This window comes from Cupressus sempervirens, chromosome 1 (genome assembly GCF_028749045.1).
Source record: "Cupressus sempervirens isolate cs-2001-9-10 chromosome 1, ASM2874904v1, whole genome shotgun sequence".
Classification (NCBI taxonomy): Eukaryota; Viridiplantae; Streptophyta; class Pinopsida; order Cupressales; family Cupressaceae; genus Cupressus; species Cupressus sempervirens.
The window spans coordinates 22,283,187-22,355,275 of record NC_143118.1 but is presented as its reverse complement, the minus strand read 5'-3'; the positions used below and the strand labels follow the sequence as shown (position 1 = coordinate 22,355,275).

General features: G+C 34.9%; 1 pseudogene; it reads right to left on the bottom strand.

Annotated features, from left to right (window-relative positions):
* Positions 1-23,810: 23,810 nt before the first annotated feature.
* Positions 23,811-67,103, bottom strand: LOC149575969 (U3 snoRNP-associated protein-like EMB2271; annotated as a pseudogene).
* Positions 67,104-72,089: the final 4,986 nt, after the last annotated feature.

Below are 72,089 nucleotides of genomic sequence, written 5' to 3'. Positions count from 1 at the left end.
CCAACTGAATATCCTGCCACCAGATCTTTGCATGTCCCTTCAATTTCACCTTAAAAAACTTGACCCTATTAGGATCCTCAATATCTTAGTTGGAAAATCCATTTCCACAACTCAGTTCTTTCTATGTGGTCATTTTCTGCATATACATTATAGGTGCCAATCTTTTCATGACTATATGTAAAAATGATCCAAATTATTTAGATTAATCTATGACAAGGAGGACATTCCCAATTGGTAATATGTTTGCTCCACTTAGGGCCAACTAAAATGACAACCCCACTTTTCCTTTATGGCGAGATGTGGTGAAGTATTTGAGATCTTTTGAGATGCATTTTAGGGATACATCTTGATAAAAATAAACAACATGAATTTCTTGGAGAAGGATAACATCTTTTCCTCTATTCATCATAAGAAATCTTTTAATAATATATTTCCTATTAGGGGAATCAAGGCCGATGACATTCCATGAAGTACATTTCAAGTCCACAGGCAACCTTAAAAATCAATATCCATGAGTGTTATAAAAGCTCTTATAGAAGATTGGGAGTTGTTTCCTTGGTATTTATTCTCTTTATTGTTATTAAAGGAGTCCTTCAATCCCCCTCTATTCTTCTTAATCACAACCTCTTAGGGGTCCAAGTATTGAGTAGGGGTTTCCAAAGTGTTTCTTAACCTTTTGATCCTTTCCCTCCCCTCCTTTTTTAGAGCATTAAAAATAAAAATGCTAGGTTCATCTTGAGTGGCATTGACGAGAACAATAATGATCTCATTAATATCTTCTTTACCTAATTTTAGTGCATGAAACATCTCTTAAGGAGCATCACTTGGCTCTACCTCTTGAATCTTAATGGTACCAGGGTTGGAAGAGACATAACGGGGAAACGCAAAAATGAAATGCTTGCAAAGGGGAGGTGGGGGAGGAAGATTCAAGATGATCACAAGGGAGAAATTAGAGAGCTTCTTCTCTTTAGCATACATATTTTGAAGGGCTTCCAAGCCATCACAAGAAACGACAATATTAGTATCACTGTTTAAATTCTTAACCCTACCCAAATTCCTAGATTCGTTCTTAGTCACCTTGTGGACACTTCCAACCTTGATACCATTCTTATCTAGGACTAAGGGTGAAATGACATGTTTTTCCAAAGATGCCTAATCCACGGAGGTAGGATTGTGGGGTGAGGAACCTTCACCTTTGGAGGATCTGTTACTAATAAACATAGGATCAAAGACCCTTGTGATTTTTTCAATAGAAAGTTTTTGAGCATTCTTAGTCCCGTGTTTAGGATGAGGATCATAGGGCTTCAAACAAAATTTTCAAGAGTTGGCCTCAAGTAGGTTTTGACCCCTAGGGAGAGTCTAGCTGGTGTACAAAGCGACAGGTTCACCTTTTTTGAGAAAGCAACTTTGAGGTGGTCAAGTTTTTTAGAAATGACCATAAAGTTTGATGGAAGATGTCTTAGAGGGGGTATGAGAAGAAAATTTAAAGGGCTATGTTTTTGGAGTATTCTTGGCAAGATTATTAAGGTAAGAATTACCATTGCAAGTCTCTAATGATTTAGGGTTAGCAATAAGTTTCTTTTGATTAGTGGACAAGAGCTTCACATACATCTTGTCCTACACAAGAAGCACACATTGATTCCTCCAAGGAATGTAACAAAACAATAAACCAATTGATCATCCAAATCATTTCCCCCCCTTGGCGATGTCTAGACTAGGGTTGAGAGATATAAGGACCCTTGCATTAGTATGGAGGAGAAGATAATACTTTTTATCAACCCTTATAACATTTATAATGAGTTAAAGAGAACGAGGTACAATATTGAACAAAAATGGAGGAACGTTTTCATTAGAGAGCCACCAAGGGCAGGATAGAGCAAAAATCTCCTCTTGTATAGGTTATGGAGACCATGAGATGACCCAAAAGTTATAGGCACCTATCCTCCAAAACTGTCTTAATACTTTTCTTTTCGCTATTATTGTTTATTGAAAACCCCGAAACAATCCTTGCTGTAACATACGAAAGCATGAAAAGTGAAAAACTAATCTTTTTCCCCACACTTTATGAAGCCACTCATTTTAAAAAGTTTGAGAAGGCAGATTAGTTAGTTCCTGGGTTGCTAGAAATACAATAGAGCTCTTTAATTTAGATTTTTCTACATCAATAGCCATGACCATTTGTTGGTTAGGTTTAAGCATTGGTAGGTAGTTCCTTACCCCCATTGAAGTCCTTGGTAGAGGTGGATGTGGTTGATCACTACTTGTAGAAGCGTGCTCCATCTAGGATTGAGAGGGTTTCTTGTAATGCTTCCTTGAAAGACGCATGTTCGACCACCAACGATTTTTGGAGACATTGAACACTTTGATTATGGTTGGCCATTGGGAAATAAAGACCCTATAGAAAAAAAAGGTTGGATAAGGAAATAAATTCTATTAATAGAAAATGACCTTCTAAACACAAGGAAGGCCTACTTGAAGATCATACTCAACTTGTAGTACAATCAATAGATTTCTTATTTATATGTGAAACTATTTTTAAAACTAGTTATCAAATATTAAATGAAAACAACTTCAAATTAATATGAAAATTATTGTAATATGTCTACCAATATTTATATAGTTATGTAAATTTGTAAAATTTATATAGTTATGTAGATTTGTAAAAGTATATGTTAAATAATTTTTTTTAATAAAAAATTCCTTTCATCCAATTTAATTATTTTCGGTCGCATAGGCAAGATTCAGTCCCCCAAAACCTAAAATTTATTTTCAGAGGTTTAAGCCGATGAAAAAATGCAGTGGCAGCCAGAGAGTTTCTGAAGGAAGGCGTCGCCATTGTTAAAGCTGAAAGGATCAAGATTTCTGACAATGTTTAATATGAAGAAAAACCAACAGCGCCATAAGAGCAATGTATCCAGAGGAGGAGGAAGAGGAGGATGAGGAGGAGGAAGTAACAGAAAAAGAAAAACTCCTGCAATTGGCAATGACCCATTTTTCAACGATAAAACCTTTAAATGACAAAGAGGGAAGGGGGAGGAGATTCACAGCAGCGAAGAAGACGACGACGATTTTTTTGACAGAAATGGGGAGGAAGAAGATGAAGACGTCGCCTTGGAAGATACAGAGACTGCTGATGATAAGCGACTTAAGTTGGCCAAAGCTTATATGGACAAAATTAGGGAAATAAAAAAAGATCAGGATGAGGAAAATGAAGAAGATGAAGATGAAGAAGGGCGCAGGGGTAAACGGGATTCGCTTGTTGCCGAGATTCTTCAGCAGGAGCAGCTCAAAGAGAGCGGCCGTGTGCAGCGTCTTCTTGCTTCGAGGTATTTCCCTTCTTCATTTAAATTTATTTATCGGATTGATAAAATTCTCTTTTTGGCTAAAGTAATAATTGGGAGGATGATTTTGAAGGTATCACGTGCGAGAAAACTTTTTCTTGACAAGAACGTTGAGCAATGGAGTTCATGAAATCATTAAACTGGACATCTCGTCTGTTAGCATTAAACCATGAACATAAATAACAATTTCATGCAAATATAACTAATAACAGAAAAATAATAGATTAGACAGAAAAAAGAACACAAGACACCAAGATTTAATGTGGTTCACCCAATCCATGGGCTACGTCCACCAAACAACAAGTCTAATATTTTTATGATCCAGTGATTACTACCTGATTACAATCCGTAATCCCTTACAGCTCAATACCACTGCAAGAACCAATTTCACATCACAACTATAAAAAAACCATAACCCTAAGCCCTTTTATACAAGTATTAAACCGCTTTAGGGTTACTACATGTCAACCATAAATTGGAAACTATTAGCCATTACTTTAGTGGTGAATCTACGAATAGTACCAAATAATTTATGAAGTATGTACAATACTTTCTTGATTAGTCACCACAAACTAACACTATTGAAATAGGACCTCTCTAGAATCAGGATCAAACAACCTGTAGGCCTTAACATCCTCATAGTAGCCAACAAAAATGAGGTGTCAGCTCTTCTGCTCCATTGCTCTCCTCTGAGCATCTGGTATAAATGCCCATGCTTCACTACCAAAAACTCGAAATGAAGATACATCATTCTCGACATGAGACCAAGCCTCCTCAGGAGAGATTAGTTGAACTACCTTGTGAGGCATCCAATTCTGAATATAGTTGGCACAATTGACTGCCTCTACCTAAAAACATGAACCTATGGACCTAGACTGAATCATACAATTAGCCATCTCTCGTAGGGTTCTGTTCTTTCTCTCGGCCACAACATTCTGTTGAGGGGTGTAGGGCATTGAAAACTAATGTTGAAGACCATGTTCAGAGAAAACATCCTTGAAAGCTTGGTTCACATACTCCCCCCATTATTTGTGCATATCTGCAAAATAGAAAGACTAGACTACTTCTTAATAAATGTCTTAAATACTTGAAATGAATCAAAGACATCAGAGTTGTACTTCAAAAAGTACACCCATGTACATCTGGAGAAGTCATCAATGAAAATAAGCACATATCTAGCACCTGAAAAGGAGTGGGAAATGACATGAGGTCATTATAAATCAACTCCAATGGTGCCAAAGCATGAGTGGCTTGTCCATGAGGAAAAGGATCCCTATGTTGTTTTCCAAGAGCACAACCCTAACAAACACCATTTGTGTAGGAAATCTAGGGAAGCCCAAGAACAAGTGCCTGTGTGCTCATCTGCTGAAGATATCTGTAATTGACATGGCCAAAATGCTCATGCCAAAGTCTACTTACTAGATCTACATGTGCTATAATAAAAGAACTTGTGTCATGAGAAGACTCAAATCCATCAAATCTGTAGAGGTGAGATGCATAGTCAACACTCCCAGTGGCCACAATCAACTCAGAATTAAGTAAGTCCCGAATAACCACATCATGTGGTGAGAACTCAACTGTCTTACCAAAGCCAGAGTGGCAAATCTAATAAATAGACAATACGTTCGTCAATATGTCAAGGACAAAAAGAACATCCTAAAAAGAACCCCCAGCTAATGCAACATAACTAGAACCTACGACTGAAAGATGTGATGAGTTTCCAACAGCAATCTATGAAGTAGCACAAGGAGCACGTGAGGTAACCAACTGTTGAATGTTTGTAATATGGTGAGAGGCACCAGAATCAAGAATCCAAGTAGGCCTAGAAGTCATAGCTCGTGCAGTAAGAGCGTGACCTTTCCCTACAGGGGGGGAATGAAAACTTAGGAGCTGAAATGTGATGCTCCTGCATGGCTTCCTCTAAAGCCTCTAAACATTTCCAACACCTACAAATGAGATGTCCATCCTTTCCACAAAAACTGTAGGTCTTAGCTGATTTCTTCTTAGTCTTGGAGGTAGACTCAGTAGACTTCGAAAGAGATTTACCCTTGGAAGGGTTAGCTAGAGGTTTGGCATCAATTTTTGGTGTATCTTTCTTCGGTTTGGCTTTCTTTTTTGGTTTCCCCTAAGAAGTCTAAGCAACCAATGCTTGGATGGAAGAGCCAGAGGCATCCATCTATTGGATCTTTTCCTGTTCCCATGTCAATCGATGACAAAATGTCTCAAAAGAAGGCATCTGATGTCTGTTACCCAAGGCATCCATAGTGGAGTAGAAAGTGGAAGAAAAGAACTGACACTGTCCTCGCAACTTTGAGAGTATATAAAAAATACACTCATCATCTATTTTGTTTTTCCCACATCCCTGCAAAACTGTATGTAGAGTTTTAAACTTCATCAAGAAGTCCTCAATGGTGGGCAAGCTAGTAGTTGTCAAAGAAGTCAACTCTGCATCAAGTTGTAGTACCCGAAACTCATTCACTATGCCAAAAAAGTTGTGAAACTTGGTCTAAATAGCCTAAGGAGTGGTTAAACCATCCAGGTGAAACAATAGACTATCAGAGATGTTCACTGCAATCAATCCCATGGCCTCATCCATTTTGTTCCTATGCTGAAGAACCTCAAAAGGGTGCTACAAGATAGGTTCATTTTCATCCAGACATGACCATAAGCCACGTGACATAAGAAGTTGAGTCATGTGTGCTTTCCAATTGTGATAGTTGTGTGGCGTTAGCCAGGCCATAGAGGGGTTCGACATTGAGAGAAAAAGACAAAAGTAGAAGGGTTGATTTTGAAGTAAATTATAGAAAAGAAAATGGTTACCCCCACAATGGATAAATATATCCCTCAAAAACCAAAGCAACAACTATTGAAAGCACAAAAATTGAGAAAAGAACCTGGATTCCGGATGCAGAGTGAGAGGAAATTGAAGCCTCTTCTTCAACACAAAAAGTGGGAGCTCAAATAGACTCAAAATGGAATGAAACTAGCATCATTATCTTTGTCTTGGAACTAGCATTTTGATGCTTCTTTCGAATTGAAAAAAGACCTCCATTTTCTCAAATTATGGCCAAAAAAGCAACTATTGCTACAATAGACATGCTCATTGAAAAATTACAGACATGACCATCGTTGAAAAAAATTTCAGCCATTAGAATGATGACATCAACTGTCAGATTGATGATGTTAGCAAGGTAAAAAAGTCGGTGCCAGAAAATGATGTGGCTCATCGAAAAGATGACATAATCAGTCATGATGTTGATGTATTCTAGTCTGAAAATGATTTCATGCCTACATCATGCCTGCGCAGGGGTTATCAACGGTGTCACTGGTAGAGGTTGTAGTGGGGGTGGCGGATCTGGGTGGTGCCACTAGTGTTGATAGCGATGGGGTTGAGTGAATGTGGCTGGAGGGCGATCGTCGAAGGTGGCCTGGAGTGGCTAGCACTGCGGCTACGCATTCGGTGTCGGGTGAGCATGAGCTGAGCGCAGGCTGTGCTCCAATAGTGGCGGGGTGGCCAATGGGTGGAGTAGCCTGTACGACCATTTTTTAAACCATTTTTTTAATTTTTTGCAATAAATGCATTTGTACGACCTTCCAGGAGGCAAAAAAATTTTGCCTAACGCTATAGTAGTCGAAAAACAAAAATTTTATATGGATTCTGACTGTAATGGCAACATCTATTTGGGCCCAAAGTGAGCCAAAAAAATGTCCTCTTGATTGAAGGAAAAAACCTCGAAAAAGCTAGGATTTTTGACTCCTAATCATGGCTTCAAACTCTATAAACCAGGAAGCAATAAGGACGCTCTGATACCATGTAAAAGTTGTCAAAACCAACTTCATAAATCGCCAAGAACACATGCATGCAAATAACCTGTACTGAAGAGAAATCAAAAAAGGAAAAAGCAGAGCTTGGAAAATCTCAATGGTGTGAGAGAAAAATTGTATTCCATGTTATGAAAATAAAAGGTACAAAAGTTCAACCTTAAAGGTGAACAAAACCCTAAAGGCAAAGAAAATTAGGTTTGTGCATTATAATTAATATAAAATATTAATTATATGCATCTAAGAGAAAGCTTAAGTAACTAGAGTAATCAAGAACTTGATTAATTAAATCAATACAATCTAATTAATAAGCAAAATAAATAATTACTCTAACAACACATTCAAGTAATATGATAAAGAGTGTGAATGAAATTGTTGAATGGTGCAAAGATCATTTTGTTACTCGAGATATTGAACACAATAAAGTGAAAGGAAAATATTATATATACATTATTTATTTGATATAATATTTACATATGTATATTTTTATAATTCAAGTTTTAAATTAAATTATCTGTATTTGTATGTTTAGATATAGATCAATCTAATCATTACAATTGCCAAATGATTTCTAGTATTAGAAGTGTACATCAAGTGGTGACTATAGGACACCACAAGCCTCCAGTGATTAAAATATGAGAGAAATCATGTTTTTGTGATGACTACATGAAGGACAATCCAATGAGTTTATTTGAAAATATTACGAATGGATATGTTTCACATTGGGATTTGAAGCACATAGTCAGAAAGCCTCCTTTTGAAGATGCTGACATTGACATTGACATTCATGATCTTGTATATTTAGTTGATTATGAGTGTGTTTCTAATTCAGTTATGGCAAGTTTGTGGCATGTATTACACACACACACACACACATGTATGCTCATTAAAAAAAACTTTTATATATATATTAAAGTTTTCACTTTATAAACATGTCTATTTTTATGTAAATGTAGGAGATATTTTTGTTGTCCAAGCCTTAGCAGATAATGTAGAAAATGTAGACTATTATCTTCTAAGATGCACAAAAGCAAAACACAAGTTACTAGAAGGAACTATAGATGTTGATGGACAGTCATATCCAATTGGATCAATTGTTGTTGAAGGAACATATTATCAACAAAATAGGATAACCAATAATGGTATTGAATTTATTGAATACATCCTTGGACAATTTTTTTTACAATACAGTAACCAAGTTATAGCGACAAAGTTGCAATTTGACACAATACCAAGAAGAGGACGTCATGGAAATCAAAAGTGGAAACTGTCTATTGAAGAACATGATAATATTCTAGAGATAATTAAAAATAGAGAGGATCCTAACAATAAAATGTTTTTGGAGCTCTAGTTCAGCTATTTGTACTTATTTTCTATATACAACTCTCATACTTACATATTTACTACATACACATCATTTTGGATATATGTTTTATAAATTTATATACATTTGATCATGGATCTTGGATATATGGTACAAATTATAAGTTACATGTATTGTTATTTATATTTTGTGTATGGTTTGATGTATATATATGTATACATCCCATTAGGACTTCCTCTTTGGACCTCCCCTTAAGACTTCCCCTTAAGACAACCCCTTAAGACATCTCATTAGGACTTCCCCTTAGGACCTCCTCTTAAGACTTCCCCTTAAGACAACCCCTTAAGATATTCCATTAGGACTTCCCCTTAGGACCTCTCCTTAAGACATTCCATTACGACTTCCCCTTAGGATCTCCCCTTAAGACAACCCCTTAAGACATCCCATTAGGACTTCCCCTTATGACCTCCCCATAAGACTTCCCCTTAAGACAGCGACTTAAGACATCCCATTCTAAGAACTTTCCCCTTAGGACCTCCCCTTAAGACTTCCCCTTAAGACATCCAATTAGGAAAACCCCTTTACTAATTAAACACACTCTTATTAGATTCTATAGCTCATGTATTACATTCTTTATGTTTGTATGTATTATTTGTGTTCTTATATGTATACAATTTAGTGATTAAATGTTGTAACACATGTTTTCTTTACTAGTACTCTTTATGTTCTTAAATATATATTAAATTTATTGATTAAATGTTGTAACACACGTATTCTTTACTAGTGAGCTTTATGTTCTTAAATATGTATATAATTTATTGATTAAATGTTGTAACACATGTAATCTTTACTAGTACTCTTTATGTTCTTAAATATGTAATAAATTTATTGATTAAATGTTGTAATACATGTATTCTTTACTAGTGAGCTTTATGTTCTTAAATATGTGTACAATTTATTGATTAAATGTTGTAACACATGTATTCTTTACTAATACTCTTTATGTTCTTAAATATGTATTAAATTCATTGGTTAAATATTGTAACACATGTATTCTTTACTAGTGAGCTTTATGTTCTTAAATATGTATACAATTTATTGATTAAATGTTGTAACACATGTACAAAATAACACATGATCTATGAAATAAAAATATCAATATTGAAAACATAAATACATTCAACATGAACATAACATGTACATCTACAAAATAGCACATCTATGAAATAATGGACCCATGTAAAATGTATCCAAAATACCACATCAATTGTCTCTAAAATGGCACATCAAATGTATCCAAATAACATATAAACAACATCAAGGTCTCCAAATCAAAGTATCTGAAATAACATGTATATATATAATGTCCCAACAAATCAATGAAATAGACATCTAGAATGAGATTAACCACATTCCCCTCTGATCCATGATCCCAAGAGGCACTATGATTTGGGTCTGAACCCTGTGTCAAATGAACGAAATTTGTTATATTATATAAAATTATGTACGTGCATGTATTATATCATATATATATATATATATATATATATATATATATATATGAATCAAATATATATTAAAAAAATGCAACATACTTGTGACTCATGTTGTGCAGGATCTATTGGGGTCTGAAGATCTCAAAAATCCAACGCACTATCACTAAGACCCTATAGAACAAATGTATGTACACAAGTCAGATTTAATCACTTGAATATATGTATGTCTTTAAGTACATGCATAAAAGCTCAAGTACATGTTAAAGTTATAAGTGTAAATTATAGTAACAAGTAAATTTAAACATATATAAATTTATATTTACAATAGCATCATGTAATGCTTTGCCAATCTGATTGATATCTGAATCATAAAGTGATAAAGTAGCTTGGTCCAGGTTGACTACCTCATCTGAAAGCATAGTGGTAAATAGACTTCGCTGTACTGTGGGGGCTTGATTATGGGGGGGTGCTTTAGGAGGTGGTACAAGATCCTGAGCAGTAGGTGGGGGGTGGGTGCTGTAGGGCCCTGTATAGGAGCAGGTGTTGTAGAAGGTGCAAGGATATCCTCCTGTCTCTGTGAACCCAGTGATCTTGCTATGCGTGAGAGAATATGGCTGATGTGTCCACCAATGTCACTAAGAGTGATATAAACCAAGAAGATCAGATGTTAAATAGGATGCCATACAACACAATTCATCCACATCTAATATAGCAGAAACCTTCAGTGGAGATGTTATATCTGCTATCACATACACATCATCAACTCCTGTGCTAGAGGGTGTAGCTCTCAGAATGGTACCATGAGATCATAACATATATCTACCACATCGATCTGAAGACATCTCCTGTAACTGTGTAGTAACTGTGGCAATGCTAGAATAGATTTGAGTTGGATTGTATCATCTAGAATAGTCATACCTACAACAACCATCTGTGGAGCTCTTAGCATGACCAAAAGGTTTGGACCCATCATTGCTCGTTTACTAATGAGTGTAGGGGTGTTCGCAGGTCTAAATCTCTCTGATAATCTATCGAGGCCCTATCCAACATGACCTGAAAAATTTGTATAATCTACATCATGATGTAAATAAAATTTTGCAAACAATTGTTTGCATAAATAAAGAGGAAACTCATCCATCTATAGCCACCTGTGATGAGTAACTAACCAACGAGGATATATAAATGGTGCAACAAGCTAATCCATACACTTCAAAGCCAAATAACCTCCAAGCCTAGACCTATTTGTATAAAAGGTAAACATACTCTTCACCATAGCGATGGAGACCTCTCTAACAATCTGTGTATACTTCACAGTGCCAGTGACACTGTGAGAAAGAGAAGAGTAAAAAGTCTCAATACTAATTTCATCATATGGGTTGTATGCCTCTATCGTCTAAATCATATGGCATAACTCATCTCTCATAGAAACAATTTTCTCCCTATTAGGGAGAGTGGTAGAAGCCAAAAGTGTAGAATCAAGAAACTCTACAGCATGAGATAATCTAGCAACTGTATCTCTAAATAAATGTTGTCTCTCCTTAGAGGATGATGTAGGTCTACATGTTGTACCTCACTCAACACTATGACCCCCTCCCTGAACACTAGCCTCCTTTGAGGATGTAGGTGCACCACTAGTACCAGATGTCATAATGATATGCAAAGAAGATCTATGCCGATAAATGCAGAGTTAAGATATATGTAAGTACATATAAAATTGAAAATTTAATTTAATTTAAAAGGTGTATAAAGTTGAATGTAACTAAAAAATATAGATCATTGTTTTATTTAACACACTTGTTAAATATATATCAACTTGATGTGTCTAGCTCATATATGTGAACAAAAAATATGCACATGTGTATGTGTGATAAAAAACTAATTTGAAATTAAGTCAACTTTCTTCTACCTAATTTTTGACTACATGTTAAAGTACATAGGTTTACTATGTTAATGCTTTCTAAAATGTAACTAATTTTTAGCTATCTTGAGGTCTGAACAAGTTTTTTAAGTTTCATGTACATGTATGTTGAATTATAGTTTCCAAGTTTTCTAAATTTGAAATTGGTTAAATTTTAAGTTTTCAAGTTTGAACAACTATCTAAGTTATTATAGTTTAGTTCTACCTAATGTTTCACTGCATGTTAACTTTATCTATATAGGTTTCTACTATGTTAATTTTTTCTCAAATGTAATTAATTTAGTTATCTAGGTCTCAACTTGAGTTTTCTATGTTTGATGTAAAATCTACATTTATGAAATTAAGTAAATACTTAATTAAAAAATACTATATAGCTCTTTATCTAACATATGATCTAACTATATTAAAAAAATTAACTAATCTAAATAATCAACTACTAAAACACTTAAAATAATATTAATTTGATTACTAAAACACTTTAAAATAATTAATTTGATTACTAAAACACTTAAAAAACAATTAATTTAATCACTAAAATACTTAAAATACAATTAATTTAAGTAATACTCATGGTTGTGCAAAGATTTGGGATGGAAGATTGTCACAAAGTGTTAAGTGAATGCCGCCTTTGTCAAGGCTCTTTAAGCAATGATGTTGGGGTGATATTAGAGTGGATGCAAAACTCCATTAATGGGTCTTAAATATATCTTTATATATGTATTACTGATACTCTAAGATGTATGTGGGCATGTTTTGGAAGAGGGCAGCCAGCTCATCTCACATGTTAATTTTGTAGTAGAATTTATAGGTAGTCTAAGGCCATCACTCTATTATCAAATTTATATTATGTTCTCCTTTTTTTCTTAATGTTGGGTATATTTTGTTGTTACAATACTTGGAGGATTCCACTCCAGTATTGTGTTTGGTCTATCATTTTGTACATTTTTTAGATATATCATATCTGTTTATCATTGAATATTTTGCCTAAATATAAACTGTAAGATCGTAATTCCAATGCAGCATTCACCTGAGTTTTTGGTTCTGCAGCTTTTTGTCTCCATTCCTCTCAAATTGCCTGCACCAAACCCTGCATGGAATTATCCGAACTCTGTACAATTGAAGCTTTGGCATTATCGGTGGTCACAAGCATAACTATGACTGATTTTTATGATTTATCTATGCTCATCATACCTACTTAAATGCTTACCTTGTTATAAAAGACAGCATGCTAGGTTAGCTTCCTCCTGAGCTTTACTTAAGGTAGGGTGTTAGAGTAATTATTTGTTTCTCTTATTAATTTATAGATCATGTTGATTTAATTAATCAAGTTCTTTATTACTCTAGTTACTTAAGCTTTCTCTTAGGTGCATATAATTAATATTTTATATTAATTATAATGTGCAAACCTAGTTTTCTTTCCCTTTAGGGTTTCGTTCACCATTAAGGTTGAACTTTTGTACTTTTTGTTTTCATAACTTGGAATACAATTTTGCTCTCACACCATTGAGATTTTCCAAACTCTATTTTTTTTCCTTTTCTGGCTTCTCTTCAGTACAGGTTATTTGCATGGAGGTGTTTTTTGTGATCTATGAAGTTGGTTTTCATAACTTCTACATGTGTAACATGCATGTATATATAATTTAAAAAAAATTAAATCTGTGTGTGTGGGTGTGTGTGTGTGTGCACGCGCACATGTGTCTCTCTAGACATAATCTATACATGTATATATTCTATAAGTAGATCAAGAACACACTAAATGTATGTACATATGTACCTACAAATTCATGTTGTTTAAGTGCGCACTTTATACATGCTCTTGCTCCATCGTGCTCCCCTTTTCCATGTCCACTTTCAAAGCAGTTCCACAAAAAACTAACATTGCTTCTAGCAAGTTGCATGGCTAACCAATTAAATCCTTTTGCAGATTTAAGTTGTCTTGTGAGTTCATGAAATGAGATTATTAAAAATAAAAATATATAGAAATCAAATTGAAATATGTGTAAAAATCAATATAAGTTTTGAATTTAAAGTTAAATAAAAATGTACACATACATACACTAACCTACACAACCACCAGACCAGATCCATTGCTCTGAAACATTTATTCGACAATTTCTAAGATCTTGAGAGATCATTGCAAAAAATGAGCAACATAGCTCCTATCATGAACTCTATCATCACTAATATAGAAATGAACCTCCTTGATGATAATGTGTTCATTTTTCTCTGAACTTTCTATCTCATCCACCTCAAATTTTGCATGTCTATAAACCACTTGCACAAATATTGCAACCTGTTCAAAATGAAAATATTTTCCTTGAAGCTCTGTTTGAGGTGAAAATGTATAGTTCTCAGAGAAATCTACAACTAGAATACAACCAAGTGGAAAATAATTTTTTGAATCACAAAATTGTCTAGCTTGCCATCGTGCACCGTGACAATGTTGGATATGTAGATATATCAATGGACGAAACTTGTTCGCAAACTCATCATACCGCATTTCACTCTCCTTCAATACATTTTTTTTGGATTCAACTCCTGTCTTATTTTGGTATGTCTCATATTCATATCTCATGCATGAAACTGTTGTTGATTCATCAATATTCTCAATTTGCGATGGAAATTTAGATAAATCTCCATAATCTGGACATTGATTTATGATGCACTGTACTTTGAACTCATCTAAATCTTCTAGTATATCACACAACATAGACTTCACAAATTGTGACGTACTGCTAAGGATGACCAAATTTGGATCAAGTACTGCCATAACTTTTTTTTATGATTACAAGTGTAGACCAAATTCAATATGGTTTTGACAACACCAAGTTTACGTTTCTTATTTATGCATACAAAGGAAGGATGTAGGCTCTCAAACATTCTCTAACATATTTTCACATTTGAAATTTTTTGCTTGAATATTTGAAATAATTCACTTTGTGTTATATCTATAAAATGTTTTGGATGTTCAATTTTTACCCCTGTCTCTTGATCTTTAATTTGTAGAGTATCATGTCTATTGGAAGAAACACGAGACAATGTGGTCCCAAATTCAATAATCTATATTTTTTTATATCTTCAAAAATTCTGTCTTTTCGAGGAGCTCTGCAAATATTCACCCAAATATTCTCAATGTTTTCATCTAACATATTTCTCCTCCTAATGTATCTTTGAATAGTTCTAGATATATGTAGTAAATCAGAAATTGCACGTACTTGTTTTCTATGTGTTAACTTTCTACTAGATATAATAGTCATCAACGCTCTATTTGTAGCACTCAAATCACCTCCTCGAGTTGTGTTGTCAATTTTGTTATAAGCAGTTTGCAAATTTTTAACTATTGTTTTATTAACATTATGTGCATGGTTTTTCCTGTTATCAACACCCAACAACTCCAAAACAGGCCTCATATATTTTCTCCTAAATAACTTGACAAATAATTGTGTCTTTCCAAATATACTTTTGTTTTTGAAATATTCATCCCACATGTTTTGACAATGCTTTTTAATAGTGTTCTCTTTTGCCATTTTTGTAGATGGAATTCGACTATAAAATAGGTCCTCATCCATATCCATCAAATTTCCTACACCTAATAATATGTTTCTATCATTAAAACTATCAATTTGTTCATCTTCATGAATCTCGTCCTCTTCATGAATCTCATCTTCTTCATTAACTTCGATAGGTTGGTTTTGATTACGTTTTGTATGACCCTTCATTTTGTCATCTCTTATTCTGTCGTATTTCCTTGATCTAGCCTTTTTATTACCTATTCAATACTTTGACGATCCTTTAATTTAGATTCCACTAGAAATATATTTCAATACTTCAATATAGAGTACATAAAAATAACTAGGTGAAAAAAAATACCTTATTGACGATCCTTTGTAATTGTCATTAAACTCCACGAAACAATTGATAAACACGGCTTCAAAAAAATATTTATTTTTGAAAATGCTCCTTTAAATTTTGCAATTTATTGTGCAGTTATTATAAATTTAAATTAAAAGAAAATTATTTTATATGAAACCACCAATGTAACCAGTAGCAATTTTTTGGGGCCGATAAGGGTTACGGCCGAAACCGTTACAGCCAAAAGAGTTGCGGTCGAAAGGGGTTTGGTCATAACTGTCTATGTGTCATCCTAAGTGGCAGCCACACAAACAAAAGATGTAATTTCTCTAAACTTTTCACTTTCAATACTAATTTCTCCATACAAAATGAAGTTTTTCTAAAAACTAAAAATACCCTTTTGAAGAGCTTGGAGTCAAGATAATGTTCATATAAATTTTGTGGTATTTTGATTATTTTAAATATGTTATATTTATAAAATATTACGAGTAGGTCTTTTAAAATTCAACAAAATGTTTGTTCAAAAAAAGGAAAAAAATAGTAAATCATGTTCAAAAAATAAAAACTTTATGTGTACCTCTACAGGAGAGAGTCATCTTCAAGAATATGCAATTATTTTTTTTAAAATGTGTATATTTGATAGAAAAAGTTTGGCGGGAAAAAAAACTGTCAATTTCTGACAAGTTCGACTTTGAACACTTATAACTTGAAACATATAAGTTTAAAATCTTTTTTTGTCCTCTAGGTATACAAGTCCACTATAACATAGTTTAAATTAGACCAACATATGATCATTTGCATATATTTGTTTGGTGCGAATGAAACTGTATATTTTCAACATTTTAAAATAATTTAAAAATAGACCTAAATTTTTTTTTAAATGATAAAAATTTCACTCAATTAAAAAATAAAAAATTATATGCATAAACTTCATCCAATTTTACACATTTCATTAGTTTACATCATCTTCAAATTTTAAACACAAATGTCCCTTTTCTGTCATTAAATTTGAACAGTTTAAATTTTGATACCATTTTCCTTTATAAAAGGGTGACACAGGTTTGTGCTTTTACCCTTAAGTCTAAGTAAACCCACAAAGGATCAAGAACAAGAAGGAACCAAGACTGGTAGGAAGTAATGATGATGTTATGAAGATGTTTTCATTGATGTCAAGGCATAAGAAGGAACCAAGATTGGTAGGAAGTAATGATGATGTTATGAAGATGTTTTCATTGATGTCAAGGCACAAGAAGGAACCAAGACTAGTAGGAAGTAATGGCCAAAAAGGCACATTAATCTTATAGGTGTGACTCTAGTTCACAGGGGTGATCAAAGAAAGATGAAGTACAAGCCTAGTAGAGGCAATGACAAAGGAGATCCACTTAGATGGAATTATGCTAAGTGAAGAGAGAATCTGTTGAAGGATGTCAAGCAGAAAGAATGTCAGATCAACTAGTGACTATGAAAGATGGCTTGGCCAAGTTAGCAAGAAAAACATGAAGCAAGATACCAATGACTGCGATGTCACCAAGTGGGTAGAACTGCACTCATCATTGCACTTAATGGTGATGGGGTTGACATATCAAGGAACGGTGGAAAGAATTCCAATTTGAATTCTTTCCAACAAAAGAAAGTCATCGAAGACACAAGACACCCATGACTCCTATACAAACGTACTACATCTAACAAGAGTGACGCACTACTGCAACGAGATTGTTGATTGATTAGCCAAAGAGTCAAGATAAGTGTAATCTAAAAGTGTGAAGAAAGTGACAAAGTGAGGGAAGATCTTACACCTAAGAATGTGTTGAGTATAATCTAGTGAGCCAAAACAACACAAGTGTGATCATGTGCGAGAGTGAGCAGAGCCAAGTCCACAAGTGATCGTGTATGAATGTGTCAGAATGGCTGAAGAGGGATCTATTTCCAAGCTAAGTGTAGTAGCTATTTTATTAGATCAATCCCTATTGTTTACTAATCTCTATAACAGAAAATCTCATTGAGAGTGGACCCTAATAGGGTTCTTGCGTCAAATTCCCTAACAGGGTGACACATTAACTTGTGTTCCAAAGTCCTTTGACAGGGTTGCTCCTAATAGGGCAAGATTTTTATAGGCCTCATCAAAATCCCTTAACAATTTCTTTGTAATCTTTTAACACAGATAAGATTGACCAGGCGCACTTTAGGAGAGTGCAAGCTTTGTGAGGATCTACTTACACACTGTAGTTTTTACCCTAGCCGGATTTCCATGAGATAAATATTGTGTTATGTGTTGCTATGTTCATGTTCATTGTTTTTACTTAATTCTAACTAGTTAAGTTGTAGCAAGCACAAACCTGTAGACTAGTGTGAAGTGTGATATAAGCAAAAAAGTTGAAACTAGTATAGTATATTAATTCACCCCCCTCCCCCTCTCAGTATACTAATTTGTGTTTGGGCCAATTGTATTATCAGTTGATAAACTGATGTGGGCAAGAATAAAAATACAATTGTTAAAATACTTGATAAAGTAGTTAGGTATGGTATCTTAGTTCCTATTAAAGTGTAATCAATTGTCTAATGAAGAGGATAAAAGAAAGTTAGAGAAATGAGTTATTGATCAATTGATAAATTTTAGTAGAACCTTGGTTGAAATTGAAGATCAATTACTTGAGCATTGATATGGTATATTGGAGGAGAGATCGATTGCTTTAGACAAAAATTGGAAGATTAGCGAAGCATCACTACCTATAATGCTCCATTTAATCACTATCGATGAGATATGTAACATGTTGGAGCAAGCTAAAAGAAGAATAAGTATTTTCACAATTGAGAAGCAAAGGAAGTTACCGCAAAATTGATGATGTTATACATAGAATGATTGGGGAAGTTAGACCAGATGTTCCAAGGAAGAAAGAGCCAAGAACTAAGAGGAACAAAGACAATAAATTTGTTGATGATCAATTCTTTCACAGTTAGAGAATCAAATTTGTGTATAGCTAGAATCCTTGTTACAATTCATTCACATGAGGATATCAATTTTGAGATGAATGAGCTCAAAGATGTAGAAATTAATAAAGGCCAATCTTTAATTGACCCTATAAATATTGATTCTAGACCATAAAGTAATGTGCCTAATGTATTAGACAATTTGAGATCCATTTTAGTCATTTTAAATTGTCATTTTCAACTCAATGAAGTAGTATCTAATTCACCTTCTGCTAAAACCTTTTCAATCAAATATGAGCTTGAACCAAGTGGGTTCACTTTCATTGGTGTAATCAAAGGATATAGCTCTATTTCCTAGTTCGCATAAATAAAGTAAGGAACACATTATCCAACATTATAACTACTATCAACAATCATAATTAATCTTACATATAAACAAGATTTATTGGAAGAATAACACAACACATGAGCATAACACATTGCCTGAGAAATTGTATGTCATCTCTAAGTCCTATAAGTCTGAGCATACAATAAGAATCACCAACCAACAAATGACAAAATCACAATGAAGATAAGTGCAAGAATCCATGTTAGATCTCTTAAGATCATTACTCACTTTCAACTGAGAAATGTTGTCCTTGCTCAAACTTAGATGCAATGTGTGTAACCTCAATTGGATAGTCAACTGTGTACTGGTTTGGGGCAACCTCTTAACACCGAGTTGCAACAAACTTTTCATTGGATTTGGGATTAGGGCAATCAATGACCACATGCCTAATGGTGTAGCATCACCAACAACAAACGTGTAGTTCTTTGCTGGTACATGAGAAACCTAATTTGGTCATCCACACTGGGCTTTAATTTTGTGGTAGATCCTTTTATATGTTTAAATCTACCAAAATATCTGTAAATGTTGTGGATGAAATATGGAGTAATTGTCAATATCCAAATGTAACCTAATGCATCACCAATCACCTCAAAACAAGAATCACTACAATAATGTAGTGGGAGATGTTGAACCCAAACCAAATTGAATATAGAATGATTCTACAGAAAGATCAAAAAAATGGTCACAGTTTGACCAAAAGATATTGTTCCCATGCCTTTAGATTGTGGAGAATTGCATTACAGTCCTCAATATGATCACAAGACACAATTGAGAAGCCACTAACACAAGGATAAATTTCTAAGATTTCCTTCAAAATAAGCTTCTGGATATTAGTGATCCATTGATATATAGCAAAAAGAGAATGTCAAAAAATTAAGTGAACAAGAAACTCATACAAGCCTTGGTCGATTAGCATCACCATTGTTGAGTCCCTTGCGTTATCTTTAAATATCAAGTATTCCCCAAGCTTTTCAAAAGAAATGATCACATAAGACTTTAGATACTATATCAAAACAAATCCAGATCATATAGTAAATTTAAGATATTGTTAGATTACTTGAATAATTATATTGATGTGCTCTATAAAAACTTTAAAATAAAAACATCCTAAGAAAACAATCTTTTTACATATTGTTTTTAATACTTACATTATAGAAATTATTCAAATTTGATACTAATTATACTTGATAAAACAAATAAGAATTTATATCTATAAATGCAAGATAACTTTCCATTCTCCAACCATAGTAAAGAGATCCACTAAAGGACTAAAGGCGATGGGATGTCAACATCGGTCTTAATATGTACCTTTCTAAGATTAGGCAATCCAATCTTCCTTCGAATGGAAGAATTATTCAAAAATAAATATATCGAGAAGGATAGATAAGTTCAAATAATGGAAGACATTATGACGTAGATAGAGATGAGGAAAATAATAATCCAATGAATACAAATTATTTAGGTGGATGACTTTATTAATTGAAAGGCGTATAAAAGAGAAATATTAGTTTGCCCATATTCAACGTGATTTTAGAGAAATTACTAAGAGTACAAATCTTAAATAAAAGAGTAAGGCACAAAACATAAAGCAGGTATATATGTAAATCAATATATTTAAAAATATTGATGGTTATGGTACAATCCTTATTTTACTTTATTGATTTATGTGTGTCTGGTGTTTTATTATTAAATGATAATAATAAATTATTTAATTTAGGTTTGATTCTATTTGTACTTTTTAAAAATTTATATGTAAAATATCAATTATGTTAAAATATAAAATATATATATATATATATTAATTAACTTATTTGGTAGTCACGAACTGATTGGCTTGTGAGAATATTTAAATTGTGTGCTATATTTATGGAGGAAAAAATTTATTTTATTTTAAACATTGAAATGAGAGAGCATAGGTCATTTATAATCCATTGCACAAGCCTACCTCATACTTCAATATGTAGGAGACATCTGATTGCACTTCCAATATTAGTTGTACAAACCCTATCTCTCATACATTTGAATTCGTGACTTCTCTTACAAGAACACAAGTTTCTCACCATCTAGAGTTGGAGTATTTAAATTGTATGCTATGTTTATGAAGGATGAACTTTATTTTATTTTGAACATTGAAATGGCATAGCACATAGGTCATTTATAATCCATTATACAAGACTACCTCATTCTTAAATATCTAGGAGACATGTTATTGCACCTCTAATATAAGGTGTGCAAACCCTATCTCCTATACATTTTAACTCGTGACCTCTCTTACAAGAACACAAGTTTCCCACCATCTAAAGTTGAGTATTGAATCATTGTTTTAGCTTTTTTTAACATTCAAAGAATATGATATTAACATTATTTCATCACTTATGCTTCTTCCAATGTGTATAGCACCACTTATGCTCAGATCCTAGTTGAGGTCAACATCTCCAAAGGTCTCTCAGCGAAGATTTGTTTGGCCTCTCTAATTGGACCTTGGATCCAGTGTCTTGATTACGAAGGTATCCCTTTTCGATGCAGGAAGTGCCACAAGACCGGTCACCTTGCTGCTCCTCTGAAAAACCTAGACAGAAGAAGTCTCCTTGGTGGAAGAATGTGTCGAATGATCATTACACTATCCTCAAAGCCCCCTCTGTTGGGGATGGTGACTCTCCTTAGGACTCTTTGGTGGCTGCCACGACTGTTGTCTCAAATGGCTCTCTTGTGGCCCCTTCTTTGGAGACCTCCTCTGTTCTACCCTTGTCTACGAATGTCTCCCTTGCAGATGATTCTTCAGTGAAGGAGTTTGTTGTTCCTCGTGGTCCTATTGGGCGCCAGGACCCTGTTCCTTCTCTTGGCCCCGCCCTTGTTCTGGACTTTCCTCCTGTTTCAGTGGGGGGCCAACTGGCTTTGGGTTCTTCTAGGGAGATTGTTGTTTTCTTGAATTCTCTTGGGTTCCATTGTTCTGTTTCTTCTGGAGATCGGATTGCTGAAGCAACTAAGGTGGAGGATAGTTGGAATGCAGTAAAAAGAAAGAAAACTAGGCCATCTGCTCCTTAAAAATGAATCTTCGATCATGCAAGGGAGGCTCTAAATCAAAGGTCAAATCGTGATGTATCTGGCCCTGCCTCCTAGCTGGATCTTCTCTTTTGGCTGGTGACTGGCTTTTTGTCACCATGGTTACCCTTAGATTGGGGGGTGACTAGTTCTACATTTATTTATTGTACCTTTTGTTTATGCACTCATTGAAAACTTTAGGCTTGTACAAGGTTTCAAGATCCCTTCAAACCCTGTTTTAGTTAATCAAAAACATTATTTCATCACCCTAGGATAGTACTCTTTGGTCGATTGCTATTCTTATTGTGCTTATATTAATGCTTTTAATATAAGGTGTACAACCCCTCCCCACTACAGATTTGAACTTTTGACCTCTTACAAGAGCACAAGTTCTCTACCATCCACAATTGGCAAAGTATCAATTCATTTTTCACTTTCTGTATCATTCAAAGAATATGATATTAACATTATTTCATCATCCTAGGGCAAACAATTTGGATTATTGGCATCCTTCATCTTTGCTCCAGGCCTTTAAATCTATTCATCTCAAGGTTTGATGAATGGAGAAACTAACCTTGCCTAGTTTTTGTGTGTGCGTGTCATCATTTACAATTTGATGAAGCAAATTATGTCATGCCCTTACGCATCAACAACAATGATTTTAAGTGATTGTCACTATTTTTGCACCAATAGACTCAACAAGACTTTGCATAAAAGCATGCAAATCAAAAGCCAACTAATGTTGCCAATCTTCAAATGTATAGCTATGGAAATAGCATGCAAATAAGCTCAAAATGTAAAATCATAAAGTTCACCCCACATGCAATATTCTGATATGTGCAGTTCTCTACCACTGAGTGGAACTTCGCTTCTTTGTGTAATGTGGAATACTATTGGTTATTGTCGTGACCGGCACTCATTGTATTCTCTAATAGCCACGGTGAATTGTAACTCCTTGCATGTGTGCCATACAGTGCCCATTGCTTATTTTACTGCACTTGAACTCCAAATTTAACATTAATCTAAATTGCAAAAAGTATAAAACATATAGTTACAATGAAAATTGACACCAATTGATTTAAACTTGAAAAGGATGCCATCCGTGCAGTCCAATGTGGTCTTCAGCTGACAAAGAACTACATATTTAACTTTGATCTACATTACACATTATATAACACCATAACGTTAAAATGCCAAAAATAATACAACGATTGATTTCAGCATAAAAGGTGCCACACATGCAGTAACATACAGCCATTCAATTTATCACCAGCTCCTGATTATGGTTTCGTGAGTTATATGTTACAGCACATTGCATTTTTATGTTGTGAAATCCATTCTTTAATTTTTTGCGACTTTAATGTAATTTTGTACTACCAACCTCATGTGTCAGTCACCTTGTTTGACAATTTGATGACATAATTCTTTATGATACAAGTAAAGATCGAGCACATTTTCTGTATTACAGAAAAGTTAAATATGAGAAATGCCAAAATACATAATGTTCAGTAGAATCCAACTCCACTAAATAATGAGACATGCACTGATAGGCCATACAATTCACCTTCTATGTAAAATTATTTTGTGAGGCCCATTTAGATATAGCCTAAAATTTGATAAAATCTGGCGAATTTGCATGGCACCTGATGTAGATTCAGGTTTCTCAAAATTGACCTCAAGAAGGAAACTTCTAGAGGTGTATTAAAAAGATTAAATCATTAAGCAATTTTTTTCATATCTACTACAAAATTACATTGGCTTTACAACAAATAAAAGAATGCATAGATTGAGAGGACAAAATTAGAAAATTCTCTCTGCACTACGTCTCATGCCAAGCCAACTTCCTAAAAATACATTTGATATATTCCCGAATAAAATATTCTGGTCGGCCACAGTTAGGGGTCAGAACGATCTTGGTGCTTGAAACTTGAAATGCGGCAGACAACCTTAGACATAAATCAAACATTGATAAATCAGGAGAATGTGTTGCTATAAAGGATTTCCCAAAACATGCACCAAGTTCTCCTATACACTAATGTACATACCAGGCATATCACTGAGAGAAGCAACAAAGATATGATACGATAATTCCAATTTTCTCCTCATGCTCATCATGAAATATCTATAGGGTACAAAGCAACACTGTTGTGAGCAGCTTGAATGCGACCCCATCTACCTAACCGAGGCTCCTGTTTAAGAAATTTCCAATTAGATAATTAGTGCTTGCTCTAACTGTTGATTTTAATGATTGATAAAACAACTTGAATTGTAATATATGAAGGAATCCGTACAGAATTCAAAATGAAAAGATATGCAGATGAATGTGAAAAATTGTACATTTAGCATTGGTTTGTAGCTATAAATCAACAAGCAAGGAAGCAAAAGTATAGGAGCAAATAGGATTTATTGAAACCAGAGCCCTCCCTTTCCCAAAGACATGTAACACCATATCCAGTACATTTAGTTTGGATATGTATTAACTTGTTAAATGTATTGGATATAGTATCACCAAAAAAATCAAGCCATGAACTAATTAACAATAGTGCAATGCAGTCTTTTATAACAAGGTAAGCATTTAAGTAGGTACGATGAGCATAGATAAATCAAAAAAATCAGTCATAATTATGCTTGTGACCACCGATAATGCCAAAGCTTGAAATGTACAGAGTTCGGATAATTCCATGCAGGGTCTGGTGCAGGCAATTTTAGAGGAATGGATACAAAAAGCTGCAGAACCAAAAACTCAGGTGAATGCTGCATTGGAATTACGATCTTACAGTTTCTATTTAAGCAAAATATTCAATGATAAATAGATATGATATATCTAAAAAATGTACAAAATGATAGACCAAACGCAATACTGGAGTGGAATCCTCCAAGTATTGTAACAACAAAATATACTCAACATTAAGAAAAAAAGGAGAACAGAATATAAATTTGATAATAGAGTGATGGCCTTAGACTACCTATAAATTCTACTACAAAATTAACATGTGAGATGAGCTGGCTACCCTCTTCCAAAACATGCCCACATACATCTTAGAGTATCAGTAATACATATATAAAGATATATTTAAGACCCATTAATGGAGTTTTGCATCCACTCTAATATCACCCCAACATCATTTCTTAAAGAGCCTTGACAAAGGCGGCATTCACTTAACACTTTGTGACAATCTTCCATCCCAAAACTTTGCACAGCCATGAGTACTACTCCCTTGCACTAATTACAAAAAACAAGTTGCAATGAAAGATGTCCCAATAGAAATGTGGTTAAATTAGCATATAAAGGTAGAATCATATAAAGCGATTGGGAAGCATGAAACTATTGGAAGTAACCTAGAACCCTAATAAAAACACTTATATATTGTATGCAGAACTTCGCAGAGAATTATGTATCCTCTTTGCCATAAGTCACAACATGAATGAATGCATGTCTCAAGGTTCGCCTTTTTAAGCTTATTATTTGAGTCTGTAAGACATGATTAAACTCTCCTTTCGAAACAGTGCAACAACTTAAGGACAATGAATTAGTGAACAGTAACCAGCCAGGAAGAATGGCACACATTAAAGCAATTTAAGCATAAGAAGAAGTTTCGTGCAGTAAAACTGAAACACAAAATAGTAATGCGTAACAGAGGAGTATATGTCCGTCAATGGAAGGGTGGTTTTTAGGCCTTATTTCTAGATCTGAAATCCTTTGACCTCTTTGCCGTTTCAAATTTCTTGTAGTGTTACTTTTAATATTTTATTGATCTGTGTTAGTATTTCTTTATTTAGTTATTAAATTTTATTTTTATTTCTATTGAATTGACCCACAAATCAGTCAGCAACCTTGGTTAAAAGCCAGCAACAATTCTTTCCAGCATATAATCTGATAGAAACTTATCTTCAAAATCAGACACGGTAGCTGAATGCAGAACATTAATTGAACCTTTGTGCAGATGCACAAGGCAATTGCAAGCATTTCTATCATTGGTTAAAATGAAGCTTCTGTACAGTAATACTTACAAATGTTTAACAGGATAAACTCAACCTTAATGTGTATTGATTTCAGCATCTGTGTAATTAGTAGACACGTATTAAAGAGCTCAGGAAATATTGAACTCAACCGCAGTGTTTTCAGAATTACAAATTTTATGGTAAAATTGTCAGTGTAGCATAAAACTTCCAAAAGATTCTACAAAAAAAAATGGTTTGACGGTGAAATGTTTGCAAATTAATGATAGACTACTTAATTTGGTACAAGCAGTTCTATGTCTTGTCTGAGATGCATGAGTTGATTTCTAGCACCACAATGCACAACATGGAAAAAAATTATCCTGTTTTTTGAGACAATTTGGTATGTATTGCCATCTCACATCAGAGTTAGGCAGTGAAAATGTCTTAAGGTTGTTCGATCCCAGTGATCTCTGCCCTTTTTTTTTTTTGGCATTGGTACTAACCAGTAATTGCTATTGGTGTGTGATGGGTACGCCAAAGAGGAGTGGAAGGTGAAATGGGGAAAATTTTGGTCTATTTTTGACATACGTTTTTGATGTCCATGAGAGAGAGAGAGAGATACAGAGGTTGAGGAAGAGGAAGCTAGAGAGGGAGAGAGAGATGAGAGGAGAGATGAATGGGCAAAGAGACTAAGACATGTCTAGAAGTAGATGCAGATAGAGCGAGAGAGGAAAAGAGAGACAAATAGATAGATGTAGAGAGAGAGATAGAAAGAGAGAAGGGGAAAAGGGAGATAGAGAGGGAGATGGAGAGCATAATGTTCCCTATTAGAACTTCACTTAATTTTCACTAGGACCCCCAAACGAGGTCTGGATTAATACCTTGGTTTAAGGCCTGCACCAAGTTAGTTATCAATAGCTAAACAAACACATACTTCAACAATGTTCCAAAGAAAATTCTAATCATTATTATATAATCCTAATGTACACGAGATTTCCTTAAGGCTTTTTCAAAGAACCCATCCTCATTATGAAGCACCATGGGAGATCGTACAGGGCACATGGAACCTATCCATCAAGCCCAAGAGCGAGAAAGTGACAGCCATCATTCAACCTCCCTGCCCCACTCAGGGTTACCACTCTCAAATGGATCTTATACTACTTACAATCCCTATATGTACACTCCCCTCCATGATGGAATGGTAGATTAAGCTTATTGGAATCTTCATTATTAATTATACATTAGAAGCAATAGAATATCGGCACACATTCCCACTTCCCATCAAATGAACGTCCAATAACAAAAATTAGCCAATTGATATTGTAAACCATTCTTGCTTACTTTGAGTGGATACTCATACATTCCCATAGATGATCAGAAATCGTGACCTCTTGTATGGTTATAACTGTTATACAGGCGTGATTGGGCTATTTGCATTGTTTTGAATATTGGATTCATAATACATCTTTGATCCATTGTTGGCAGAATTCGTGATCAAGTTACCGATTCACAAAATGGGCAGCGTGATGGGCATTATATTTACCCCATGCTTGATTTGTTTCAAGGTCACTGTTTTAGCAAAATTATTCTAGAATCACAACTAAAAATGAGATCCATAAATATGATGCAATGGACAAATTTTATGGCATTTAATTGACAAATGTTGGAGTCCATTATGAATAGCCCTATGATCGACTATGCAAAGAACATTGGGAAGTAGGAGAAACACTTATTTCTTATAATCCTTGGTTAATTTATGATGTAGATATTATTGGGTGGCTAGTGAGTTTCAAAGAAAAGCTCGACAAGAACGCCCAAAGTTATATTTTCTCCCGGCAGTTTATAAAGGCTTTGGAATAGCTGAGATAAGCAGAGGATCGGGCTCTTTCTTAAGTTCAAAAAAAATGCATGCAACTCCAATGCCGAGCTCCAGCTCTTACGGTCAATCTCCGAAGTTGCAAAAACAGAGGATTATGAGGCAAAATAGTGGTTGAATTGTCTATGCATGTGACTGTATCATGGTTACTCTAGAGAGAGCTCAAGAAATGGTGGTTGCTGCAATTGGAATGTCTGAAGCACATCATCAAACCATTCTGTTGTGACTTCTCTATTGGAACATTTCCCAGTTGGCTATACTGCACCGGTGGATTGGACTTCGTGACACAGTGACAGATATTCACTGTGTCTTCAGTACCTTTGAAGAGAATGTCACATGTCATAAAAGAATGCTTATTGATTTTGAAGCCCAGGGGGATGCTGTTTTTCAGAGACTGTGGTCTTTATGACATGGCAATGCTATGATTTCCTTCTGCTCAAAACATTGCAGATCGTCATTATGTACAAGGTGACAGTGTAAGGCCTATGGATACTCTACATGTTTTATTTGCTGACATTTATCAAGAAATTCATGAAATTGTGACGCTGAATGGAAAGACTGGGGCAGATCATACAAATTGCCAATGTCTGGTTGAACGATTGAAGCTTTTGAAGCCTCTGCTGGATGATGTTAAGGACTCAAAGACAGCTTTGATGGGATCAGTTGTCAGGGTATTTGAAGAACTATATTCTTCTTTGAAGAAGGCTCAGGAACTTATAGAAAGATGTAGTACAAAAGGGAGTCAAGTTTATAGGGTACTTTGCAGCCAGCAGAATATCACTAAATTTCAAGAAAAATCTTTGGATATCTATCATGTCCTGAATTCCTTGCCTCTTCTCTACATACTCCAGACCAGTTACAACTTCAAGTTGAAATTTGTGCTGAGGAATTGCGCAGGTTAAGATACACTATCTCAAACATAATGCCATTATAGGAATCGACACAGTTGGTAAAGGAGAAGCTCCATGAATGGTTATTCAAGGTTAGGGCGCAACTTCTGCGGGAGATGCAGGATACAAGTTTTGAGTTTGTTCTTCAAGATATAAATAAGGCAAAGAAGGCAATGGATAAGGCTCCTTCTGGGAGTATTATCAAAGTTATTGAAAACATGCTAAATACTGGAAATCTCAATACTCAATCTGGTCTTGATCTTCAATAGAGTTCTGTAATGACTTTCATTGCAGAGAAGCTCAACTTTTTCCATTTTCTTTCACATTTCCGATATTTTCACAGGGGAGCATAGTTTGCACAAATGCAACCAGTACAGTGTGCAAGATGCTTCCAGAGTCATGGGGCTTTATGTGTCTTGTGCACACACACCAGATGATCACACTCCAAACCGAAGTGTTAATAATGTTAACCTGATCACCTACAGGTCTGATAGTACATACCATAAATGTTCTTCTCAATATAATATATCTCTAAATTAGCATTTTATATAGGACTCTAAGGGCCAGAGACTTCTTAGGAAACAAGATTATAATGTTTAACCAAACTAACAATTAGTTTGTTAAGTGCTATTAATTATATCTTCATGAATCGCCGACTAGGAAGGAGTTTGATTAGTGCTCATTTAGGAAAGGTTATGTCCCTCTAAGGGACATATCCTTTAGAAAGGATATATAGTAGGTTGTAAATGCAGTTTATATGACACACAGTTACAACAGTCTACTCCTCCAAGCATTTTACATCCAGCGTATTCTAAATCAGAGATATTCTAATTCAATCAAGATCGATTGTAGAGTACTGGATCTGCATTTAGGATAAGTGTTAAATTCCTCAACAATCTGAATATTCATAATATTTAGAAGACCATTCTCAGCAATTCAAGACTGAACTAATAGTCTGATCCAAAGAACAAAGAATTAGCAGAAACTTTACATGGTATCAGAGCCAAGTTATCGGTTCTAGGGCTCTGCAAAACTCAGTTATCAAACTTCATATATATTTAGTAGCTTTCTCCTATCTTCAGTGGCATACACAATCAGACTTGAGGACAAGTTTGATGGAAAAGATCACTTTGAAGCCTGGAAATTCAGAATCTTGATGATTCTTGAAGAGAACAATGTTAAACAATTCGTTGACAGAGCATCCAAACAACCCCCAGTTGAACCTCACAAATCTACATGGAGAAAAGAAAATAGAAAAGCTATTCAAATCATTTTGGATGGAGTTAAAAATGATATTGTACCTATGCTTACAAAACATCAAACTGCCTTTGATATGATGAACGTATTACAAAATGCATATGAAATAAAAAATGCAACCAGGGTTCTTGCACTAAAAAGGCAACTAAATCACATTCAAATAAAGAAAGGAGAATCGATAAATTCTTATTTCCTAAGAGTTGCCGGCATTAGAGATGAACTATCAAGCATAGGAACCATCATTAGTGACACAAAATTAATACTTATGGCTATACATGGATTGCCAGATTCATGGGAGACATTCGCACAAAGAATAAGTGCGAGAGATCAGCTTCTGGACTTTAACAAACTCAAGAATAGTTGTCTTCAAGAGGAATCTAGAAAACTAAAGAAAAGAGGGAAACCAAAAGTAGAAGATGAAGAACTTTACGTTCTTAATACAAACTCTTATAAGGGCAAGAAGAAGCATTTCAAGAAGAAAAAGGGAAATCAAAAAAATGTGAAGCCCAAGAAAGATCTATCTAAAATAAAGAGTTTCAAATGCGAAAAATTTGGACACTATAGATCTAATTGTCTTAAAAATTCCAAACAACAGGCAAATTGTACATATGTCACTAAAGAAGAAGATACTAATGATCCTGAGAACCGTGTTTTGTATTCCTCTCTATCAAATGAAATTTCAAATAAAGCATGGGTAATTGATAGTGGATCTTCTAGACATATAACAAGATACAAAGAAACTCTAGATTTTTTATCAGAGAAGGTTAATAGTGAAGCTAACATTGGTGATAACTCAGCACACCCCGTTGAAGGAATTGGAAATTGTACTTTGAAACTAAAATCAAGAAATACTCTTCTTCTTAAAGGTGTACTCTATGTACCAGGGATTAAAAGAAACCTAATCTCAATTACAGCACTTGAAGATGATGGACATAATGTTGCATTCATAGATGGCAAAGTATTAACTTGGGCTAATAACTCTTCTATCAAAAAAGCAAAGTTAATTGGTCAAAGAAAAGAATATTTGTATGAATTAAATACAGAATCTAGTCAATCCACTCAAGCCCTAGTCCATGAAGCTATAGATACAAATGAAATATGGCACAGAAGATTAGGGCATCTAAATTTTAAAAGCTTATCAACTATGGAGAAGATGGTTACTGGATTACCCAAATTAAATAAAGACCATCCTAGTATTTGCAAAGGGCGTGCTCTGGGTAAAAGCACCAGAAGTCCCTTTCATGATAGTACTAGAAAAACAAATAATGTACTAGAATTAATTCATTCCAATTTATATGGACCTATGTCTATTCCTTCTCTTGGAGAATTTTGGTATTATATCTTGTTCATATATGACTTCTCTAGGAAAACATGGATTTACTTTTTAAAATGCAAGGAATTAGAAAAAATCCTACAAAGATTTAAAGAATTCAAAGCATTAACTAAAAAAATTTCAGGACATAAAATTAAAACCCTTAGAACTGATAACAGAGGAGAATATACCTCAGACTTGTTTAAAAGTTTTGTAACGAATCAGGAATTAAGAGGGAGTACATTGTTCCTTATAACCCAGAGCAAAACAGGATAGCAGAAAGAAAGAATAGGACAATTATAGAAGCTGCTAGGGCTATGATTTTTGACCAAAATCTAGAATACTATCTTTGGGCAGAAGCCTCTTGTACTGCAAAACAGAAGCCCTCACTCCTATCTTTAAGATAAAATCCCTGAAAAAGTATTTACTAAAGTAAAACCCAATATAAGTCCTCTTAGAATTTTTGGACGTCCTGTATATATCCATATTCCAAAAGAAAATAGAACCAAGTTAGAACCCTCTGGGAGGAAAGGTATTTTTGTAGGGTATAGTGAAACTTCTAAAGCATATAGGATTTTCATACCTGGACAAAAAACTATTGAACTTAGCAGAGATGTAATCTTTGACGAAGATCTTGCATTCAAAAGAGTCATAAGTTCTAATGAACCTTCTTCTTTATCTATTTTTGAAAGAAATAGTGACTTTGGGTCCCAGAGGGAGAACTTAGAAGAAATCAAAGATGAAATTCAAAATATGAACCTTAAAGAAAATTCAAAGAAAAGACCACTTTGGGCCATTAAAACAATTGAAGCAGCCCAAGACTTTGTTGCACCTTCCGAAACAGTCAGAGAAAGCAAAAGACCTAAAAGATTCTCTGGTTATACAGCTAACATGAGTGACTTATCCAAAACAAAGCCAACCAATCCCTGTGATGCTATTAAACAGATAGCTTGGAAAGAAGCTATGACAGAAGAATACCAATCTATCATAAAAAATGATGTTTGGGAAATTGTTCCAAGACCTAAAGGAAAACCTGTTGTTTCTTCTAAGTGGATATTTAGAATAAAGCATGTTGTTGACAGTAGTATTGAGAAGTATAAAGTCATATTTGTAGCCAGAGGATTTTCTCAGAAAGAAGGGATTGATTATGAAGAAACCTTTGCTCCTATTGCCAAATATACCTCCGTAAGAGCAGTCTTAGCAATTGCCGCATCAAAGGGATGGAAGGTACATCAGATGGATGTAAAAACAACATTCCTAAATGGAAAGATTTAAGAAGAAGTCTATCTAGAGCAACCGGAAGGATTTGAAACTCATGATCCTAACGCTTTTGTTTGCAAGCTCAAGAAAGCTCTTTATGGGCTTAAACAAGCTCCCAGAGCCTGGTATGAAATAATTGATAAATATCTAACCGGCTTAGGATTCTCCAAGAATGAAGCCGATTCAAACTTGTATTATAAAAGAGATAAAAATGATATGGTAATTCTGATATTGTATGTTGATGATTTATTAATCAAGGTGATGATCATCTTATAGATCAATGCAAGAAAGATCTAACTAGAGAATTCGAGATGAAAGACTTGGGGCTTCTCCATTACTTCCTAGGATTAGAAGTACGACAATATTCTGACAGTATCATACTTAATCAAGGGAAGTACACATCAGACATTTTGAACAGATTTAGAATGTGGAATTGCAAGTCTATGTCTTCTGCAATGGAGACTAATTTACATAAACTTAAAGAAGCAGCAGCAGAATCACCTTCCATAGATTCTACTCTCTACATACAGATGATTGGATCACTTATGTACTTCGTAAATACAAGACCAGATATTTGCTATGCAGTTAATGCCTTAAATCAGTTTATGTGTGAACCAAAGGAGATTCACCTAGTTGCGATTAAACACACTATGAGATACTTACAAGGCACCCTTAATTTTGGACTCAAATATGAGAAAGTTGCTTTAGATTTGCATGGATTCACCGATTCAGATTGGGGTGGAAGTGTTAAAGATGGGAAAAGCACTTCAAGATGCTGTTTCAATTTAGGATCAACTCTAATATCTTGGATATGCAAAAAGCAGTCTTTAGTTGCTCAGAGCTCCATAGAAGCAGAATACATTGCAACAGCAATGGCCTCTCATGAAGCAGTCTAGCTGAGGAAGTTACTTGTAGGATTATTAATTTACTTGGGCAAGCCATGAATCCTACGATTATTCATTGTGATAATCAGAGTTCCATCAAACTCTTAGTGAATCCAGTTTTCCATGACAGGTTTAACATATTGAAATTTCTTACCATTATGTAAGAGATATGATAGACAGGAATTCTGTAAAATTGGAATACATTTGTACTGCAAATCAGACAGCAAACATACTCACCAAACCTCTATCTAGAGTAAAGATAGAACATTTCGAGAGGAGACTTGGTATGGTTGAGTTGTAATCCATTTGTACTCTTTTGATTATTAATAAAATAATTTTATTTTTGTCAAGCTATCGACTGTTATGGCTCCACCATTTGTATTCATTATTTTAAGAGGTGATGATCTCTGAAAAATAATGGACACTTGTACAAAACATTATGAGAGATGACTATCTCTTAGATAATGTGTTAAACATAAGAGTTCTACTGTAAGATCTAGATGAGTTCAAGATCATATTGTGATGTAGACATTGCTATGTTTATGAGTCACAAATTGGATAAAGGGAGAATTTTATTCTTCTCTGAGGTTATCCTATTTTTTGATAGATCTTAAACTCTGGATATTGTTGTGATACTAGTTTCTATGAAATCACAATTTGGATAAACGAAGAGATTACTCTTCAGATTTATCCTGTATAATATCACTAGTAGTAGTGATTTGTCATACCACAGGTTTAGTAATATGACTTTGTATCATGTGTTCTATGATACCATATACTAAGAAGAATCAAACAGATAGAGAGTATTAATTCTTCTATATTGGTGTTGCTAGATATAATATCTCTCTATAGGATTATCAGTTTAAGAGGGAGTGTTAATAATGTTAACCTGATCACCTACAGGTTTGATAGTACAGACCATAAATGTTCTTCTTAGTATAATATATCTCTAAATTAGCATTTTATATATGACTCTAAGGGCCAGCGACTTCTTAGGAAACAAGATTATAATGTTTAACCAAACTAACAATTAGTTTGTTAAGTGCTATTAATTATACCTTCATGAATCGCAGACTAGGAAGGAGTTTGATTAGTGCTCATTTAGGAAGGGTTATGTCCCTCTAAGGGACATACCCTTTAGAAAGGATATATAGCAGGTTGTAAATGAAATTTATAGGACACACAATTACATCACTCTGCTCCTCTAAGCATTTTACATCCAACGAATTCTAAATCAGAGATATTCTAATTCAATCAAGATCGATTGTAGAGTATTGGATCTACATTTAAGATAAGTGTTAAATTCCTCAACAATTTGAATATTCATAATATTTAGAAGACCATTCTCAGCAATTCAAGACTGAACTAATAGTTTGATTGAAAGAACAAAGAATTAGCAGAAACTTTACACAAAGTGGGTTCAACTTTCCTAAATTTACCCTTGAATGGCAAAGGTACATCAAAAAATTAAAAATTATATCCATTTCCAGAAGTAAAGGGGATTAAAGGCAACATTTTGCATGAAGTATGGTATTGAGAATTAAAAAATTATAGTTCTCTCTAGGCCCAACAATATGCCAAGTGAGTATTGCTACTCAATTGAAAATATTTACACAAAGTTCTGAAAGGTGAAATTCACTGGACAGGAAACCTGGATATATATTTGCGATCTCAAGTGAAACTATATTCACCCAGATTAGCAATTTTTAATATCTATTAAGAGATTAAATCTTTTCATTAAAGGTGAAAATTATGTTCACGGGAGAGTTAACATAAGTGTTAGCCATTTTTGCCTCCCATTCAACCCACCATCAATAACCGATCAGGGATATCTTCAATGGACTATTTTCTTTTTGTGGGTTAACACATAATTAGGTTGGGGTTAACATTTTGTGTTAACTCGGTCTCTTCATGAACCAAATTGACTCGGTTCCTTCATCAATCGAGCTAGTTCAGTGTGTTCTTTGACCTAGTGAACTAGGTCGTCTCATTTGTCAAGTTGCGGGTTAACACACGTTTTCTATCAGGGTTAACCATTTTCGCCATTTTAGAGAATGACTTTGCTCCTCTTTCCAAAATAACGAAATTTGCTATTTCGGAAGGCTTACCCTTTTGCTTTCATGAAATCGCATGCTGCCTCCTCCACCGTGCAATTGGGAATGTGTTGACCAACTGATTCATGCCACATGGCAAATTCTTCTTATGTTGGGTTGCTTTTGATCCAATGGTTTTTGTATTTTTGCATAGCTGCCTTAGATCTGGACGCATCTTTTAAAATTTATGTATGCATCTCAGCCATCCATTTGTTATGAAGATCTTGATCTACAGTTGGGTTTTATTCACTTGTTGAGGAGATTTCTTGCAGCATTTGGGCCGTCTATTTCAGAATGAAGATCTACATCGAGGATTCATCTTTTTTGGGGCAAATCAGATTTATTCCACGCGGGTTAACTCTACAATTTTGCTGCAGGTTAACAGTGCATGTTATCCCATCACGCGTTTTCTAATAGTGCTGTGAATTCATTTGTTGCGGCCATGACACATTACAAGGATTGTTCTTTAATGCTAAACTACATTCTTAGGCCTTGTTTGCACAACACCTTTGCATCTCCATGCCTCTTTATTGAATGTAATGATCAAATCTCATGGGATTTGATTTCTTACGGCTGGGTGCATTTGTTTTGCCCTTCTTGTCACTTCACTACAGCAAGCTGATTTTAAGATCAGATTTTACTCTGATATTCATTTATTGCTCTCTGCAATTCAACTCCACTTAGGTTGGGGTTTGAACTCCATAGTTTAGATCCGAGTTATGCCTGCTCTATAAAGACAAGTTGTAAATACTTTTTCTGAGTTCTTCTCTATTCTTCTCTGGTTCATGACAGCAGCCTTGTGCACTGTTATTGTAACTGCAACTTTGCCTTCCATTAATAAAACTTGTCATTTTCTTACCTATTCTTACCATTCTGCTCTCTAGTGCATCTATTTGCCTTGTAGTGAATAGTTCCTTTCTGTTTTCTTGATTCATATGTTCTGTCAAGTCTATTAGTAATTGTTGCATAGTGAAATATCTTTCCTTTCAGCACTTCAATCAGTTCCAAACCTGCATGTGGTTCCTTTGACATAGAATAGAGTCAAGACTAGAGTATTCCGGATTTTCATTGTTGTGTAGTGCAGTCATAGGCAGAGCTGTGACCACACTTCTATCTCGGAGCATCACCCCCTTTCCCTTTCTACATTCTCTTTCAGTTCTCCTTCTCCCTTTTCCTTCCCAGTTTTAGTTTAGGTGCATAATAGTAAGGAAGCCAGCCTTCTCCGAAGATTCAGCCTCAGAGCGCAAGTCGCACATTTGAAGGTTGTTTCCATGTTACACAAGGTCGCTTGAGGGTCATACCTCAAGCAAGGGTGCAGACTTTTTTGTCAATAGTAAAGAAATTGGTAATAATAAAATGATATTTCCTTACAGAAAAGGTAAACATAAGGGTCAGATATTTTAAAATAGGGAAAAGTGAGAAACCAATGAAGAGGGACCTTTTCAAGATTCAGTTGCAAAATTGAATAATGTTTTCCAGGGGAATCTGTTTATTGAAAAAGATGGGCCAGAAAAGGTTGCTTCTTTCTCGAAAGTCTGTAGGCTACAGGGAAGAGAAGATGTTTTTCGAAGTTCTGATTGTAACAGAGAGAAAGGGGAATTATATTTGTGTTTTCTGCAGCTAGATTTTAATGGCAGGGTTAAAAGTGATCCAAGGATCATTTTTGTTGTGTATTGAAAATTAAAGAGAAGTTTGTATCCTAGATGTTTTGGTCCAGATATTTACTTCTCTGATTGAAATAAATCAGTTGGTTGTTTCTTTCATGTTTTTTAATATTATCCTGTATCATCTTGTCAAGTAGATGTTTGCAATGTGAATCTGTTGGTTTATGTATACATGTTTTGCAGATAGAGATATTAAATTCCCTTTTGATTTCTCTGTAATAGGGAAGATTGAATATGTGATCTGTTGATCATTTGTTTATTTTTCTCTGAATCTTTCATGTAATCACATTCATTTCGTATTGATGAATGAATGTCAGTTGCCTTCGTGTCTTCTAGTTAAAGAAATAATCAGTAACTAATTCGTTGAATATCTTTTAGGAGGGAGCTGTAGCTCTCAATTCAGAGGAAAGCTAGCAATTCCATGATAGTCTTTCCAACTGTTGGTTGAGTTTGTTCTTCTGTTAGGGCATTCTGAGTCTTTCTGTATCATTCATTTTGAAGGATAAATCTGTCAACCAACATATGGTATACCTTCTCCCGAATGTACTGTGACTGTTTCCAACTAATTGTTGGCCTTGATCGCTTGTCTTAATTAGGTGGTTGCTCTTAACTATGACTATCTCTAACATCTATTCACAACAAAACTAGTAATATTCTTAATACATAATCGATTGCGTACTGTTGCTTGACAAAAATGTATCATCAATATCCATGGTCTGCTGTAGACGATGAACTACCATCACCACCTTCACTGGAGGAGAGTAACAGTTTTTTGGGTGGAATACATATATCTTCATTATCAATTTAAATATTTGTTTTTACTTTAGGTTATTGCGGGGCCATGACAGTCTGCCCTTCCCAATATTGCTTATCCTTGAGCAATCTCAAATTCAGACAATTGATGATCTTCTCTTTCCCATGGAGCATCTTTTATAGGCAGGCCTTTCTCCACTGAACCAATAATTTGGGAGTCTTATTCTTTTATCTTTTCTTCCCCATAGCTCGGAAGTCTTATTCTATAATATTTTCTCCCGCATAGCAAGGAAGATTTCAAGTTTCAAAAATAAATTTGCCTTCGATGGAAACATGAAATATATTGTGGATTCTAATATTTCCAGACAATTCCAATTCCAAAGCTATCACATCTCTCTAATAATCTTGTATTATCCGAAAAATCGAGCTTCCACTCCACTAGCCTTGATTGAAAATTATTTGTGGTTGTAACCTAGGATACCAATGTAGGCATTGTAGGCTTCCGTCCACATTTGGATGCCTGTGGGTGGCATCTGGGAAATTCCAGTCACATCCACGTGCGTCAGCCCAGAAAAACAAAAAAACAATGACTTTTCACTTTTACAAGAAAATTAAAACATGTACGTTTTAGCACTTTAATAACATTTTATTTGCCAAACCCTAAAACGTCCCTAATAGAGGCCTTTCAACCATTCAACTATCATTTTGTTGCAGCTGGGTTTGCTCTTCTCATTTGGCTTCCATTTTGGCCTTTTGAAGGCAACTTAATTATATTTTCAAAGAGGAATCATCGTAGGGCGAGAGTTGACTTCCACAAGTTCATTAAAACACAAAGAGGTAAGCATTTTATCCTATTCTTGAGTGTCTCAATGAAATTTTTTGAGATTTTGATGAATCTTTGGAAGTTTGTGAAGAAATCTTCCATGTTTGTTTCAATTTATTTTTTCTAAAGAAATTTAGAAACAAGTTTAGGTATCTATTCGAATGGTTTTGTATCATTGTTTTTTACTTGTATGCTTGATAATTGATATTCATAGTTTTTTTATTTATTTAAATTTATTTAATTTCTTATTATAGAAAGAAACTACATTGTATTGTGCAAGAATGGTTGCCACCGGTAGTTAGGGCCACTAGTAGTCAAAGTTCAGTGGGAGGGAGGGCAAGGTCAGAGTTCAATGGCAGGGGAAGGAGGGGATAATTTCAAAATTAATTTAGGGTCTCCTCTATGAAGACATGCAACAAGAATATCACAGGTTTCAAGTGGTGGCTCCTATAGTTGGAGTTGTAGTTATTATCAAAGTAACAAAAGAAAGCCTTTTAATAGCTCTTATTCCCGAGTAAAACTTCATTTTATGGGCCCAGTTCGTAGAGCTTTTGGAATATGCAAAGGTGCAGAGGGGAAGGGGTTGTTTGATGCACAGATAGCTTCATTCATAAAAGAACAAGAAGTTGTCAATCGTTTGGTTAAAAGATCAAAAAAAAGTTATTATCAACCTCCTTCCTCAAAAATGAACAAAATGCAATCACCCATTGAACCGGAACCAATTGTATCCTCCAAACGTTCATTCATGCAAGTACTTGTACTGGGAGAGGAGGAAGAAGTAGAAAATAGTGCATCAGCCCAAAAAAGAGGCCCATTGCACTCTACATTTAAAATGAAGGCAAGAGACCACGCTAATGAAGCCATTGCACGTTGCCTCTATGCTAATGGCCTTGCGTTCAACCTGGTAAGATCACCACATTGGAAGGAAATGGAAAGAGTCATCAAAGAAGCACCAAATGATTACACAAGTCCTGGGTATGAAAACGTGTGTACCATACTCTTGCAAAAGGAGAGAGTTTCTATAGAGAAAGAACTTCAACCCATTAGAAGTGCTTGGAAAACTTTGGGTGTGACAATTATGTTTGATGGTTGGGAAGATACAAGAAACAGGTCATTAATTAATGTGATTGCAGTGTCCCCCAAACGGGAAATGTTTCTAAAGGCAATTGATTGTTAGATGGAGGTGAAGGATTCAAAATTCATCTCTAATATTTTCATTAAGGCCATAGATATGGTGGGTAGTGAGAATATGGTCCAAGTTGTTACAAACAGTGCCAAAAATTGTAGGGGAGTTGGTGCTTTGGTTGAGGGTCGGTATAACCATATTTTTTGGACACCATGCACTATACACTCCCTCAACTTGATCATCCAAGAGATTGGCACTCAAATAGATTAGGTGAAGCAAATATACAAAAAGGGAGAGGACACACAAATGTTTGGAAAAAAATCACAATCCATTTTTAGAACGTACTCAAAATTGGAGTTGCTGAAGGTAAATTAATTTTTTGTAATTATTAAATTTCATGTATTTGCAATTTAGTTAATATTTACACTTTTATTGTCAATTGACATATTGTTCACTTGCTTAGGTTGTTAAGACCCGTTTTGCATCTCATATTATTGTTATGAGACGACTTCTTAAGGTGCAAGACGCTTTGAGCCAAATGGTCATTTGTCCTCAATGGGGTATGTGGAAGGCTTCAAATACAGAAAGAGCCCTAAAGATTAGGGGTATGATCTTGGATGATTGTTGGTGGACTCGTGTGCAATACGTACTAGATATCACCGAGCCCATCATGACTATGCTTCGCTTTGCCGATACAGATACACCTTGCTTGGCAGATGTGTACAATGGCATGGACACCATGATTGAGATGGTAAAACATTCTATACAAGCACATGAGAGTGACCCTACAGAATGTCAAGCCTTATGCATTAAAGCAGAAGCAGTAATTCTTCATCATTGGGAGAAGATGACTACCCCATTGCACCCCCTTGCATATGCTTTATCTCTCAGGTATTATAGTGAGGCGATACTTTCAATGCCAGATAGAATTGCACCATATGGTGATGAAGAGTTTGCTAATGGGTGCTCCAAAGCTTTTGCAAGAATCTTCGAAGATGATGAGATGCATGAAAAGGTGAGGCTAGAGTTTAACTATTTGCTTTCGGAGCAACACTTACTCCATTTCCAATTAAGGACCAAAATGAAATGGGAGCAATCACATGGTGGTACATGTATGATCAGCCATACCAAAATCTACAACATCTTGCAATCAAAATCATCTCACAAGTAAGTTTTGATTTTTGTTTTTAGAATACAACTTGTATTCTACAATCTAGTGTTTAACATCTATCATATTGTCATTTGCTTTTCGTTTGTATGTTTAAAAATTAATTTTGTGAACACAATGTGAGTTGTGAATTCTTATGCTGCTGAAAGGAATTGGGCTACATACTCTTATATCCATTCAGTGAAGCGCAACCAATTGGGGTCAAAGAAAGCTGAGGACTTGGTCTACATTCATACCAGCTTGCATCTTTTGTCACATAAGGATGATGAATACTTGGATGGGGCAGCCAAAATTTGGGATGTACTCCCTCAGTGTGCAAACTTGGATGCAACACTTCATGATCTTACTAAGATGGTGGATGATGGTGATGATAGGTCTATGACACAGGGTGCATCTAGTGCAAGTGGAACCATTCTTGGTTCAAATGATATGGAGCTTGCAAATGTTGGAGATGAGGAGGATCCAGAATTTTTTGAGAATCCTTATGATTCTGATTAGTGAACATTGAATCGTGAACTATGTTTTTGATTTTGTAGTTTGGACATGGAGTCTAGAACATGAATAATTGTGGCTATGAAGTTAAATTTGAAGTTTGAACTATTTAATTGACATATAAATAATCTTGAATCTTGATCAATGGTAAAGCATCATACGATACTATCAAATGATGTATGTTTGTCTATTTCTATGTTTCTAACTCTAAGTTCTTGTATTTATAAATTTCTTAAATTCTTTGCATATTTATTAATATGCAAAGAATTTAAACACATCCGTACCCAAAAAAATCCTACATCCTATATCCGCATCTGAATCGATAACTTAGGTTGTAACCATAAGAAAGCCAAACCTCCAACTTCAAGCGTTCTCTCAATGCAATTCCAATTGGTATAGATCTTTTGTTAGTTCTAGGTACGATGCTAGATGCCCTTGAGAGTCTTCGCGATATCCATATTTTGTTGTGCAAAGTCCTTGGCCCTTGGTACTCAACTTTCTTGGATGAACAATGACATGTGGTTGGAGGTATTATAACAATGATCACCAAGGTGCAACCATCTTGTCCATTCATTTTCTTGTCTAGAGACATAGTTCCTCAAGTATCCTTGTATCACTTGTTTACAATCTTTGTTTGAACATCTATTTGGGGATGGTAGCTTGTATTGGGTGTAAGTTTAGTACCTATTAAATGGAAGAGAACTTACCAAGATAGGCTCAGGAACTATCTTTACCACTGATAACTTGCAAGGTCATGCGGTTAGAAGTTTCAACTATTTGCAAAGCTTGACAATCCACCACTACATACATACAATCCTTTCCTTCAACCTTGAGTAACCAGATTATGAATTCCATAAAGATAATTCCCATTTTTCATTTGGATTGGATGAAGGTTGTAGGAACATGACTGGATGACTTTCTTCAGTTTTGTTTCTTTGATAGTCATACATTTTTGTACACATCAAAGGACATCTTTTTTTAAGTCCCTTCCAAAAGTATTTTCCCCTTTTTTGTAAGTTTTGTCAAATCCATGGTGACCGGCTAACGAGTTGCCACAATATTCCTTAATAATCGTGTCCTTCATTTTAGAATTGGGTACCAAGAAAGCCTATTCTTGTACAAGAAAAGTTTTTCTACTACTTTGTATTCTTCATTGAGCATATTTCCTTCTAGAATATTATCATCTTGTGTGTCTTTAACATATTTCGCAATGATGTCATTCCTCTAATTGGCTCCAATGTTTTTCATGGAGTTAAGGTGGGATCCTTATGATAGGGCATCTGGGGACAAACATAATCAAGATCAAAAGTTATAGGCTTGTATATTGTTTTTCATTTAGGTGCTTTGATTAATAAAGAATCTCAAGCTATTATGATCTAGTTTGACATGGAACTTCCCACAAACCAAATAGTCTTGACTAGGTTATAGGGTATGCATGATGGCTAACTTCTTCTTGTCATAGATGGAGTACCAATTTGAAAGAACGTAAAATCAAGGATGGCTATGAAAGAACGTAAAATTAAGCATGGCTAAGATAGGGCATAAGCTCCTATACCTCTTTTAATTTCTTAGAAGCCTATTGAGTCGCTTATTCCATACAAAAGCACCCTTTTTAGTTAAGCCTATGAGTGGAGTGGCCAGTTCAAAAAATCCATTTACAAACCATCAATAATAATTGCATATTCCCACAAATCCCCATAAATGTGTTAGGGTTCTTAGTTGACCATTTATTGATGGCTTTAATTTTATCCTCATCGACACTCACTCCACATGCATTGATTTGATGACTACGGTACAAAATCTCCTCTAGCCCATATTCAAATCTGCAAGTCTTGGTGTATAGTGGTTCTTGTCACAAAATGCTTAGAACTCGCTTAATATAATTCCTATGTTCCCCGAGGATGCATACCCGGCCTAAAACCCGACATTTTGGGGACAAGTAGGGGACGTCCCCTAGCCGTCCCCAAAAAGTGAAAAAATGCAGGGGACATCTCGAAAACTTGGGGATGCTAGAGGGAAAAAATGGGGGACGGCTAGCTGTACCTAGTACGAAAATGGAACGTCCAAACGTTCCCTTTCCGAACATTCCCTTTCCGTACTAGGTATGGCTGGCCGTCCCCCTTTTTTGTTTACATAAAATTAAAAAAGTTTTAACATAAAAAAAATATTTTAAAGCCTCCAACTTGGTCGGCTAGGTTGGCCACACTCGTCCAAATGCCCTAAAAGGCAATAGAGGCAAAATAGGAGCACCAAGCTGCTTCATTTTTCTATGTTTTGTTTTTTAAGTTAAAAAAAAACATGATTATGATACATTGATACTTATTACTTTATGGCAGCCCTCTATCCTTTGGGCCTATAGCTTTGGGCATATTTTGATTTTGATTTTCAGATTTATCATGTTTATCATTATGACATTTTGATATTGACAATTGTTAATGTTTTTTGTTCAGCGTTCACTGATATTGTTATGCATTTTGACAATTGGGTACTAAAATCGGATATTATTTCCTAGATGGCATTCAAATGTTGTATGTTATGGTTCTATAATGTTTAAATGACATGCTCATATGAATGATGTGTATATTTGCAAATTTCAACATATATTTTAAATTTTTCTATATATATATAGCCGTCCCCATTTGCCATCCCCCCCATCCCCAAAATCACCATAAAAATTTGCCGTCCTGAAAACCCATCCTGCCATCGAACACCGTCCCTATACAGGAAACTTGGGGGAACATAGTATAAATCATATGCTCTTTGCATGTCCTATTGTAATGAAGGATATTATCGGAGATCAATAGAAACCTCCTTAGTTGTTTCCTCAATATATTATTCGTGCACAATTCAAATGTTGCAGGGGCATTGGTCAAGCCAAAGGGTAGGACCAAAAATTCAAGTGTCCAACCTAAAAGTCGTCTTGGGAATATCTTCTTTTCTCATTTTTATTTGATGGTACCTAGACCTTAAATCGATCTTGGAAAAATATTTTGATTTGTGTAATTCATTAATTAATCTATTAATTCTTGGGATAAAGTAGGGGAGTTTTTCTTGTCTTTTTGTTTTAACACCCTTTTATTTATGCACATCTTCATAGTGCCATTGACTTTCTCAACTAGCACCAGGATGGATGCAAAAGGTTCAAATCCTCTCTTTGGGGGTAGTCCTAGAGGAATATCACCAAATACCTTCCTATGTTCTTTTTACATGGGTTGGATATCAATGTGAACTATCTTCCCTTGGGAAAAAGTCTTGTTAATAGTCATACATTGCACAAACCATGTTAATAGTCCCTCACTGGATTTGCGACATGGTTTAACAACCTCATGTGTCTTCAATAAGTCTAGTAGTTTGTATCAAGCATTGACAAGTCGATCACTTGGTGCAACCGCACCCCTAGCAGTTAACAAGTGATATCAGAACTTGGTCACAAGTTTGAATCCTTGCAGGTCGCAATGAGCAATGTTGGGAGGGGGATTACTAGCAAATGCATACATGTGCTTGCAACGATAATTTGATAGGTGCTCAATAAGAAAATTATTTTTTAAAACACAATCTTACGTGAACAAATTAGATTATTAATAATTTTTAATTTAAATAACATAACATTTTACTAAAATCTTTTAAATAGATAAATAATTATTATTTATTTAAATTCAATTTATCAAATATGAAGGCAAGAGCCTACAACATAACGGTAAATTGTGAGCCTCTTAATTGGGAGGTTTTGGGTTCAAATCTACTCAAGCTTAACTAATAATAAAAAATCTTTAACCACAAATAATAATAATTAACCGATAAATGTTTTGTAATCAAATATGAAAAAAAATTAAAATTAAAAAAAAAATCAAAAAATCTATTATGAAAAATTAATAAGAGAAATAAAAAAATAATAATATGAAAAACTAACATCTCTAACAAATATTCTATTGACTAAATAAAATATAGAAACTAAAAAAACTACACTAATATAAATATAATTTAAAAACTAAAATCAAAATCAATTTTAAAAATCAAAAGCTAAATAAATAGAGATCACAACATGAGCTAATGTGGAGATCACAAGTAATTATTTTTAAAATAAATAGGAAAAGAAAAACAATAGTTAAAAATGGAGATTTAAAATATAATCTTCTGTGAACAAATTAGATTATTAATAATTTTCAATTTAAATAACATAATATTTATTAAAATTCTTTTAAATAGATTAATAAATATTATTTATTTAAATTCAATTTATCAAATATGAAAAAAAATCATTTAAAAAAACCCCTTCAAAAAATCTATTATGAAAAATTAATAAAAGGAATACAAAAAAATAATATGAAAAAATAGCAACATCTCTAACAAATATTTTATTGACTAAATAAATTATAGAAACTTAAAAATAATATTTAAAGAAAAAAATAAACTAATATAAAAAACAAAATAAAATAATTTAAAAGCTAAAACCGAAATCAATTTTGAAAATCAAAAGTTAAATACATAGAGATCACAACATGAGCTAATGTGAGATCACAAGTAATTTTTTTTTTTAAATATATAGAAAAAGAAAAATGATATTTAAAAGTGGATACAACAACTAATAGATATCTAAACAAGAGTAAAAAGTGGAGTGAGATAAAAACTGGTCGGTAAATAATTAACGGGAAATATTTACAATTTTTCGGCTAAACTGACAACTTTTTAGTCAAAAATTTAATTTCTGGGAACAAAGTTCCCACAAATAGCCTATCAGCTAAATTAGCAATAGGCCAACATCCCTCATTGGATTCGCGACATGGTTTGACTGACTTATGTGTCTTTTATAAGTCTAGTGGTTGTATCAGGTATACACAGGTCGATCTTTTGGTACAACCCTAGTGGTTAACAAACCACTCTTCTTCCTTTGAGATGAGACTACTTTTGGTAACTACTACTCCATTATGTTGGAAACAAATCTCCAAATTTGGAAGGTCAAAAATGAAACATCCCAAGGAGTGTATCCGAGTACCCAATCTGTCATTGGCATCTAATGTTAAACAGAAATCCTCTTTGATGGGGTGTTTTCCTGGGGTAATTTCTAGTCAGGGAATTATCTTGGTAAGTTGACCCATTGTAAAATCATTGAAGTCCTTATCTCCAATTTCAATTTTGCAACTAAATCTTTATTGATCAGGTTGTAGAATGCCCCACTATCCAAGATCTGGAGGCTTGTGAGATGGTGGCTAAGTTCCCATGATCTTCCCTTCTTCACCCCATCTTCATTTTCTAGGGTCTTCTTTCCCTCCTTTCTATGTTACTTTGCCAGATAATGCTTCCATATAGCATGCTTGACTTTCCTTTCCACACATGTGCCTAGTATCGATTCTTATTGGTAGCTAAACACAAATTTTGATCTTCTCATTGTCTTTTACAAATGTATCCTACTTCCCTTTCTTCCTTGCACTTAAAACACAATTTGTTTTTCATAGACTCTTTCCTTTCTTTGTAAGGCATCAATGTTTTTTCCATTTGTCTTTATAAAAACTAAAAGGTTTAGGAGAATTTGAGTCTTTGTATGGTTCTTGTCCTTTGTAAGCATGATGACTACATTAAGTTCTTTTTGAATAGCATAGTTAACAGGTGTAGGCTTAAGTGCACTTACCAAGCTCCGAATACAATCTTTTAACTTTGGACAAATAGCTAGGTCAGTCTTCTATGAGATACTTTTGGTACTATTATCAAAAGGCACAAAGAAGGGTTGTGACCCAATTCTTATGAAAGGAGGTGACTCTTTCACCAATGAAGTATAAATGAGAAATTGTTTCAAGCATTCAATGTTTGATCATTAGAACAAAATAAAATAATTTAAAAGCTAAAACCAAAATCAATTTTGAGAATCAAAAATTAAATAAATAGAGATCACAACATGAACTAATATGAGATCACAAGTAATAGTTTTTTTTTTTAAATATATAGAAAAAGAAAAACAATATTTAAAAGTGGATATAACAACTAATAAATATCAAAACAAGAGTTAAAAGTGGAGTGAGATAAAAACTGGTCGATAATAATTAATGGGAAAGATTTACAATTTTTCGGCCAAACTGACAACTTTTTCGTCAAAAATTTAATTTCTAGGAACAAAGTTCCCACAAATAGCCTATCGGCTAAATTAGCAATAGGCCAACATCCCTCACTGGATTCGCAACATGGTTTAACTGACTCATGTGTCTTCTATAAGTCTAGTGGTTGTATCGGGTATTCGCAGGTCGACCTTTTGGTACAACCCTAGTGGTTAAAAAACCACTCTTCTTCATTTGAGATGAGACTACTTTTGGTGATCTATCAAGTAACCCTCTCAAAGTGACTACTACTCCATTATGTTGGAAAAATATCTCCAAATTTGGAAGGTCAAAAATGAAGCATCCCAAGGAGCGTATCCGAGTACCCAATCTCTCACTGGCATCTAATGTTACACGGAAATCCTCTTCGCTAGGGTGTTTCCCTGGAGTAATTTCTACTCAGGGAATTATCTTGGTAAATTGACCCATTGTAAAACCACTGAAGTCCTTAATCTCCAATTTCAATTTTGCAACTAAGTCTTTGTTGATCAAGTTGTAGAATGCCCCACTACCCAAGATCTGGAGGCTTGTGAGATGGTGGCTAAGTTCCCATGATCTTCCCTTCTTCACCCCATCTTCATTTGCTAGGGTTTTCTTTCCCTCCTTTCTATACTACTTTGCCAGATAATGCTTCCATATAGCATGCTCGACTTTCCTTTCCACACGTGCCTAGTATCAATTGTTATTGGTAGCTAAAATACAAATTTTGGTCTTCGCATTGTCTTTTACAAATATATCCTATTCCCTTTCTTCCTTGCACTTAAAACATAATTTGTTTTTCATAGACTCTTTCCTTTCTTTGTAAGGCATCAATGGTTTTTTCATTTGTCTTTATAAAAACTAAAAGGCTTAGGAGATTTTGAGTCTTTGTACAGTTCTTGTCCTTCGTAAGCATGATGACTACATTAAGTTCTTTTTGAATTGCATCATTAACAGGTGTAGGGTTGAGTGCACTTACCAAGCCCCAAATACAATCTTCTAACCTTGGATAAATAGCTAGGTCAGTTTTCTATTAGATACTTTTGGTACTATTATCAAAAGGCACAAAGAAGGGTTGTGACCCAATTCTTATGAAAGGAGGTGACTCTTTCACCAATGAAGTATAAATGAGAAATCGTTTCAAGCATTCAATGTTCAATCATCACTCCAAAATCCAACAAAACAAATCCTCCATTCATCCATCAATCAACAATCCCTAAAGAAATCAAGCAAACAAACAATCAGTTAGGTCAATCAAATCATCATCAATCATCACTTCATCTTGTGAATAAGATAAAAACAATCCGGCAATCAACCATCACTTTACTAAATCAACAATCTTAGATCATCATCCACCAATACCTCAAATCAACAAATCAAAGGAATTCATTCAATCAATCATCACAGACATCAATTTGGAAATACAAATAGAGAGCAGCAACTTGTGTGTGCACGTGCGTGCATAGGGGTGTGTGAGTGTGTGTGTGTGTGTACTTGTTACATCTGTTTGAGAATAAATCTATTAATTCATCAAGAGATATTTTGCTGGCAATGATAAAGAAATTTCCTTTAGGAACATGTTTTGAAGTTCATGAGACCCAAGCATGCCCACCAAGATGACTGTTATGCTTGTAGGCCAGAGGCATTAAGTGCCCCTAAGTTTGAGGCCCCATCAAGTATGCCACTCTAAGATGGTTGGAGCCATTCTCATGGGTTGAGGCGAGTTGCATGCCCCCAAGTCAGAACAAGGACAGCAACCTCTAGGGTGGACTGAGGGATGGAGGAGACCTTACGCTTGTCATACATATGGACCAAGGGCATTGAGTGCCCTTGGGCTTGAGAGTCTTATCAAGTAGGCCACCTGGGATAGATGGATGTGAGCTCCGTGCATGCTCTCAGAATACAAAAACAATTATCCTTGGGATTGCAATATGCAAGCTATTCCTAATACATTCCTAATATGATTAAATATTGGAATATAATTGCTCAAAATGAAATTGATGTGGAATTAGATATTAATATGGATTTATGTAATTAAAAGCTATTATGGATTATTAATATTTATTGTAGTAATATAAGTTTCTAGTGACTATTGACAAGTGCAGATCCTAAACCAAAAATAATTCCAATTAGGATCTTTAGAGTGGGCAACTTTATTACAAGTTTATGTCACTGAGAATTATGCATTCTCATCTTGAAGTTGATTTTTTATTTTTGGGCTTAATCCAAGTAAATCCCAAAAGGGACAGACATCACATGTTCACCTAAACGTGTAGGTCGACTTGCATTTACCTTGGATATCTACATGTCCATAAGATATCTAGTGTTGCTGTTGCTCAAGAAAGGTATAAAAATGGTCCAACATTGCATTCAAAATTTTAATCAATTGAGAAAGGTTCATAATTAAATATAATTAAATATAATTAAATATCAATCTGAGAGAGAGAGAGAGAGAGAGAGAGAGATAAAAAGACGATGGAGCGGAAAAATGCAGAGAAATGACAAAAAGATTGGGAACACAAAAAAATGGAGCAATAAAGCAGAATAATATATCAATTGAAGGAAAGTCTCAGGAGGCAAGAAGAGGAAGGGCAAGAGGTGAAAGTCCAAAATCTGCAAAAGGCTTCTTCCAAGTTGAGTGTGAATCAAAGATTCAAAAAAAATCAATAAGGGACACCTTGGCTAATGGATCGAGCTGGATTCTACATCAAGGATTAGGAGCCAAACTTTGACCCTTCTAACCACAATGTTTTGAATACACAATTGTGGATTAGAATGTATAACCGAACTCTAAAACTGGAGCTCTTTGCTCCTGGTAGGACTAGACAATTACCTATACACTTTCATAATGGCTGATAAAATAAAATCATAAAATGATTTTGGTTATATGTGCACATTTGTGCCTTCCTAAACCTACCACACAATGCCATATTCAATTGGAATCCGGACCTAAGAAAGGAGCTGAATACAAAAGGATGAAGTCAAGGGTTGTTAGAGTTCTACCCTAACTGCTCAAAATGTGGTCAAATCAAAGAGAATTTCTAAAGAATTCAAAACAACTGCTAGCCTTGGAAGAACCGAGTCTCTCGAGAAATAAGAAACAAAATCAAACCCCAAAACCTGGCAATAATTAGGTAGAAATGGAGATTTGCAAATAATATTGCATACAAATCATACTTTGTTAGGGGGATATTTGGATATATAAGGACAATCTACCTTTGATATCACCTTGAATCTTTTTGAAGGTGCAAAAAAAGTAGGGGAATATTCACCCCTAGGGAGAAATGAGAAAAGGACAAGGAATCGATCAGCAAACAGCCCACCCAATTCCAAATGAAAGATAAGCGGATGCAATACAAGGAGAAGAATAGGAACAAGTGCAACAAGAGATCCTCAATTATCAAACATGAAATCACTCGAAAAGAACGACACTAGTGATGAGTAAAATTAGTAGTATTACCTATATCTTTGCTCAAATTGAATATTTTTCTTGATCAAATGTATATGGCCCAACTATATGCACTAATAAAAAGAGTTCGGGAACAAATTATCATCTTTATTGATACCATTCATGTAATGTCCCCTTTCAGAACTAATATTATATCAAATCGAATATTTTTCCACAATTAAAAAAGGATTCGAGAAAATAATTATCATATTTATTGATACTATTCACGTGATGTCCTTTTTCAGAACAACTTATAGTTTGCTCTGAATTCACAAATCCAAAATGAAGCAAGAGCAAAAATGAAGTTAGAGTTGTAATTCTTAGCAGTTAGAGTCGCAATTCTTACTTAAATAAGATGAAATAAGTTGTATGAATACCGAAAGTCCAATTTTTCATATCAGCTTGATCTCTTAAATCAATCTCCTTTATCAAATGTTATTCTTCTACTCAGTCTACTCTCAAAATCTGCATAACACTCTTTTACTGTTATTCCTCCATTTTGGCTTGGAATGATAACTCTTGTATACTTTATTGGTAAAAGGATCACCACATTTCATTAGAATTGAGTCAACACTTATCAATGCTGCCTTTGAGAATAATATAATATTCCCCAAATTGCTCTCCCTAAATGTCCTCAAATGAAACACTTGCCCCTTCATATCTTGCAATGTGAGCTTGAACCACACCTCTTCATCGTGGCTCCCTTTGCAAAGGTTTACCCCTCTTTGGATGAGACAACCCTTAATAATTATGCCTTTGGAAAGAGTCACAACCCTTGAAAATTGGCCCTCTTTCAAAGAGTAACAAACCTCCAAAATCACCACGTTTTCAAAGAGTCACAACCCTTCAAGACTTTTGACCTTTAAAGGAATCACTTCCTTATTTTCTTCTCATTTCTATTTATCCTCTTCAATTAATCTTCCTTGCTTCACACCTTCCATTTTATACTCTCTCCCCCTTTCAAATGAAGTTCTCCTCCCACTATATATCACATGTTTGATCGAGTTGCGCCTTTTCATTTCATGCCTTTTGACCCTTCACCAACTTAACTAAAATTAATTATATTATATATTAATATTTATTTTATTACTTTATATTTTATTTTTATCCTTTTATATTTTGATTTAATTATGTTAAATCCTATTTCAAAAAGGGGACATTACATGCCCTTCCCAAATTTGCTCATCCTCAAGCAATGATTAAATGATCATGGAATCTCATCCATATCCACCTTCCACTGCACAATTATTATCATATGTGTTCTCTCCCTTATTTTGAAAGTGAATTATGATCAATAGTAGAAACTTGACAAAGCTTGAGAGAATTTTTTCTCTCTTCTTCTAGAAAAAAGATCAAGCCCATCTCATAATGGTGTCAATTGAATTTGCAAATGCCAATGTTCGCATGATAGCATACCACAAATTCATATCTTTTTGTTCACTCTTAGTTATTCTCTTCTTCTAGATCAACTAAAAACATAAAGCAAAGCATGGATCGTACACTTGAAAACATGATGCATACACATGAATGCGTGAAAACATGGAGCATTCACAAAGAAAACAAGTGAATATATCGAAACACAAAGCATAACATTAAAACACAAAACATACACATAAAAAAAATGGAGGGAACACATGAATATAATGTAGCCAAAGTTAACTTGGTCCACAAAATAGGTAGGAAAGTCCAACCAAGACCAGAACCATCTCTTAGGGTAATCAATTCACCACATAGGCCACATGAGTCAATAACATAAAATCGGGACCAAAACCATCCCTTGGGGTAATCAATTCATCATTTGGCCCATAGGAGGCAAGGACGCCCAACCAGAACCAAATCCATCCCTTAGGGTAATTAATTTATCATTTAAGTTTTTAACCCACAAGAGGCAAGAATATTCAATCAAGACTAGATCCATCTTGTAATGTCCCTATCATAGATCACCACAAGTTGTAGAGAACATTAGCCTATCAATTAATATAACAACCCTTCATCATTTATGCCCTTTAAAAGAGTCACAACCCTTCATAATTGGCCTCTTTGAAAGAGTCACAAGCCTTCATAATTAGTACCTTTTCAAAGAGTCCCAACCCTTCAAAACTTTTGCCCTTTGAAGGAGTCACATCCTTATCTTTTAATTTCCTTTTTTTTCTTCTATTAATTCTTCCTTTCTTCATACCTTTCCCTTTTTACTCCTTTCTCTCCCCTTTCTAATGAAGTTCTCTTCTCTATTTATATATGTCATGTTTGAAGGAGTCACAACTTTTCATTTAATGCCTTTTGAACCTTTATTGACTTAATTTTGTATTGTTATATTTTAATATTATTAAATTTTTATATATAAATTATTTTTTGTTCTCTTATAATTTTATTTTATTATTACTTATTATTAGGTCCTATTTCAAAAAGGGGACATTAGAATTCAACAAAAATATATTATTAATGAGATAATTTAGCGGTTGTTAAGAAGGTGAAGCAATCATAACTGGACTTTATATTATTTGTAAATGGAGCAAGTTTACCAAACACTAAACTAAAAGACGCACCCTTAACTTATATAAATCGTCATTTGAGTTTTTTTAATATAACTAAAGATACTAGATCAGTAGCAACTGGAAATCTTTCCCACTTGTGCATAAAGTATGCTTGTTATTCTTGGATCTGACCACTTCTCAATTTAGCTACTACACAAAGAAGATCAAAACCTAGATCAATGCCCGTTTGAATTAGAAAATATGTGGCTCAAAGATCCAAATTTCAATTCCAGTATGGAATAACAACGAGCTGACGCTAAGTCACAAGGTTCTAATTTGGGTTTGTAATAATAAAATTAAGATTATGCAAGGGTACAAATTTGAAAAAACAAAATCAACATTACAATCGCCTTATATAAATTTAATTATTTTGAAGTAATATATCCACAAAATTATCAAAATAATTTAACATTACCTATAAGAGTTTCTGGATTAAATTGTGTCGAATAATTTTGCATCAATGTTCCAAATCACACTCAATTATCCATCATCAAGATGAAAATAAGAAAGCATAAGAAAAATAGGATAAAGTTACAAACCTAAACAAGTGAAATAGAGTGGGAGAGGTGGAAAAATACAATTGTAGAGAACTTGTGATGCAGGAGCATCCTGGGTTTCTTTATAATCCTGCACATTAGTTCATTCTGCCTAGTTCCAATTGGGCCGACTTCGCTCACATTTAATTTTGGTATAGTCAAATTATATTTGATGAGGGCCGACTTGTGGTTTCTCCATGTTCTAGAATTATCCGTAAGCCATTTTGGCAAGTATAAGTAGGGTGTTTAGGTTTAGGGTTAAGGTAGACTTTTGGGGAGAGTTCAATAGAAAAGAGATATGTGGATTTAAAAAGCTGATTTGAAGATCTGGAAGTTGTACATTTGTAATTGGTCGTAACCCAAAAGGCCTTACAGCTGGGCATGTATGCTGAATATTTGATGAATCAATAAATATATCCTTGTTCTCCCTCTCCTTGGTGTTGTTCCTCGTGTTTGCTTCCGTTGTGTTAACTCTTGTAGGGTGGTTTTGATAGCTGGGTGTGCCTTTGGCCCTAGTTATTCATCCCTTGCCTGCATCAGTTGGTATCAGAGCCCGAAGTTAATCCTTGTGGAGATTGGATCGTGTAGAACCCTGATTTGGATCTGGTTGTAGGGTGGCAGATCTGTGGATTTGACCTATAACTTGCAGAGGGTTACGATCTTGCAGGAACCTAATTTGTAAAGATGGTTCGTGGTAGAGGAAATAATGTTGATAACGCTATATTGAATCAGTTAAGACAAATTGCACCCAGATTAGATGATGTGGAGACAGCCCAGAGGAGAGGAGCGCATCTTGAAGATGTAAGTGATGATGAAGCAGCAACACCAGACCACAATCCAGAATCTGAAGAAGATCGAGATGAGGAAAGATTGTTGCAATTATTGTCTAGGGCAAATTCAAAGCCTACTGTAGAAGTTGTCCCTTATGATGGGAAATTGGATACAAATACTGTGCTAGATTGGATCTCTGATATGGAGAAGTTCTTTTGGTATGAAAACACTCCTGATAACAGAAAGGTGAAGATTGCAGTCACTAGGCTGAAAGGTCATGCATCATTATGGTGGGAGCACGTGCAAACTAATAGACAAAGGAGAGGAAAGGAGAAGATAAGAACTTGGCCAAAGATGGTGAACAAGGTAAAGAACAAATCCCTTTCTGCTGATTACCAAGTTAGCTTATTGAGAAAGATGCAAAATTTGAAACAAAGGGACATGACTGTGAAAGAATATACCGAGGAATTCTATAGATTGGACATCAGATCTGGACATGTGGATGATGATGTTGAGAAAATTGCAAGGTACATTAATGGATTGAGACTCTGTATCACATGAAAAGTTCTAGTAACACTATGAGGTGTTCAAGTCATTTCAGATTGACAGGTCTAGAAAATGTGTAACTGCTATTGAAAACATCCCCAAATCCATCATAAGCCTCCATGCATGATACAAGTATTATGGTGAATGGTCATATCCCCCCCATAATATTGATGTAGCCCCTCTATCATATGGTGCGATAGTGAACATTGTTCCAAATATGCAGATTTTTCCAAATTTGACTTTATGTTAGATATATTCTAGAAGTGTTTAATGATATTTGTCTCTTCTGAAGATGAACATGATTGTTACCATCCCTATTAACAAAACATTGTTCAACTGGATCACGTATTTCCTATCTCAGTTACCGCTGTGATGACCCCTTCCTTTTGGTAAGTTTTCTCTCAATTTGTTTAGGGTGATAATATAATTATCTTATTTTGACAATAGACGTTACACTCTTACACTCTTACTCATTGAATCAACATTCCCATTTCATACTTCCTTATCACTAAAATTATGCTATCAATTTCTTATACAACTGGAGACCATATTTTTGTTATGATGACATTTCCAAACCATTTTCTTCACAATAATCAATGTCCTCAAATATGATTGCTGTCTAGTTCGATCTTGGTTATTGACTTATCATAGATTGGGATGATACAATTGCAGTCTTTAATAGTGCCTTGTGTTAATTTGGATCAGTTTGGATTTTTCATTAAACTCCTCAACTAAGTAAGAAATGGACCGACTTCCTATGAGACCCCCATCATTGTTTGTTTATATGTGGCAAAAATACTGACCGTATGTTCTAAGTGATGAATCGATTCCCTTTTCTCCAATTTGGTGATTATATCAATAATAAGCATCACAAAATTCTTCTGTGTCTTCACCTTTCAGCAAATACCCAAAATAGTTGATTTAATATTATTCCTTGGGTCGATACTTATGCTTTGTTAGCATGTTATTTGTATATAATGATCATCAGTAGTTTCTGACATATGCTGAATAGACACAAAGTCTGAATCTTCATTCGTACCATTGACTATGTATTCTTCCATGTGTATTCCCTGGTTGGATATTCATTGTCTGATTATATTCCAATCATATGGGATATTATTCGATTTATAAATTGTAATCCCTCTTTTTCCATCATAGTCATCTGCGACTAATGAATTTACCCTAGAGTTGAATTTTTGTCTGATAGCTGAAAGAGAAACTGAGATTTTTTATGATATATAATTGTGAGGTTCTATACTGGTCGCTGATTCTGACTGGACCTGACTTATGTGATTCCTTCCTTCTTGATTATTTCTATCAATCATTTTTATTAATTGATTGAGGTGTCATCCTAAGCTATAGAAAACTGGATAATATATATTGATGTCTGAATTGAGTCTAATCATTGATGCTTATAGTACCAACGCTGCCAATAGAGAATATTGCTGGAGCATTCGAATGAATCTCTGAGATAACTTCTATTAATATTCATCTTCCTTTACAATTCAGCAATGGTAGGTTTTTGTGTGAAGAGAATTTTGTTCAATTCTAGTTTCTGCACTGTGTATTTAAAATATGGTCTGTAGAACAAGTCTTCAAATGATAGTAGACCTGATTCTCTTCCATAGTGTGGATGCTCAATAATAGGTATCAATGTAAGTCTTGTTTGATGAGTCAATCCTTATATTCCATTGACTCGAGTATACGTGGTAGTAGGTTAATTGTGATACCTTATCTTCTTTCATTCCCATAGCTGAGATGAAGTTTGTTTTGCCGGCAGATACCTTCCATTTTTGTTGTTTGATAATCCTCTATGCACTATACATATATAATCTTTATTATATCAACATTGTATCTTATGATTAAATCAATCCGACTGTAGCTATAATCTTAACAATATGCACTCAAATGCAAGGAAAGTTTTACATCAGAAGTTAAAAAGGCAGAAAAGCAAGCCCTTAATGTAACATATATTTGCAATATGCAATAGTGCAAGACAATCATCTTTTAATGAGTCTAATTAGATAACCTTAGCATTTAACTTCAGCAATATGAACTTCCCACTAAAAATATGCTCACTGGTGCTATTTAAATTTTAATTAGGCCTTTTCTCATCTGACATTGACTTCAGAACAGAAAAAGGTGATCTCATTTCTTACCAAAGGTATATCATGCACAACTTTAAGGCTTTTATTGCTGTTCTCAATAGCCCACAATCGCACAATTCCATCACAAGCCCCTGATGCAGCAAGATCACTCCCTCTACACACTGCAAGAGCTCCAACCCAGGACTCTACAGAAGAGCTACTTCCCATTTTATGTGTTACGTTACCATTTCCTGCATCCAAGCAAAAAATTCAACACAATGTTTTAAACACATAAACTAGAGAAGAAAAGAAAGAGAAACAAATGAACCAAAACAAAAGCGTGTTAAAAACATAGACATCCAAAAAGCAGTAACAAGGTCCAAACTTGCAGGTCGTGTAATGTCTCCATTTTGGATTTTTTTTACAATGCAATTGGTGTTGGCTTTGTAGGTTAGTGTCAGCCTGATCAGAGGAATAATTTACCAATGAGCTTAGATGGTTTAAAGGAGTCATTAGTACTTTCACATGTTATTTACGACTTCTGGTTGTTAATGTTTTCGAACCAGAATACAGGAATGGGATAACAAATGACACAATAACTTATCCTGAGAAAACCCTCCTACTCAGGGGTGGAAAATCCAGCCCCACAAAATATAGACCCTTTTATAGAAAGCTAAAACAAATACACAGGGCTCTTAAACTTCTGATTATCAATACCAAACAATCGATCAGTCAGTAGTATACGAAATTCAATCACTTCAACTATGCAGATACAGAATATAAAAGTTCTTCAAATGAGATTAACTAACTCACTCAAATCTGGTTTATCACAGATCACATACATACAAATACAATATCATAAGATGCGCTTGATACAGAAGATTTACTCATATTTCAGACCAGTAAATATCTATGCAGCAAAATGATCAAACACCCAATACTCTCTCTCAACCCAATTTCTCTCCAACTGAACAGTATAATAAAGGCACCAATGATTTATCAATTAATTATATCTCTTTGAATAAATGACATTATTTCTCTTGCAACAAATTTGGCTAGTTACAGGGGTTGTCTTTACAGTCCACTCATCCTTGATTTTTAAAAAAATATCTACCATAGAGATTCCGGAATAGTATAGAGAGAGAGAGAGAGACTTCAAGTTTGAAGAGCTGCAGTTGTGACACTTATTTTGCCTAGCATAATTGCTAATTGCACCTTCCTATGCAAATTAATTCATTTTGTTCAATGTTGTCTTTTTTAACCTTTCTCAATAGATCAATTATTTTTGTTCAATGTTGGCATTTTAATCAAACAGTGGCATGACATTAAACCCAAATTTCCAATTATCATTTACAAATTGCTTACCAATATCATTGCCATCATTAACTTGTGATGATGTCATTTCTTTTTGCTTTTCCTCAGTGCCATGATTCTCTGAGAGATGTTGAATACCCGCATGCCCATGTGCACCTTTTGCAATAAAAACCGGTTTTTTCCGCATCATGCTCCAAAGTTCTATGCTTCCATCATCAGAACCTGATATAAACTCTTCATTGTTGACAAAACAACAACATTCTAAAGATGCTGCAGGTCCTCTAAACACTAACTGTGTCTCCTCAGGAATCTGCACACCAAAGTTAGTCATTGGGGAGAATCTATTAAATAATCAGTAAACCATAACCATCACACAAGCACTCTAAAGAAAAAAGGCCATAAATAGATTTCATCATAAAAGTTGAAGCCACTGAATGGATGGTGATGGGAATTTCTAGTTTATCTGCCTTGAACATCATTAGTAATAAATGATCCATCATTTTATATAATGTCAACAAATAAAATACTAAAACTATACAGGGAAGCTAGAAAAAAGGGGTAAAATATTGTGAAAGATAAAACGAACTTTTCACAACCACGGGAATGCTCCATAATATAGACACTAGATTGGGAGAATGATATGATGAGCTAAGCACCTACACCATAAGATCATTCAGATTTTCTAGACAAGAAGTTTCAAAGCAAATTACAGCAGATCTTGGTATTTGTTTCATGACACACAACACATACTGATAGCAAAAATTTCAGAATACTATCATCAAACACCTCAAAAGAAGTGACATTATTTTTTAATGTAAACTTGAGCTGCTATATAAAAAATTATATATGAAACAGGATATCTCTAAGTGCCTAAATCCTTCCACCAATACATTAAAAGATACCTTCCATAAACGCAATGTGTGATCACGTCCAACAGAAAGAACTCGTTCTTTTCGCAAGCAATCTACCATTAGGATTTCACTTTGATGACCGTAGAGAGTATCCATGTACAAGCTGTCTTCTGCACTCCACAATTTGATTGTGCGATCAAATGATCCAGATATGAGTTGCTGTGTACCTTGCCGAAAAGCTAAACAAGACACAGCTCCCCTGTGACCTGGAAAGGCCTGCAGTAAATAGAGAAGATTAAAAATTGAATGATTGCTCTGCCCAGATTAATAATGGATAAGCACTAGAGGTTATGAAATTTGTACTTGAATATGTTCCCGTGTGCGGGTATCCCATAGATGAACAAAATGATCTAATCCTCCAATAGCCATGTACCGGCCATCAGAACTGATAGCCATTGATAGAATATGTTTGCTGCGCTGCTTCCTATTTAAACTTTTTGTAGAGGCTTCCTTGCTAGGCCAGTCATATTTCTCACTTGCACCTGTTTCAACATCCCAATGAAAAATAGCACCATCTTTTGATGCTGAGAAACCCTTTGAATCATCTTCTCTTAGAGCTACAGCTGTTACAGACTGCTTGTGTCTTTTAACAACTCACCACTCTACCTGATTGGAAGGCTTCACAACCCTGTTGAGAATTGACCTTTAGCATTCATTTATTATACGGAACCAAACTAACATACCACAACATATTGTCTTGAATTTCCATTTACTAAATGAATTCTTTTGAAAATTCTGAAGGGCTAATCAATAATTTCCTGTGGCACTTATTAGAGAAATTTGGAATTTGGAATAATTGTCCACTCAATTACTTACTACTTCAAACCATCATACGAGGCTATGCATTGAACTCTTTTACAAAACTCAGCACCAACCACACTATCAACATTTCTTTAGCAAAAAAAAAATATTACCAAGAGGCTGGATAGCTATTCAAAATTCATGATATAAACATCAAAAAAAGAAACTAAAACAGCTATAAACATTCATGCGCATAGACTTGTTCCTTGAATGAAGTATGCACACATGTAACAGAATCAAACGACTAGGCAGTTCAGTTGAATACAATGCCTTTTCTGGAAGTAGAGAAAAGATAAATGCACCAGCAAGCTATCATAACATCTACGAAAAAATTATCTTTAAATTGTATTTTGTTAATATTTCATTGACAATCAAGTAAACAAGCAAGTATTTTTAGATTAACAATCTTCTGTTAATATTTCAGATTATCATAACTACTAATTTTAAGTGTTTGAACCATTCTCTGGTGAATGAAACTCAAAAACTCTAAAATAAAATCCCTGGTCTAAATAAACACAAAGAATCACCTCAAGAAAAAAAGTTCTTATAATAAAAAATTTAAACACAAGAGGTTTGAATCTCCAGGCCATCAAGTTGCTCTTATTTGTCGCATCAACAATAAAACACAACTAAACCAATATACAGTTGAGAACTCCAGACACCAATAAAAATAACTAAAAGATCATTGTAATTTGACGGCATACAGTCAACTGTGACTTATTTCTGGTGCAAAAGCTTAAGTTGTATATCCATGGCATCATTTAGAGTTGGATCCACACCCAAAAGAAAAACGTGCAGAACTTGTCCCAAAAAGATAATTTCTGCAATGTCCCTAAATTTAAGTTCCACTAAGGCCATAGCTAAAATAAAAAATGTATAGTACTGCAAAAATGCGAAGTACTATAACAGAAATTTAGGTACTATAAAATCATAACTTCAACTTGCAATGTATAAACTTACCGATAACCAAAGCAGAGTATCTCATGGTTTAGAGCCCCATAAAAGCATAAATCGTTTGGGGAGTAAATCCACAAACCAAAGGAGTGGGATTTTTAAATCCGCAAACCAGAGGAGTGGAATTTTGGAAAAAATCGACAAAAATCAGATATAGACAAAAAAATGTGAAAAACTCAAGAAAAGCAGTCAAGAACTGCGCTTCTTTTTTAATTAAAGGACATTTCCATAGAATGGATGAAAAGGGACATACATAATGATTCAAAGCACTTGCACAACCTCCTGATATATTTTAAACTTGGAGTACTCAAAGTTTTAACCGTGATATTGTTTGTTTAGAATTCAATCAAGCTATGATTTGAACAACAAAATATGATGTGGCCTTTCTTATTTTTCAAAATCAGAATGAAGCTACGAAAATCTTCATATTCATTTAAGTAGAATTCATTTGTGATATTGCTATCAGGATTTGTCTGTGTAGTTTTTGAGTCAAACTCATTGACCCAAGTTTCATGAGTAGTAGTTTACAAGATTCCATCTCACATAAGAATGAATGGAACACTATGCACTCATTACATCCAAGTGGTGCTCACAAACGTGAACCACTAGGACTTCCCAAAAGGTCACCCATCCCAGTACTACTCCAAGCATAAGTGCAATTAACCATGATTGTACTCAAATGATAAGTTGGAGATATTTTCCATAAGTTAAATTTTGATATTGCTAATAATTTTTGAGTTAAACTCGTTGACCCATGTTTTGTGAGTAGTGGTTCACAAGAGCCCATCCCTCATGAAAATGAATGGAGCACTAACCACTCGTTGCATCTAGGTGAAGCTCGTAGAGGTGAAGCATTAGGACTTCTCGAGAGGTCATTCATCCTAGTATTATAGCTTAGACATGCTTAACCATGGAGTTTCGTCCAAGGTTAAGGCTACTTTGCTTGAAACCCTGTTTGCAAAACCTTTAACAAGTATTGTGCCTTATGAAGCATTCATTAGGAAGCCCCTTAATCTCATCAATTGATAAGAAGGAAAATTCATTATTTAGAACTCTCTCAAGTTCCTTTCATTATATACACTCAACAAACAATTGTATACAAAGTTGGCATGACATACACATATGTGAAGTGATACATACACGTGTATATAACAAAACAATTCTATATATGTTGAACATAAAGACTGAGCTGTGTGAATTATAAATTTAATTTAAGTTATAAATATTGAGCAATTTCATAAATCATAAGAACTTATATGTCATAATTGACAAGCCTAAAGTGATTTATATAATTATCGACGGGTTCCTTGTTTTCTCTAAAATAGATAGTGAAAAACAATGCTACCCTGCTCTTTTAGATATATTGCAACAAATAAGGAAGCTTTGTTATGATCTTCTTTTGCTTCATATTGCAACAATTTAAATATTTGAAATTCACATAAACAAAATCAATGTTAGAAAAGAAATATTATCAATCAAGTTATACAATATATTCAATGCAGAGAGGAAAAATTTCTTTGTAATTGCCTATCTCTCATGCCACTTCCCGAATCTACAATACTTCGCGACTACGCAAAACTTTCAACCCCACTTTCCCAATTGCATCTTGAACGCCACGCATCAATTTCGTAGAGAAACACGTCATATTTTTGCAAGTTTTTCCCATCACAATTGCTATTAGAGTTTTTGCTAGTTTCCCATAATTATTTTGCTTATCAAATTGTCACTTTTTGCCAATTAATCATCTAATAAATTGCAAAAAAAGTTGAAAGTCGTTGACCAAAAATCCTTGATTTTTGGGAGAATGAATCACTGCACATGCCAACTAATGATTAATCACACATAATCGTGATTTTTTTATCATTTTTTGCTTCTATGCTATTAATATTTATTAATAGACAATAACAATTAATATTTTTAAACTACTTTGTAATATTAATTATAAACTATAAGAGTTTGTTGCTTCTTGTAAAAGGGCAATCTATAATAGTCATAGTTACACCGCCTTCGGGGACGGGGGGATGGCAGAATTGGAGGGCAAGTTCCTAGGACGGGCTTACAGAGGGGCCTCAATTTGGGGACAACGGGGAGACGGTGGCAGGGGACGGGGTGTTGTATATACTATACATACGATACTTAAAATGCTAGTTATGAAAAGATGTATTGCAATAGAAGATATAAAGATGTAAAAGTGTCAATACTTGAACATTGCATTGAGTTGGAACATCGAACATTGAACATAAATAGTCAAATCAGCACATAGTAAACATTGGACATCCCCCCATCCTCAGTGAAGGTGGCAAAAATTGACGGTGTCGCTTGGGATAGGGGGACAAAGTCCCCAAGTACCTGGTGCATCCCCTTCTTTTCGATGTGGGGCAAAAGGGGAGGGATGTGTCTCCATGTTACTATGATAATAGTGCATAATAATTATAGTTTCATAGGCCAAGTCCCCGGTGCATCCCCGTCTCTTCATAGCCTTTGCTCATTATAAATTAGAGGTTGCTGGCATTTTTTGCCAACATGGTGAGAAGAAAATGTTGAAAGTCAATCCCTTTGCATAGATACATCTATGAATGTGATAATTGGCAATCTCTTGAAACTCTTGTAAAATATCATTTCCAGCTATTTGATTTGGTCTCGTGTAAGAACCATGGATTGTTCTTTAAGTGTGGCCAAAAGTGGGCAATTCCTCTACCAAAAGTTCAAGATCAGATGGAGCAAGGGGGCTCATTTCTTGAGGCCCTCTCCACAACCCAAACTACATGTTACATCACCAAATGAAAAGAACAAGCCTATAGAGATTACTATAACAGTGTGTCGTGGTCCCCAAGAAATTGAAGATGAGGATATTCCTTCCAAATGTCCATTTAGCTCTTCTAGAACCCATATGACTACCATTTCCCCACGTATATAAATCACCAAAAAGTGTTATACAGCACAGCTGAGATATTCCCCACATGCTAAAAGCTCACCACTAATATTAACAAGAGCCTCAACATGTTTTGGATGTGAAACATTGACATCTACAGCATGGCCAAGTCTACCTCCACAAGCAATGCTCCTATACATCAAGCACTACAGCTGACTTCTATCACAAACTTCTGTAACTATTTATCTACCCCCTTTTACCTCATTTCACAGTTCTTGTATGATTTCTGCATGTTTTCCTCTATAGAATCATATGCGACTATATTTGAGGATTGTTTTAGGTTTGAAAGTTGCCTTTTAATGAATACAGTTTTGATTTGAACTATGAAAACTCTTCATGCCTATGACTATATAATTGCATGCTTGTATGTATTACTCATCTTGACAGATTCAAAGGAACAAAAAGTTTCCATATTTCTGAAGGAATTTAGGCAACTACTACAACCAACCATATGATACAACTTTACGTTTGCAATATATCATGCCCATGCTAGAGATCATGTTCTTAATAAATAAACCTAGGATATACAATAAAATATAATGGCAATTCATTATAATAGGCCACCGCCAACCATATCTACAAGAATTAAACAGAAGAAATTTATTTTAAAAGGGAAAGTAGAGTTAGAAGAAATTATAAAGCAATTTAATTTTTAATAGGGTTGACTGGAATATTTTTTATCATTAAATAGCGGCTAGGGGCAGCGCCCTTGTAGTAATATCTAAAAAATCACATCATTGGGCAAGAGACTGTATTCAAAATGTCCTGATTATTACTTCTATCTGTAATTCATCTACCCCTCAACCAAACATCTTCTATAAATCCTACTAAACAACAACCCATCCAGGCATTTCCTTGGCAGCACAAACCTTGACTAGGCATCCAGGGCCACACTTAGAATGAATGGCCAAATCCTCTTTCACAAGTAGCTCCACACTAGAGGAGGCAACACTGATATCTTTGACCTGAACACTCTCCTCATCCCTAGCAAGACCTTTCAAAACGAATTACTTCTGCAACCAACCAGGCCACACTCCTTTAGTAGGTCCATCAATTTCTTCAGAAAAGTATTGCATCTTGCCACCATCCACCGCTACACAATTCTAGAACCATCCACCCAGCAAAGGGGATATCTCTTCACTTCCTTCCCTCATTGACATATCACATAGTAGACTTTTAGCAAAGCGATCATCTTCTTTTCATCAATGTTCTCCTGCATATGGTCTAATTCATCAAGGAAATTTTCTTGAAAAGCTTCGTACACAATGCAACCATATCCTTCGCTTCACCAACATTGTTCAAGACTGCAACAAACATTGTCGTAATATCCATATTCACACAACAACAATGCTCAGATGAGAGAAAATCCCCGCCCAAAAGCCTATGTACTGCACAGACAACCAGCCCATGGTTGTAGATCAGAAGCTTTTCTGCCATTTCTCTAATTAAAAAGCAGTGCCCCATTATGGAAAGGTGTGAGTCCCCCAACTCTGGAAGCTACAAGGGTGAGCAAAATGCATTTGTAGATGGGAGCATTCAAGACATTTTTGGAATGGAAATCGAATAAGCAGATCAGCAATTTGGATTATATATGAGGACCTATTAAGGAGTGAAAGACAAGTCAATATTAAGGAAGAGAACTGCAATCAGCAATGACACAGCAGAAAACTCAGATGAGTTTTCTTTTCAGAATTATTGAGTTGAATGATAATTAAATTTCATCATTTTTTAATATTTAAGATACAATACAGTTTTCAACCTAAATAGGAACTATTGTTCTAGGGCAAAAATAGGAAATGTCCCTAAAGAGAAAACTACACAATATTGCCCATGTAAACTGACACTAGTTCTGTTGCTCCTTGCAATGTCTATCTTGCTTCTTTAAAACGCTGTCGTGCTCAATTTCTAACTTTAGGACTGTCTCTTAACCAAAACAAAAATCAAGTGATTTCATGAACTCCATTGCTCAATGTTCTTATCAAGAAAAAGTTTTCTCGCACGTGATACCTTCAAAATCATCCTTCCAATTATTTCCTTAGCCAAAAAGAGAATTTTATCAATTCGATAAATAAATTTAAATGAAGAAGGGAAATACCTCGAAGCAAGAAGACGCTGCACACGGCCGCTCTCTTCGAGCTGCTCCTGCTGAAGAATCTCGGCAACAAGCGAATCCCGTTTACCCCTCCGCCCTTCTTCATCTTCATCTTCTTCGTTTTCCTCATCCTGATCTTTTGTTATTTCCCTAATTTTGTCCAGATAAGCTTTGGCCAACTTAAGTCGCTTATCATCAGCAGTCTCTGTATCTTCCAAGGCGACGTCTTCATCTTCTTCCTCCCCATTTCTGTCAACAAAATCGTCGTCATCTTCTTCGCTGCTGTGAATCTCCTCCCCTTTCCCTCTTTGTCGTTTAAAGGTTTTATCGTTGAAAAATGGGTCATTGCCAATTGCAGGAGTTTTTCTTTTTCTGTTACTTCCTCCTCCTCGTCCTCCTCTTCCTCCTCCTCTGGATACATTGCTCTTATGGCGCTGCTGGTTTTTCTTCATATTAAACATTTTCGGAAATCTTGATCCTTTCAGCTTTAACAATGGCGGCACCTTCCTTCAGAAACTCTGTGACTGCCACTGCATTTTTTCATCGGCTTAAACCTCTGAAAATAAATTTTAGGTTTTGGGGGACTGAATCTTGCATATGCGACCGAAAAGAATTAAATTGGATGGAAGGAATATTTTTTTTTTTAAATTATTTAACATATACTTTTACAAATCTACATAACTATATAAATTTTACAAATTTACATAACTATATAAATATTGGTAGACATATTACAATACTTTTCAGATTAATTTGAAGTTGTTTTCATTTAATTTTTGATAACTAGTTTTAAAAATAGTTTCACATATAAATAAGAAATCTATTGGTTGTAAGTTGAGTATGATCTTCAAGTAGGCCTTCCTTGTGTGTAGAAGGTCATTTTCTATTAATAGCATTTATTTCCTTATCCAACCTGTTTTTCTATAGGGTCTTTATTTCCCAATGGCCAACCATAATCAAAGTGTTCAATGTCTCCAAAAATCGTTGGTGGTCGAACATGCGTCTTTCAAGGAAGCATTACAAGAAACCCTCTCAATCCTAGATGGAGCACGCTTCTACAAGTAGTGATCAACCACATCCACCTCTACCAAGGACTTCAATGGGTGTAAGGAACTACCTACCAATGCTTAAACCTAACCAACAAATGGTCATGGCTATTGATGTAGAAAAATCTAAATTAAAGAGCTCTATTGTATTTCTAGTAACCCAGGAACTAACTAATCTGCCTTCTCAAACTTTTTAAAATGAGTGGCTTCATAAAGTGTGGGGAAAAATATTAGTTTTTCACTTTTCATGCTTTCGTATGTTACAGCAAGGATTGTTTTGGGGTTTTCAATAAACAATAATAGCGAAAAGAAAAGTATTAAGACAATTTTGGAGGATAGGTGCCTATAACTTTTGGGTCATCTCATGGTCTCCATAACCTATACAAGAGGAGATTTTTGCCCTATCCTGCCCTTGGTGGCTCTCTAATGAAAACGTTCCTCCATTTTTGTTCAATATTGTACCTCGTGCTCTTTAACTCATTATAAATGTTATAAGGGTTGATAAAAACTAATTATCTTCTCCTCCATACTAATGCAAGGGTCCTTATATCTCTCAACCCTAGTCTAGACATCGCCAAGGGGGGGGAAATGATTTGGATGATCAATTGGTTTCTTGTTTTGTTACATTCCTTGGAGGAATCAATGTGTGCTTCTTGTGTAGGACAAGACGTATGTGAAGCTCTTGTCCACTAATCAAAAGAAACTTATTGCTAACCCTAAATCATTAGAGACTTGCAATGGTAATTCTTACCTTAATAATCTTGCCAAGAATACTCCAAATACATAGCCCTTTAAATTTGCTTCTCATACCCCCTCTAAGACATCTTCCATCAAACTTTATGGTCATTTCTAAAAAACTTGACCACCTCAAAGTTGCTTTCTCGGAAAAGGTGAACCTGTCACTTTGTACACCAGCTAGACTCTCCCTAGGGGTCAAAACCTACTTAAGGCCAACTCTTGAAAATTTGGTTTGAAGCCCTATGATCCTCATCCTAAACACGGGACTAAGAATGCTCAAAAACTTTCTATTGAAAAAATCACAAGGGTCCTTGATCCTATGTTTATTAGTAACAGATCCTCCAAAGGTGAAGGTTCCTCACCCCACAATCCTACCTCCATGGACTAGGCATCTTTGGAAAAACATTTCATTTCACCCTTAGTCCTAGATAAGAATGGTAGCAAGGTTGGAAGTGTCCACAAGGTGACTAAGAACTAATCTAGGATTTTGGGTAGGGTTAAGAATTTAAATAGCGATACTAATATTGTAGTTTCTTGTGATGGCTTGGAAGCCCTTCAAAATATGCATGCTAAAGAGAAAAAGCTCTCTAATTTCTCCCTTGTGATCATCTTGAATCTTCCTCCCCCACCTCCCCTTTGCAAGCATTTCATTTTTGCATTTCCCCTTTATGTCTCTTCTAACCCTGGTACCATTAAGATTCAAGAGGTAGAGCCAAGTGATGCTCCTTAAGAGATGTTTCATGCACTAAAATTAGGTAAAGAAGATATTAATGAGATCATTATTGTTCTCGTCAATGCCACTCAAGATGAACCTAGCATTTTTATTTTTAATGCTCTAAAAAAGAAGGGGAGGGAAAGGATCAAAAGGTTAAGAAACACTTTGGAAACCCCTATTCAATACTTGGACCCCTAAGAGGTTGTGATTAAGAAGAAGAGAGGGGGATTGAAGGACTCCTTTAATAACAATAAAGGGAATAAATACCAAGGAAACAACTCCCAAGCTTCTATAAGAGCTTTTATAACACTCATGGATATTGATTTTTAAGGTTGCCTATGGACTTGAAATGTATGTCATGGAATGTCATGGCCCTTGATTCCCCTAATAGGAAATATATTATTAAAAGATTTCTTATGATGAATAGAGGAAAAGATGTTATCCTTCTCCAAGAAATTAAAGTTGTTGGTTTTTATCAAGATGTATCCCTAAAATGCATCTCAAAAGATCTCAAATACTTCACCACATCTCGCCATAAAGGAAAAGTGGGGTTGTCATTTTAGTTGGCCCTAAGTGGAGCAAACATATTACCAATTGGGAATGTCCTCCTTGTCACGGATTAATCTAAATAATTTGGATCATTTTTAGATATAGTCATGAAAATATTGGCACCTATAATGTATATGCAGAAAATGACCACATAGAAAGAACTAAGTTGTGGAAATGGATGTTCCAACTAAGAAACAATTCATGGATTTTTGGAAATGACATTAATATGATTGAACCCCCTTAAAATGAGGTTAAAGGGTGTCATGTTGACTAGAATGGTGCAGACAGATACTTTTGGTATAAAAAGATCAATAAACACAAGCTCTTTGGCAATTTGGATAGCAATAAGACTAACAACAAAGCTATATTGTATACTGAGTCCAATCTTTAACTAGGGGATAAAACAATCTTTTGCAAATTGGATAGATTCTATGTTGATAAAGATAAATTCAAAAGGTTAGAAGTGAATGGCACTTGATCCTATTATTTTAAACTTCTTGGGTCCATTACACAAGGTTGTGACAGAGGACCATCGTGGGTGTAAGACCAATCTTGCATCACCCAAAAAATTTTCCTTTCTATTTATTGAATAAGGGTTGTCTTACTGCAGAGTTGTTGTTTCTAGAGATTTTCTACTTAGTAAATTAGTCATACAAGCTCGAAATGTCCTAATTTCAGAGGTGGATGTTCATCTTGGATATATCAGCCTATCAATTAAGGCTTAGTGCCATATGATAAGTATTTGTGGATTTATTAGGTATTTTTGGTGTGTAATTTTGGTATAAAAACTTCAAGCTCACCGTTGAAGCCCTTGGAGACACTAGATGAGCTTTGAAATGGGGTCAATTTGACCTTTTGTGTGTAAAGCCTTGCAAATCTTAAGCCAAGGATTATGAAAAGTGGTTATAATAGCCAATTAGAGCAACGGTTCAAAAATTATGGCCTTCTGAAGTAGGGTTGACCAAAATTTCCAAAATAAGTGTCAAAAGTGTATCGGGCCTATTCTATATGGAATTTTAAAGTTAGTTAGTCTCAAGGGTTAGGGTTTGATGTCTAGAAACTTATAATTTTTGCTTATGGATTTGATTGTGTTTGTTTTGTTTAGCATCAACGTTTCGGATCACACTCCGTGACCCATCATCAGGATGAGAGAATGCAAGAATATACGATTCCATTCTTGCATTCTCTCATCCTGATGATGGGTCACAGAGTGTGATCCGAAATGTTGATGCTAAACAAAACAAACACAATCAAATCTAGAACTATTCCATTCTTGCATTCTCTCATCCTGATGATGGATCACAGAGTGTGATATGAAATGTTGATGCTAAAAAAAGCAAACACAACCAAATCCAGAAGCAAAAATTATATGTTTAATGGATTGTGGAAATCTAATAAGATTGGTCTAGAAACTTCTCGGTTGGTGTAAATATGTCTATTTAAAGAATGTTTGTACATTATCTAGGACAACTCTGGGTGATAGTTCATAGCTCTATGTTGCAAATTACTGAAAGGCAAGTGCCCATGTGGGTTTGCATATTGTATTTCAAAATTTTGTAATTATGCATTTGCGGTGACAATAAGAAGCATGTTGGTCATTTTTGCCTTCCCGCCAGAATCACCACATTTGAATTCAACGTAGTAACGTTCACAAGTTTTAAATATTCAAATATTCAAAAGGGCGCAAAATACTTTAGGCTAACCTTATGATATTTCTTCCTTGCGCATTTTAATATTTCTATGGGCCCGCAAGTCCCCATCGTCAAATCTAAGGAAGATCATCGGTTGGTGCTATCTCGCTATGGGAAGTTGCACGTTGTTTTTCCATAGGAACATAGTGCCTTTTGGCTGTGTGTCGGGTGGGTCCTCCCTTTCCTTGTTGTTTCTCCAGCGCTGAGTTTTGATAGATCCACGGTGGGTGCTATAGCAGTATCAAAAAATTTGTGTTCCTCGCCGTTAGCGACATAGCGCCCGGACGAAAAATGATATTACAGCGACATCAGAAGCAAGGCGAGTCCCAAGCATGCCCCGTTGGATATCAGTGATGAAATTTAGCGCACACGGTGGGACCTCAGGCAACGTGGAAGGATGACTGTGCTTGGAACAAGGCTTTGATTCATCGCCAGCTGGGCAGTTCGTTGATGTCAACAGTTACCTGGACCCACGCCCCTTTTGAATGCATGAATATTTCCTCACCCTCAGATCAGTTTGGATCAATGGTGGGTGCTATCTCGCTATGGAAAACTGCGAGGAAATTATCCATAGCGATATAGCGCCTCGACAACGCGTGGCACAGACGACATCATGGGCATGCCCTTCTCCAAAGTAATATTATGGCTCGTCCTTGATGGCAATTGTCAGGTGGGTCATAGTACAGTGGTGATATTTCATTGGTCCAC